This window comes from Dipodomys merriami, unplaced genomic scaffold (genome assembly GCF_024711535.1).
Source record: "Dipodomys merriami isolate MVZ:Mamm:240054 unplaced genomic scaffold, mDipMer1.0.p SCAF_527, whole genome shotgun sequence".
NCBI classification, from domain to species: domain Eukaryota; kingdom Metazoa; phylum Chordata; class Mammalia; order Rodentia; family Heteromyidae; genus Dipodomys; species Dipodomys merriami.
The window spans coordinates 352,124-424,212 of record NW_027206099.1 but is presented as its reverse complement, the minus strand read 5'-3'; the positions used below and the strand labels follow the sequence as shown (position 1 = coordinate 424,212).

Here is a 72,089-nt window from a genome sequence, read left to right as displayed (position 1 = left end):
TGAGGTGGTATCTCAATGCTGTTTTGATTTGCATTTCTTTTATGGCAAGGGAATTTGAGCATTTCGTCATGTGTCTATTGGCCATCCTTCTTTCCTCTTCAGAGAAGTTTCTCTTTAAGTCTTTAGCCCACTTATTCATTGGGCAGTTATTCTTTTGAAGATTTGTTTTTGGGGGATTTAATTTTTTGTGTTCCATGTATATTTTAGATATGAGACCCTTGTCTGTTGTAAGGCTAGTGAAGATCTTCCCCCAATCCGTGGGCTTTCTATTAGTCTTGTTAGCTATGTCCTTTGCCATGAAGAAGCTCTGCACTACATGCAATCCCATTTGTCCAATCTTTCTTTGATTTGTTGTGTTTCTGGCTCTCTATTAAGAAAATTTCTGCCTGTACCAAGGAATCCCAGGGTTTCTCCTATTCCATCCTGTATGGTTTTCAGGGTGTCTGCTTTGACTCCAATGTCCTTGATCCATTTGGAGTTGATTCTAGCGAAGGGTGTTATGGAAGGATCTAGTTTTAGTTTGCTGCAAGTAGTTAAACAATTTTGCCAGCACAACTTACTGAAAAGGCAGTCTTTCTTACATTCTATTTTTCTTAGCTCCCTTATTGAAAATTAGTTGGCGATAGGTCTGTAGGTTCATTTCTGGGTTTCCAATCCTATTCCATTGGTCCTGAAGTCTGTTCTTGTTCCAGTACCAAGCTGTTTTGATTACTATGGCTTTGTAGTAGAGTTTGAAATTTTTACTGATTTTCCTCCAGCACTCTTCTTTCTCTTAAGGATCATTTTAGCTATTCGGGGTCTTTTATTGTTCCATATGATTTTTTGGATTGCCTCTTCTATTTCCTTAAAGAATGAGGATGGAATATTGATAGGTATCCCATTGAATTTGTAGATAGCCTTGGAAAGTGTTGCCATTTTCACGATATTGATCTTTCCAATCCAGGATCATGGGAGTTTTTGCACTTTCTAAGTTCTGTTTTGATTTCCATCATCAAGTTTTTAAAGTTTTCATCATAGAGTTCCTTCACTTCTTTGGTTAAGTTAATTCCTAGGTATTTTATTTTTTATTTTATTTTTATTTTATTTTATTTTTATGGGCTTATTTCCTAATCTCAGCCACACTTTTCTCATTGTTGGCATACAGAAAAGCGATTGATTTTTGAGGGTTAATTTTATACCTTGCTACTTTGCCAAAGTTTTGAATCAGTTTGAGTAATTTGGGAGTGGAGTCTGTGGGATTCCTTAAATATAAGATTATGTCAACTGCAAAGACGGAGAGTTTTATTTCTTCTTTCCCTATTTAGATCTCCTTTATGTTTGCATCTTGTCTTTTTGTTGTAGGTAGTTATTCTAATACTAGATTGAAGTGCAGTGGAGAGAGTGGACATCCTTGTCTCATTTCTGAGTTAAGAGGAAATGGCTTTAATTTTTCACCATTAAGTACAATGCTGGCTGTAGGTTTGTTATATACAGCCTTTATTTTATCGAGGAATGTTCCATGGAGTCCTAAATTTTCCAGAACCTTCATCATAAAGGGGTGTTGGATCTTGTCAAATGCTTTTTCTGCATCTACTGAGATAATCATGTGGTTCTTACCCTTGCTCCTGTTGATGTGTATATTGAACCAGCTTTGCATCCCTGAAATGAATCCTGTTTGATCGTGGTGTAGGATTTTTTGGAGGAATTGTTGAAGTTGTTTGGTAAAAATTTTGTTGAGAAGATTTGCATTAATGTTCATCAAAGAAATGGGTCTATAGTTCTCTTTCTTTGATGAGTCCCTGCCTGGTTTTGGGATGAGTGTTGTGATGGCTTCACAGAATGAGTTCGGTTGTGATCTTTCTCTTTCAATTTCATTGAAGAGTTGACGGAGCATTGGTGTGAGCTCTGCTTTTAATGACTTGTAGAATTCCGCTGTATATCCATCTGGTCTTGGGATTTCCTTAGATAGGAGGTGTCTAATTGCTGTTTCTATTTCAATACTTAATATGGGCCTGTTAAGATGGTTTAACTCATCTTGGTTTAGTTTTGGAATGTCGATATTTGCTAAGAAATGGTCCATTTCTGCCATGTTCTCAAACTTATTAGCATAAAGTTTTGAGAAATATTCCCTTATAATGTTCTGAATCTTGGTTGTTTCTGTGGTGATGTTTCCATTCTCATCTCTGATTTTATTTACTTGGGAGTGTTCTCTTCTTTTTCTGATAAGATTTGTTACGGTCTGTCAATTCTGTTGATGTTTTCGAAGAACTAACCCTTTGTTTTATTGATTATTTCTCGTTTTTTTTTAAATTCTAATTCATTTAATTCTGAATAAGTTTTAATTATGTCTTTCTGTCTACTTGATTGGGTTTTATTTTGCTGCTCTTTCTCAATGAGGCTCAGATGCCTGATTAAATTGTTGGTTTCAGATCTCTCCAATTTGTTGATCTAGGAACTTAGATATATAATCTTCCTCCTGAGTGCTGCCTTTGCTGTGTCCCAGAGGAGCTGGTAGTTTGTGTGTTCTTTTTTGTTGACTATAATGAAGATTTGAATTTCCTTTCTAATCTCTTCCATGACCCACTCGTGATTCAACTTTGTGTTGTTCATCCTCCATGTGTTACAGGACCTTGGTGGCTTTTGGTGTTGAGTTCTATTTTTATTCCCTTGTGGTCTGAGAGTTTATAAGGGAAAAGTTCAATGATTTTGAATTTGGGGAAGTTTCCTTTTTGGTCTAAAATGTGGTCTATTTTTAAAAATGTTCAATGTGCTGCTGAGAAAAACGTGTATTCTGATAATGTTGTGTGAAATCATCGGTAGATGTCTGTTAAATCTTGTTGATCTATGCAGTTGTTTAGATCTGTGGTTTCTCTGTTGAGGTTTTGCCGAGTTGAACTATCTAGTGGGGAAAGTGGTGTGTTAACATCCCCAAAAATTAATGTCTTTGGATCGTGTGGGATTTGAGGGAAAGTAGTGTATCTTGGATTAATTTAGGTGCTCCGTTGTTTGGCGAATAGATATTTAGAATTGTAATATCCTCCTGAAGAAGAGATCCCTTATTTATTATATAGCGACCTTCTTTATCTCTTCTTACTAATTTTAATTTGAAGTGTATTTTACCTGACATTAGGACTGCAACATCCGCCTGTTTATGGGGGCCATTTGCTTGGTAGATTTTGTTCCAGCCTTTCACATTGAAAATGTGTGTGTTTTTATGGGCAAGTTGTGACTCCTGAAAGCAGCAGATAGAAGGATGTTGCTTTTTAAACCAAGTACACAGTTTATGTCCCGTAATTGCATAGGTAAGGCCGTTAATGGTAAGAGATAGGACTGAGAGGTATTTGGGAGTTCCAGCCATTTTATTCACCTTCTTGGGGGCTGCGGTAACTAGGTTCTGGGTGCATTTGCTTGGCCTTAATTGTGGTCTTGTTGGTTTTTTATGTGTAGGACATCTTTAAGAATCTTTGGAGAATTGGTTTGGTGGAAATACATTGTTTCAATTTTTCTTTGCTATGTAAGGTTTTTATTTGAGCTTCGGTTATGAAGGAGAGTTTAGCTGTGTACAGTATTCTTGGTTGATAAATGTTTGTCTTTAGGGCATGGCATACATCATTCCAGGTTCTTCTGGCATTAATTGTCTCGGCTGAGAAATCTGAGGAGATTCTAATTGGTTTCCTTTTATAAGTGATTGATCTTTTCTCCTTGACAGCTTTAAGGATCTTTTCCTTGGTCTGAATTGATCCTGTACGGATTATAATGTGATGGAGGGATGTCCTGTTCCGGTCTGGATTATTTGGAGTTCTAAAAGCTTCTTGTATCTGAATAGGCCTATATTTTCATGTTTGGGAATTTCTTTGCTAGGATCCTCTTAAACAATTTCCTAGACCATTAACTTCTTTTTCTAGGTGCTCCTCTCCACGCATTATCCTCAGATTAGGCCTTCTGATGGTGTCTTCCAAGTGTTGAATATGTCTATCATATTTCTTGGATTTGTCTTGGATGGTTGTATGTTTTTTTCTCTATAATATGTAGGCTGTCTTCAATTCCTGAGATTTGATCTTCTGCATGGTGTAACCTACTATCAAGACTTCCTACTTTTTTTTATATTCGTTTTTCTTCTAATTGGTTGTCTTTGATGACTTCAGATTCTTTGTTGGAGCTTTGTTTTAGATCTCATATGAGCTTCTTTACTTCCTTAATTTGGAGTTCAGTCTTTATTCTCAAATCACTTAATTAATGGTTATGGTTTCCTTGGACTCCCAGTCCTACTTTTGGGTTCCATTCAGCATTCCCATTCTGATCTCCCTGATTACTTTCAGCTCCCTGTTTATGGATTCCATGAATGTCTTTAGTTATTTTTCTGTATTCTCATCCCACTCTGTCAATTCCTGTATTACTCTTTGTTTAGCTTCCTCACGTTCACCTGATTCCTGTAGCTCTATTTGAGTGTCCTCAACATGCTCACGCAATTCCTTTTTTTCTCTTTGAGTATTCTCGAGCTGCTCACACAATTCTTGTATCAATCTTCGAATAGTTTCCTCACACTCATGATATTCCTCTATTGATCTATGGTGTGCCTCCTCTCTCTCCCTATAAAGTTCATAGAGAGTCTTTTGCAGGTTTTCATACTTTTCATTTACCCTGTTTACCAGTAGTGTTTGTAGAGCTTTTGGGTCTTCTCCCATGGGTTATTCATTATCTGTTCTATCCCCTAATTATCATGAGTGGGAGTTGAGATACCTGGACTTGCCATTTTTCTTGTGTTTTTCTGGCTTGCTCTGCCCATTTGGGATGAAAGTAACACCAGTTATGTGCTAGAACACAATCTTTTTTTTTTTTTTTTTTTTGTCGGTCGTGGGGCTTGAACTCTGGGCCTGGGCGCTGTCCTTCAGCTCTTCAGCTCAAGGCGAGCGCTCTACCACTTGAGCTACAGCGCCACTTCCGGTTTTCTGGTGGTTTATTGGAGATAGGAGTCTCACAGTCTCTCCTGCCCGGGCTGGCTTTGAACCGCGATCCTCAGATCTCAGCCTCCTGAGTAGCTAGGATTACAGGCGTGAGCCACCGGCGCCCGGCTTAGAACACAATCTTAAGGTAAGCATCAACCAAAGTCTGGAGTTGTACAGTCAAAAGTCTGCTGATAAACTCTAGTTGAACAGATATATTTATTCAGCATCAAATAACTATATGTTAATGGGATACGAACTGCAAAGGAGAATTTAGCAAACCAGAAATTATTAGGTTTAGGGAGAGATGTGTATAAAAATAGGAAGAGAGGGATGTAGAAAGGCAGAGGGTGAGTTAACTTAACTAAGTCATAATCTCAAAGCTGGAAAAAGGTTCGATAGAATGATAGCAGAGGGAGAGAAAAAAAGAGAAAGAGAAAAAAAGAGACGAAAAAATAGAAAAACAAATATTAAAAATTAAAAAGTTAAACATTTAAAAATTATGCAAAATTAACAATGTAATATTCATAGAAGAATGTGGATAGGGTAAGATAAGGGTAGGAATAGAAAAGAGACATGAAACACTTAAAAAGAAAAATGCTTAAAATATATAGATATAAAGAAGTAGTACTGCTATTAAAGCATTTAAGTCTAAAAGGTTTTGAATTGAGTAATAAATTCTGGATAATAAATTCTGATAATAAATTCTGTACAAAATGGGGGACAAGCTGTAATAATCGAATACGGGTATATCTGAAGATTAGCAGAATAGCAATTAAGTTATGCAAAGAAGAACAAACGAGAAGAAAAGGTGAAAAGAATGAGAAGGAGAGAAAAAAAGTGGATCAAAAGCTAACTAGAGCTAAACAAAAAAGTTTTAAAAAAAGAAAAAGAACAAAAATGAAAAAAAAGAAAAAAGAGCACACACTTATACCCCTAAAATAAAAATTATAATAGGAAGAAAAAAATTAATAGAAAACAATTTTTTAAAGATAAAAATTAAAAATTAAAGAAAAGTTTTAGAAAAAACATTTTTATAAAAGGTTCAAAAAATTCTTTGATTTTTTTTGGTGGGGGGAGATCCTGTATATGCCTTGTGTCCGTAACCAGTCTCTAGTAGGAGTATCTGGTATGCTTGTGGTGTTTGATTTTCCTGTGGCTTAATTGGTTTCTTAAGTCAGTTAGTTTGAGCAGGCAGAAAAATACTCTGCTTTACCCAGGATTTTGTGATCCTCCTCCCACGCTACTTCAATGGGAAGAAGATCTGTTTTGAGTTTCACAAAAGAGGGAGGTGGCTGTTTCCTCTAGTGTGAGGATGCTGTGATGAAGCTAGGTTCTGGGTAGAGTTGAGATCTTTCAGCAAAAAGTAGCTTTTCTCTGAGGGGCTAGCTTCTGACACACTCACAGAGACACGCCTGGAGCCATTCTCAGGGTTTATGGTTTCTGAATTTCAATTCATTGTCAAGGCTGCTGTAGGCGGGGGGAAGTCTCTGGCTCTGTTTACCCAGTGAAGAAACCCACTCCTGGGGCTGTCGGCCTGAGCTGGGTGACTTTTCCCTGGGTTGAGCTGAGCCTGGCAGGTCAGGTTAGGGCTCTGTGTCCTGCTAAATGACTCTTGTTTTCTTCCAAGGCCTGAGTTGGAGCTAGCTGCTCAGCCAGGCCTTTGTCAGTCTCAAAGATGGAGATCTCTGGTAGTGTGTGCTCCCTGAGAAGGATTGAGGATGTCAGGCTTCTACTCACGCTGAGTCTTGGTTCCTGGGTCCTCTCTGGTCTGCGAACTGCAAGATGAAGGTTTCTGCTCCTTGTCAGTCCTTGCTTGTGTTGAATAGAATCTGCTCACCAGCCAAGTCTGGGGCCTAAGTCCCGGACTCTCTGTGTTGCAGGTATGGTAGCTATGGCAGCTGCAGCAGCCGATTCCACTGCCACCATAGTGGTGGCAGCTAGCAAGTGCTCAGATCTTTCTCCTTGCCTGGATTTTCCCTCTCTGGCCTAACTCTCTGTCCTGTGATGGCACACTTGGTGTGATTCTCTGGCCTAGGACTGTTCACTGGAACGCTAAAATTGCTTTCTATGCGAAAGCTTGTTTAGCCTACAACTTCTCCTCTGCCACCTTCCCAGAACTCTCCAACTACGATATTCTTTAAAAAATAGCGGAGGTATTTCTGATGCAATCAAGAGAGAAGTTTGTTATCAATGATGGAATTTGACAAAACAGTTGATATTTTTAACTGAAAAGAAAGAAGAAGAAGAAGAAGAAGAAGAAGAAGAAGAAGAAGAAGAAGAAGAAGAAGAAGAAGAAGAAGAAGAAGAAGAAGAAGAAGAAGAAGAAGAAGAAGAAGAAGAAGAAGGAGAAGAAGAAGGAGAAGAAGAAGGAGAAGAAGAAGAAGAAGGAGGAGGAGGAGGAGGAGGAAGAGGAGGAGGAAGAGGAGGAGGAGGAGGAGGAGGAGGAGGAGGAGGAGGAGGAGGAGGAGGAGGAGGAGGAGGAGGAGGAAAGGCAAACACTGTAGTTTGTGAGGAAGGTGCATGGTAGTCTACATAAATATACAAACATGTTTACAGGTATACATATTTACATGTTTTCAGTATGTTAGTTTAACATGAAGTCAACCAATAAAGAAATAAAAAATCTTGTACATCTCAAACAAGTTTTATCATTTAGGTGGTGGGGGGAGTGTAGTTGTGGAGATGTAAGGGAAGGGATGGTAGGGAAAAAACAGGAGGAGGCAACAATGCTTGATAAGAAATGTCTTCATTACCTTGCTCATGACACTGTAACCCCTCTGTACAGTATTTTACCAATAGAAAAAACATTTAAAACTAAAAAAAATCTATGCAGGGAATTTGTAACTAAGTGGTAGAGTATTTGCCTATTATATGTGAAGGATCCTTGTTAAGGCAGGTGGAAAATGCATAACAGACCAAAAATTTAAAAAAAAATTATACACGAAGAACAATAAAGCATATGGTTTGGGCCAAGTAAGTGGTTTACTCCCAAAAGAGAAGTAAGAACATATGATTTTGGTGGTATATACTTGGAATACAAACATTCAGTCTTTGGGGGTTCAAGTGTTCAAGGCCAGTCCTCTAAAAAACAAGAGGAGGAGGGACATGACAGAAGAAATAATAGAGATCTGAAACAAATTAAACTTCATCTGGATGGTGGGAAGAAGTCTGTCAGCTGTATTTTTTTCTTTTAAATAAGTTTCTTGCCTGTCCACCATGTGAGTATGCAACAACAAGGGAGCACATTAAAGCCTTGGTGAAGTTGAACTCTCAGTAAATTGAATTTTCTGGGTTCTAGATCTGGTCCTTCAGAATTTCCGTTGAGTACAAATAACTTGCTCTAAGCTATTGGGAGCTGGTCTAAAGGAATTTTGTTATAGAATCACAATGGAATTGAAATGCACAGCTATACCTCTTTCTCTAAAGGAAGACTCATGGTTTTGGCAGTAGGAGAGTTTAAGCTGAGGACTTCCAATTTTCTGAGCAGGGATTCTACCACAAATTCCCTACTGCATTCCTTGTTCTTCATTTTGAACATATCAACACACAATCTTATGGATTTCAAGGATTCTGATGTCAACTCTTTGATAAGAAACTAACATGAAAAATGATGATGCTCTCTTTTTTCTCACTCCTGTAGATGTTAATAACCTGCTTCATGGAGGTGTATGGAATAGGGCATTTTGCTACAGTATCAGATGATTCTGAAGTGATACCACTATTCTTTTGACATCAGTCATCCTAGATTCAAAGAAAAGGACATTGAATATCTTGAGTAAATTGATGAGGTCTTTAAGAGCCAAAAGTTAGAGCAGCTTTTTCGATTATGGATGCCATGAAGTATCCTACTGGATTTAAATTCCAAGTGAGAAAACAGACACTTCCATGACCCACCTAAGTATAAAACTTTCTTGGTCTTAGATTCTTCGCATTTTAATGGAAATGACAAAAGTGCCAACCTATTGACTTTATAAGTGGACTGCATTACATAATTAAATAGTTGTCAAAATTCACTGAGTTGAATAGAGAACATGCCTAATTTGTATTAAAGTAGTAATGCATTGCCATTAATACACGGGTGTGTTTTATCAGTAAATTTTGAAAAGAAAAAAGAGTTTCTACAGAGGATTAATCCTGGCAATAGTCACTTTACAGTAGGCTGATACTACCTGCCTTCTTGCAACCACATGCTATTGTTGAATGTGATATGGTTTTACTTCTACTCTAAAGCTATGGGACTCGTCTTGGATTCCATTTAGAAGACACCAAAGTGCATACGGATAATACAACCTTTTAAAGACCAGAAATGATTTATTTTATGGTGCCAACAATAAATAAACTCCATAACAAATAAAGATTTTAAGCTTATTTTAAGCAGTTGTGCAAAGAGGGTTATAATTCAACAAATAGGGACACCTGCTGTGCCTTAACTAGTTTGAATATTCCCTTTATTGTCAAAGTAAAAAAAAATCTGTATCCACTTTAGTGAAAGTTTCCAATTGGATACTTTGTCATGTGCCCCATGACCTAGAAATACATGGGAATCAATTTTGTTTTTAGATTGTTGGAGCAAGTTCCAAGACCTGCACAAATAGTGAATGTAAGCCACTGATTGGTGTATGTTTGACTCCTGCACATGGCCAGAGTTCTAGCAGGAGCAGACATGAGGACATGGATACTACTCAAGGACAAAATCTTTGGGAGCAAACACTAGGACCTGGAAGCCACCAAGAAAAGAATACACTTTCTGATGCACTTGAAATTCCTGCAACACTGTCATGGCAGCAGCAGTGGCATCACTCACGTCCCTGTGGGAATCGTGGCAACAGTCCTCCAGGCTCAAGACCAAAAGATCCAGTGGGTTCATGCCAAGCTGTGATTGGTCCATTGCAGCCATTGTGAGTAGTCTCTGCATTCCATGACAGTGCTGGGAGTTCCTGGTGACCTACTAGATTCAGTGCTACATTGACGATTTTGAGTGTTTTTTTTTTTTTTTTTGGAGGGGGGCTATGTTTTCTTTGAGTTTGGGTATTTTCTTTTGTTTATTGCTCTGGGTTTTTTATTTTCTTAGCTAAGTTTAGGTAGATTTACTCCTTGCCATCTTAGCAGAAAGATGGAAGAACAGAGTGAATTATCCTCAAGCTCCTCAGAGAAGGAGATTTTCACTGAACAAGACAGTATGGAGAAGATAATTGGCTATGGCAGGAGAAGATTTTCCCTGAACAATACAGTGTGAAGGAGGAGATCACTGACTATGGTAGCTATGGATATGTAAAGTTGCCCTAGCACCACCTCATAGACACTGGGGTGATAGTAAAAGTAATCCTGAAGGGAGAGTTCAACAATTTTCAGTTTAAAAATGAGATGGAGAGGCTGGGAAGGTGGCTCAGTGTTAGATGTTTGCCTTACATGCATGAGGCCTGAGTTCATTTCCTCAGCACCACATAAACAGAAAAAGCCAGAAGTGACGCTGTAGCTCAAGTGGTAGAGTGCCAGCCTTAAGCTGAAGAGCTCAGCGACAGTGCCCAGGCCCAGATTTCAAGCCCCAGGACCCACAAAATTTTTTTAAATGAGATGGACATTATTAAGATTTTCTATCACCCACACATGATCAGGTCATACCAGGTGAGGGAGAAGGATGAGCACCTATACCTTGCAGTGGAACTGGAAATCCAGAGACCTTCTAAGATAAATGTGAAAATCTTACCACTTATTCAAGAATGAAGTCAGATGATTGTTCAGACAGATTTTGAGGACTGTGCATTACTTTAACGAATATAGAAATGAACACTGAGACATTAAACCCAACAACATCGTGTTGGATGACAAAGGCAATGTGAAGGTCAATGACTTTGGTATGAGCATAAGGATGTCCCCAGAATAGTTGCTGAAGGACATATTCCATACATTAATTTTTTCCCTATAAAATATTTCTGCATGAAAATTACAGTGGCTACAAAGTAGACATCTGGTGCTTGAGAGTCTCATTTGTATTCTATGAGGATGGCAAATTTTCCATTTGAATATATGAATTTTAGCCAGATACAGGTAATTGTCTTGGAGGTCACATACATTTCTCCATTCACCTGTACCCAAAAAAACAAAATATCATCTTGAAACTGTAAACTGCAGACCCAAAGCAGAGGCACAGTATAGAAAAAAAAAGAGATTGGCTCAACCAAGTTGAGGAATGTTTCTTATGTCCTGATGAGTCAATATGTAATGCACTAATCCCTATTATTTTTGCACTCATGTGTGATATGAGGTACAGCCTGCCTGGTATAAACAAAATGATATTGGACAGGACATTAAATGAAATCATGGTCATCTATTTTTTATTTAAAAAAAATGCCAAAGCAGAATGACAGCACTGAAATTAAATCATAGCCTTCTATTTTTATAGTGTGCCCATCTCCTGCAGATATATAGTATGTATTTATGTATATATCTCACAAATATATTACATATTAAATATATTACATGTAATTATATGTGAATAAATATATATAATTTTGGAGATGCAGTTTCATGGAATTCTCTGCTTTTGCTTCAAGCCAACGTTCTCCTCATCTGAGCCTCCTTAGGAGCTGGGATTATAGACCAGAACCAGGTAAAAGATTTCCTAATAAATGCAGCAGAGAGCCTGTCTTTAACTTCCAAGAAATACTAGAAACTTGAAGACAATAGAATGATGAATGTAACAAAAATCAATTAACAGTGTAAAATTTCCAAAATTTATTTTATACAATAATTAGGGGACACTGTTATTTGATTTTTCCTTGAAAAAAGATTAATAAAAAATTAAAGACAAATATAGATATCAGTTGGAAGCGTGAAAGTAAGTGGAAGGCCCATAAGTTCAAGTCCTAATACTAACCCATAACCATACACTAAATTAATTTTTGTAAGTCTTTTATTGTAAAAATACTCTATAGAGGGGTTACAGTTAAATGAGCAAGGTAACGAGTACATTTCCTACCAAGCATTATTGCCTCCTCCTTTGTTTTTCTCCACGATCCCTTCCCTCCCACCTCCACAACTACTCCACCTACCTCTGAAGTTGAAAAGTTCGTTTTTAACGTACTGTCTTGTACATCGCATTTTTACAATGGGTCAACCTGTATATCTATTTAAGCATATTCTGTTTTCCTTTAACCTCCCAAATTAGAGAAGTGTATATACAAGATGCAAGGCACCAGAATCAAATACAGTGAATACAGGGGTTTTACTGTGGGGGGAGGAACGTACAACACAACCAAAAATCACATGGTACCTTATAAATACATTAGAAACAATAGCAAGAAAGGAAAAACCACTTGTGTCCCTATCTTGGGGTTCATTTCACTTAACTTCATCGTATCTGATCACATGTACATAGATTTGGAACATTTCTGCTTGTCCTAGTCATATACTAGTTATTGTAAATAAGATAAACCATGGGACCTGTTTCTTTGGGCATGCCTTACTTGACTTAACATACTTTTTTCCAAGTTTTTCCATTTCCTAACAAATTGGAAGATATCATTCTTTCTGATGAAGACATAGAATTCATATACGTATATATATGCATGTATATATATATATATCATATTTTCTTGATCCATTCATCTACTGAGGGGCATCTGGATTGGTTCCATATCTTAGCTATGTTAAATTATGCTGCAATAAACATACTTGTGCTGGTAACTTTAGTATGACCTTGTTTGTGATCATTTGTGTAAATGCCCGAAAGTGGGATTGCTGGATCATAGGGGAACTCTATGTGGAGACTTTTGAGGAACCTCCATACTGCTTTCAAATGTGGCTGAACAAGTTTTACACTCCCACCAACAATGCAGTAGGGTTTCCTTTCGGCCATATCCCCTCCAGCATCTGTTGTTATACCCATTCTAACAGGTGTAAGTTTGAATCTCAATGTTGTTTTGATTTGCATTTCTTTTAGGGCTGGAGAAGTTGAACATTCCTTCATGTGTCTATTGGCCATTGTTATTTCCTCTTCAGAGAAGTTTCACTTCAAGTCTTTAGCCCACTTATTTTTATCAGGTAGTTGTGTCTTTGATGATTTGTTGTTGGGGAATTTCATTTTTTGAGTTCCAAGCATATTTTAGATATGAAACCCATGTCTATTGTATGGCTAGTGAAGACCTTCTCCTAATCCATAGGATTTCTATTGATTTTGCTAGCTATGTCTTATGCCATGCAGAAGCTCTGAACTTTCATGCAATCCCATTTGTGCAACTGTTCTTTGAAGTTGTGTTTCTGGGTCTCTATTAAGAACATTTCGGCCTGTGCCAAGGAGACCTAGGGTTTCTCTTATTTCTTCCAGTACTGTTTTCAAGGTATCCGCTTTGACTCTGAGGTTGACAATTAATTTTTTAGGCCAGTGCTTATTTTCTTTTCCATCTTTTGTGTTCATAGGACTGTGTGTATTTTGTGTAAACAGGCTGCTCTACAAAGTATCATTCCAGGTCATATAGTAGTTATTAAATGCCTCTATGTAAGTATTTTGTAATGACATAGAGCTTTCTAATGACTTACTTACATAAATCTATTAATGGTAATTATCATGAAAAATGTGAAACCTCTATTCTTTTGCCCATCTCCATCCTTGTTCTCTGTGTTGTGTAGCAGTTTATATCACAGTCAGCATAACTGAAGCTGGCGCATCGAACAGACATGTACTCGTTGGATCCTGGCTGTGAGATGGCTCCAAACACAGCAAATATCAGCATCAATGAGACCGAAGTAATTGTCCCAGGTGCCTAGTTGTATGAATGTCCTCAGCTTCCAATGGTCTCACTTGCTTCTGTCAGAAGCGTGGTGACGGTCTGTCACCATCAAAATTCACACTGAAGCTTAACTTCTCAATGTAGCAATATAAGGAGGTGGAACTTTTAAGAGAAGTTTCAGTCATAAATGGATTAATGCGATCTCATCAATTTTCAAGGGACTAACAGTGTCACTGTTAAGTTTTTGAAATCAACCTATGCCCCTTACTCCTTGTCATTCTAGCACATGTCATGATGCGGAGAAGCTCTGTGATATGATGCACCTAGGGGAACTTGTCCCATGTGCTACCATGTGATTTAGACTTTCCAGCCACTGCTATTGTGATTGAAATAGACCTTTTATTCCTTATGACATATAGAGCTTCAAGGATTTTGTTAAATGACCAAATGAACTTAGATGCTATTCTTTCTATGTTTTCATGGAACTGAGGATTAAACTGAGGGCCTTACACTTACTAGGCAGATATGGTACCAGTTGAGCCTGCATGCTCCCAACCCTTTTTATTTTTTAGTTTGCTTTTTATATAGGGTCTTGTGCTAACTTCAATCAAGCCACCCTCAGTACCCAATCCTCCTATACCTCTACATCCCAATATCTGGATTTACAGGCCTGTGACACCACAGTTTGCCCCTTAGAATATGCTATTCTTTTGGGGAAAGAGAAACAGACCCCTGAGATGCTTATGTGGTTTTGTGTATGTGCTTGTGTGTGTGTGTGTGTGTGTGTGTGTGTGTGTGTGTGTGTGTGTGTGTGTGTGTGTGTGTGTGTGTGTGTGTGTATTCATGGGAACTGTTCTTGGTGATTTACTTATTACTGAGGGTGAGTATTCCTAAAGAATCTGTATTCTTAATTCCTTTCACAGAAAAAGAAATGCTTCTCTTCGTGCAAATGGTTCTCAACTGTATTCTTAGCTCTTCAGAATGCTGAGATTTGGGGATAACATTGTTAAGCCAGGTGAGCCAGGAAAAGTCCATGACACTCTTTTCTCCAATTAATCACCAAAAAAAGTCAAAAATGGAGCTGTGGCTTAAGTAATATAGTAGTATTCTTGAGAGAAAATATAGGAATAGCAACTAGAGCCTTATTAAGGCTCAGGACCAGTACCCGTACAAAATCTTAGCTAGCACTCGTGCTATTACAACGAGCTCTTGTGCTGTTACAAGTCACCATTATATCTAATGGATAATCTCTACAGGACAGTTGCAGTAAAAAAAATCTTGTATTTCTTCATAAGATATGTTCTTTCTGGACCAGTTTTATGCCCCATTTTTCTTTCTGGAATGATGTCTTCATTTTGAAATAGAGGAAAAATTCAGCGCGGAATTTGCTTCCGGATCCCTCCCAAATGCATTATTAACATGTTTTTTTTTTTTATTTTTTGGCAATCTTGGGGCATGAACTCAGGTCCTGGGCACTGTCACTGAGCTGCTTCTTTGCACAAGGCTAGCACCCTACGCACAGTGCCACTTCTGGCTTTTTCTGTTTATGTGGTACTGATTAATTGAACCCAGGGCTTCATTCATGCTAAGCAAGCACTCTAACACTAAACCACATTCACAGCCACATGTTCTGTCTAAAATATGTCTAACGTGTTTACCTCTGTCCCATCTCTGAACCCACTGCCACTGCTCTTCAATATATCCTGTTTAACTCCTATTTTTCATTCCCTATAACTGCCAAATTATTTTCCACTCGACGAAAGGAACTATCTTAAATTTCACACTTCATTGGCTAAAGTCAATCAATAACTTAACATTACCAGTATCTGAAATTGAGGACAGAATAATAAAATCCCTTTTCCACATTTTTTTCGGCAGTGGGCTTGAACTCTGGACCTTGGGCACTGTATTTCAGCTCTGCAGCACAAGGCGAGTCCTCTAACACTTGAGCCCCACAGTGCTACTTCCAGTTTTCTGAGTTTATTGGATAGAATAGTCTCTTGGCCTTTCCTGCCCTGGATGGCTTTCAACCGACAGCCTCAGATCTCATACTCCACATAGCCCCAGTGCCCAGCTAATAAATAGCTTTTCATATGTATCAGGTGATACACAACAACTCAGACCCTTGGGAAGTCTTGTATCTTCCAGTCTGGCCAGGATCTCACCCCACAATATGCTCTGGTAGAAAACAAAATTAAGGACATTCTACAAATGTAATTGGGTCCCACAAGAGTTGGGTATAAGTTATTTCCAAGGAGTGAGTGCAAATTAAGGCCTTTCTAGAAGTCAATGACGCCAACAGAATGAATCAAGCAGTAAGGAGAATATGTTTGTCAAGAAAGTATGGGGGTGTCTAGGAGCTGACAACAGTGAGTGTATGATAGGTGACCAGAAAGCAGAAACCACAGTCTCACAACCACAGGACCTACATCCAACCAGGCATCCCTTAAGCTTGTAAGAGATCCCCAAATTCCACGAGACTCTAGCCTGGTGGCCCTCTGCTATAGACAAACAACACCCAAACTACCAGCCCAAACTTCTAACCTACAATATTTGGTATTCAATGGATGAACAAATAAATTTGTGGTAATTTGCCACATAACATGAATAAATAAATGCATCTCTCAGAATGCTGTTGCCTCACACCTGTAATCCCAGCTACATAGTTGACTGACATCTGAGGATCCAGATTTAAAGGGATATCAAGCAGCAACGTCTGTGATATTCATATTGCCAATAACTAACAAAAACCTGGAAATGGTGGTATGGCTTATGTAGTAGGGCAGCAACCTTAAGGAAAAAGATAAGTAAAAGCAGAAGACCCTAAGTTGAAACTCCAATACCAGCACACACACACACACACACACACACACACAAACACACACACGCACACACAACCACAAAAAAGAATAGGAAAATGAAAACATTTGTTGAAGACGACTTGGTATTTTCTCTTCTCTGTGTAAAGCTCCAACATCTCTCAAAGTTTTTCCTTGTGCTTGAAGTAATTTATTAAAATTCTATAACACCACCATAAAAATATCTGACTACACAACTACACAAATATGTTGGCCACACACATTTCTATATATCATATTGTAATTGTTACTGCAAACAACGTAACTTTCCTACTAATTTAGTCTAATTACAGAAATTGGATTTGTATCTTAGTTTAAATTAAACTTCTTAACTAATCAAAGGGAAAACTTATGCTATATCATCAGCTACATTCCTTTCTGTCACTTTTCCTACAAATGAAATTAGTTGATTACAGCATTTAAAATTCCTATATCCCAAATCAATACGAGACTGATTAAAACTAAAAAATTTAAAGTGTTTTCAATTCCTGTCTCATTTGGACAAAGAACTTAAAGATATCTTTGGACTTCCATAGAGATATCATATCCAAAAGAACTATAAATTCTGACCTATGTCTATAAACATCCCATGGAAATTTCTAGAACATTCCATTTTTCTTAGAACAATTCAGGCTACCAACAAACTCACTAATGGTGAGAAGAGAAGAATCAAGTTTGCAAGGACATTTTACAAAAGCCTTATTCACATGTGGATACATACATAAAGCTGTGAAATGTTCAGGTATACCTGGAAAGAAAAGCAACTCACCCTTCAAAGAGCAAAACCCTTGGCAGGAACTACACATAATGGCACTTTAGCTCTTTGCTCAAGCCTGGTGCTCTACCACTTGAGCCATACTCCACTTTTGGCTTTTTAGTCATGAATTGAGGACAAAGGCATCATGTTCTTTCCTGACCAGGCTGGCTTTGAACCTTGATCCACAGATCTCAGTCTCCTGAGTAGCCATCATTACAGGAATGAGCCATCAATGCTGGCATTAGTGACAGGCCAACCCAATGATTTCAAGCCCCAATACCAGTACAAAAACCAAAATCACAATCAAATTTAATAACCAATAAATATACTAATAGCCTATTAAACCAATATAATTAAATGTGGAGGAATGTGAAAGACATCAGAAAATTATTATCATTATTAGATTCTCTGATTTTTTAAAAATTAAAATTACTTTCCTAAAATGTAAAATAACTACAGAAGACCCCTGGTACCAAGGTGTATTTTCAAATGAGATAGCTGTTTAGGACAAACTGAAAATGCTGAAGAAAACAAAGAATTTTAGAATTCAAAGATTACTACACAGAAAATATACCTGAGAATCTGTGCTTTGAAACTCTTTCAAGTAGCTACAATAATTACACAAAAAACGACTGTTCTTATCATTAATACTCCACAAAAACAGGTCTACTTTATTCCCTTTATCTAAGAATGCTCTGAATATTTTCTTCACTTTTCAAAAATGACACTAAAAAGACTCTGTCTTTCAACAACCCCAAATTTTTTATCTTAGCATTTATAATAAATATATCAACTATCTTCTTTGGAGTTGTAATATCATAACAACTTTTAAATTGTTCTTTTATCTTTGATGCTGAGGAGGGGTGTATTTTCACAAAAGAGGACAGGGAAACACTCAGTAGATCACTTGATTTAAATGTAAGTGGATTACTTTGGAGGCTGAGATATGAAAATCATGGTTGAAAACCAGCACAGGCAGGAAAAAAGAGACTCTTATCTCCATCTGAAAAACAAAAAGCTGGAAGATGTGGCTCAAGTGGGAGGGCGCTAACCTTGAGCAAGCAAAATAAAAAGGGTGGTTGGGATAGAGGACAGCACCCAGGGCCAAACTTCAAACTCAAACATCATCACACATATACACAAATAAATCTGACAACAATTCAGATTAATATCATCTGAACTGCCTAATGGGAAAAGTGCATGAGAATTTAAATATATTTATTTTTTTCTAAATATATTTATTTTTAAGAAATACATTTTTGCAAAAAATACATTAGCATTTTCAATTATGGTTAAAACTTTTACATGATTGCCAAGCGTCGGTGGCTCACACTTGTAATCCAAGCTACTCATGAGGCTGAGATATGAGATTGTGGTACAAAGACAGCCCATGCTGAAAAGTCCGTCAGACTCTTATCACCTGAAAGTTGGAAGTGGAGCTGTCGCTCAAGTGAGCACCAGTCTTGGGCTGAATCACTGAGGGACAGTGCCTAGGCCCAAATTTCAATCCTCATGACCAAAATTAAATTTTTTACATGGTCAAAACACAAGAAAAATTCTGGGAATATATTGGCTGGCATACTTCATTCTGCCTTAAGCAAAGGAACTTCGTGTTTGGATTTGGAAACATTATTATAAGATCATTTTTGCCATAGCATAATTTTGGTTCAAGTTAAAGTGTTTGGCCTACAAAAGGAGGCTTATGGTCAAGATATGAAAATTTATCTTAAATCATCAATGCAACTGAATTGATCTCTTTTGTGGTGAAGTTCCTCACGTCACTCAATGTTAAGATGTCTAGGATGACACATACATTAACTCACAACCTTTCAACAAATCTAAACAGTCAGACTGAGCATGGTGGATATTGTTAGTATGGAATGTAGCATGCAAGATAGAAAAGGAGGAACCTGAGGGGAGCTTCAGACCACAGCAAACTCACTTGAGATGAACTTATGTTCCTGATGAGTAGATGTTGAAGGCATCATCACTAAGTTTCCAAGGATATGTTGTATCCCTCAACAGCTATATAGTGAGGAAAAGCCTGTCATAATAAGTTTCTAACAATATTTCTGTTTCTATATCAGTTTCTACCAACATTTCTGTTTCTAGACTATGATTGTGTCTAACTAGATTACTCAAAACCTAAAAATTTGAAACATTCCAATACAGTGGAATATACCATTTTCTTTCCATCTTACACTCAGATGTAAGGAGAATTTTAAAAAGATGTTCTGGTGCTGGTTTATAGTTCATTGAGAGTTCTTGACTAGCTAATGAAATGTCCTGGGTTCAATCCTCATAAATACAAAAGAAGATACAAAATCAGGAGGCCAAGTCCAGAAAGTGGAAAGTAATTCAACTAAATCTCCTGAAACACAGACAACTCTCCTGGGATGTGTTAGGAAAAGAATAAGAAAGGCCTCCCCTGGCACCTGCCATAGCTAACAAGTGTGTTATATCTGGACCAATCAAACCTCAGGCAATCAAAACTGAAGAACCCAAACCATAAAGACTGTGATTGACTACAGTGTATTGAGAGATGAGGGAGGGAAAATGGGGAGAAGGAAGGCTGGTAATGACATCTGACCATGGTACCCGCACCTGGGCTGACAGTGACCAGGAAGATGGAGGTCTAGGAGGTGAAGAATAATAGACCCTTGGGCAGTGAATTTTTGTATGCCCTAGAAGCTGTGTTCAAGCCCCAGTTGTGGAACAACATAGAGGTAAAGAAAAGGAAGAAAAAAAAACAGAAAGGAAAAGGAAAAAAAAAGAAAGAAGGACTTATCACTTGAATACATTTTATACATTAACTATGTCTCATGGGTATAGGTAATATTAATCTGTTACCCCAGATATGTGCTATTCTATGAATTGGTCTTTACTACAAACCTTTTCCCAGGATGCCAGAGAGTTTTGCCCTGCCAGGTGAATAGTTAGATGGAGTTTCATTCCTTTAGTCTATATTTTCGGGCATGGGGACTCTAGTAGGCTGGGCTTACCTCCGACAGATCACAGATGAGCACAGCACACAGCACATGGAGAGAACTCTACTGGACAGCACTGTTTCTGTTAAGTGGACCCAACCCCTTTTCTTCCTCCCCTACTAACACCTCCACTCTGATACGTACCTTGCCCATTACCTCCCCATGTTTTCCCAGCCTTCCACCCTGCTATGTGCTCTACCCCCCATTTTGGATCAATCCCCTTCTTGATGTCAGACACCCCTCAGTGCTCCATTCATTCTCCTGACCCACCCATCTCACAGCCCTCACTGCCTGGCCCTCCACTTCCGTGTGAACACAGGCATGGGAAAGGGGATGTGCCTATGTCCAGCACTTACTACATAATGCCAGGTGCCAGAATGTTCCAAACATGAGCTATGGCTGCCACAGAGAAGGAAAGCCCAGGTCAGACTCTGATCCTCCTCCATGCCTGGCTAAGCCTGGCTAAGCCTGGACAGCCCCAGGGCTCTCTGGTTTACCTGAGTTCACTGGTGGTTGTGGGGCTGGAGATGCAGACCTCACAGCCATCTCCTCAACCAGTTCTGTGCCTTCCTGAGGGATATTTGCCTTCACTGTGTGGACCTCCATCTTCCTATTCAGTGTGGGCCTAGCTGTGGGCACCATCCCATGATGACCCTGATTTGAGGTGAGAGAGCTCCCCTCCCTAAACCCCTCTCTATTGCATTTTCTTCTCTGCTCCTCTATGGGAGCCTCCCATCTCAGACCAGTTTCAACTGAAGTGGCCCATCCCTTCTTCCTGGGCCCCAATATCCCCTGCCAGAATCCCACTTCGACCACCACTCAGCACACCCACCCCTGTCCACTCAACACATGGGCCACCCCTGCCCAGTTCTCTGGCCCTCCAGTGCCCCAAAAACCTTAGTTGGGTTAAGGGTGTTGGGACCCATCTGCCAAAGGCAACCCTACAAGACCCAGTTTCAAGGTAAAGGGGCACAACTCCCTCTAATCTTCTCCTCTCCACCACTGATGGTGTGAACCTCACCCTCAACCCGCCCCCACTCTTCTCAGTGTAGGAAGATTTGTGGGTGAGGGAATGAAACTCCTCCATAGAAGGAAGTTAGGGACTTAGAAGTCACCCCCCATCCCCTCTTGGTCATGCCCTCAGTATTCACCTGTTGTTATGAAGCAACTTCTTGAGGCATTGGAGCTGAGAAAGATGTTGCCTCTCCTAACTGGTGCTGCAGAGACATGGTCCCCCCAGTGCCTCTTAGGCATCACCAGCCAGCAAACCTCCACTTTCAAGGACACTGTGCAGTTAACTGCTGGAGCCATCACCAAAGACCAAGATTCAATGTAGTGTCCCCCTCCTCTCGCCCCCTTACATTGCCCTCTTCTCCATTCTCTCCTCTGCCCCCCAGCAGGAGCCATCCCTAGGACAGGGCTCTTAAGTGTTAAGTGAGCTGAATCTCTCTTCTTCTCCCCTTTTTATTGCTAGGTTCTCCACTGGGGTCCCCTTCCTCATTATCCCCCTGCCTATCAGCAACCCTACACCGTCCTTCACCTTCCCAAAACCAATTGTTTCCCCTGTCCACCCCAAATCATGCTTCCTCACCCAAGTGCCTGCCTTACCCTTTGCTTTCCCCACTCCATCCCCCATCCCTTACATCCCCTGCCACCCATTCCCACCATTCCGCATCCCAACCCTTCCTGTGTGAAAGGATGTGTGTGGCATGCACGTAAGTAGACGATGCAATTGGACTGAACCAAGGCAACACAGTCGTTGGAGAAGGAAAGCAGGGAATCAGAGTCTTCCCTATCCACCATTACACCTTTGACCTTGTAGCACATTTGGTTGCTCAGTTCCCATACATCTGCTGGTACTGGAGCTAATGTTGGTTCGTCTTTATCCTGACCATGTGGGACCTCTACTTTCCTGGTCAGTTTTGGGGCCATGGGCAGGAGCCATACCTGAACAGTCCTGAATCAATGAAAGTGGGGCCTAACTCCTCCCAGCTGGTACCCCTCTCCCTGCCCACCCTTATCCCCACTCACCTCTTGACCCTAGTGCCCCACCCCCCCTCCCTGTCCACCTCCTGGCTCAGCCCCTCCTGTGGGAAAATATGTTCAGGTGAAGGAACATGCATGTGTTCACATACAACACACAGAAGTGGTGCCAGACTGGTCTGAATCCAGTTGTGGTGGCTGCAGAGAAGGAAGGCCCTGGCTCAGAGTTTTCTCAGCATCCCTTCCCAGCTATGACTTGTAGAGTTTCGGGTTCCTTGTTTTCCCCATGTCCACTGGCATTTATGGGGTTGGAGGTGCAGCCCTTGCCTCCCTCTCTCAACTGGTGTTATGCTTGGCACAGCCACTAGGGGAGCCTGAGGGATCTTCAGCTTCACCATATGACCTTCCTGCTCAATGTGGGCCCAGCTGTGGGAGCTATCTTCAGAGGACCACATAAGGAACATGAGCCCCTCTCCTTCATTCCTTGTTTTGTAATTTCTCCCCTGACCCCTGTGGGAGAAATTTCAGAACAGCCCCAGCCCTGTTTTGAGAAAATTTGGTTCCAACCCCTCTTCTGAGGCTTCTATAACATCTGTTCCACCTCCTCTCTTGGCTGTGGCCTGTTTTCCTGGGGATTATGGGACAAGAGCTGGGGATGCTGCCACAATCAACAACCCACTATAGCTTCAACTGCAACAAGGAGGTTCTGCATATGGACCTCTTCATCCTCACCTGGTACGCTTCCATCTTTCTGGTCTGTTTCTTTCCAAGTGATGGTGCCATCCCACATGCCCTGGTTTCGAGGTAAGTGGACCACATCACCCCTACTTAGAAACTGATCTTGGGAGAAGGGTTGTGCCCCTGTGTATACATTCATACGAACACACAGACATGATGCCAGATTGAACTGGAGATGCTCAACAGGACCAAGAGAAGGGAGGCCAGATCTTGTAGTTTCTCCCCTCCCCAACTTGCTTTCTCCACCATGGTCTGTGTATCCCAAGGTTATAGTACTGGAACTGTGGATGCTACTGTCCTCCTCAACCAACATTCCTTCTGTCCCTGTCTGACATAAGTGGGTGCCCTTCCACTCTACAATTGAGGGAACAAATTGCTGGTAACGGATTTTGTGCATTAATGCATGTGTTTACTGGAATGTATGCAGGTTGTGCCAAAGTCGCGAGGCAGGTGCTACATTAGACCTAGGAGAAGCAAGGCCAGGTCTTGCAGACTGCCCTGAGGTGGAGCCCAGTTAACTGTTCTTCACTTTGTGGACTGCATCTTGCTGGTTCCTCCCAGTAGTCCCAGTTACTCTCATCCCAGATACACCAATTTTGTGGCCCTTCTTCCTCGTTTCTGGGAAATAATCCCCGGGTGGGGTTTTTTGTGTATGTGATTGTAACTGTGCATACCAAAGCTTGAGGTACACACATTTGCCTCTTCGTATTAAATTGTGGTTTCAAAGGAAGGAAGGCCATACGCAGAGTATTTCAGGCTTCGTTTCCAGGCTATAGACTGCATTGCCCTGGGTTATGTGCTTAGAGCCTGCAAAGATTCTGTCCTTCCAAACCAGTGATCCACCTGCTACAGAACATGATGAACTCTTTTTCTTTACTTTTTTTTAATACTGTAGAGATTGTTTACAATTACATGAGAAAGTGTTTACAATTACATGAGGGCACATCCCTTCCAGCATCTGTTATTAGAGTTATTTTTTATATTAATAAGTTTTTTATATTATGAAAAAACCATACAGAAGAGTAACAATGACATTAACAAGGTAATGAGTACATTTCTTATCAAGAAAGAAATGTACATGAGTACATTTCTCATCAAGCATTGTTGCCTCCTCCTTTGTTTTTCTACTACCATCCCTTCCCTCCCATTTCCACAACTATACATCCCTAACCCCTGCCTAAATTGTAAAGTTTATTTTTTAACAGTGTTTTGTACATCTCATTATTACAATGGGTCAAGTTGTATCCCTTATTAAACATTTTGATTTTTTCCCTTCCCCTCCCCAAATTATACCAACATCGAATACAGTGAAATGGGATAGACCGTGGGGGAGGAACATACAAAGCAACAAAAAAACATCACATGGTACCTTATAGGTACGATAGAAAAAATAACATTAAGGGCAAAAAAAAACATCTGTCCCAATCTTGGGGTGCATTTCACTTACTTTCATCTTATCAGATCATAAGAACATAGCTTCTGACATTTTCTACTTGTCCTAGACATATACTAATTATTGCAAATAAGGGAAACCATGGGAACTATGTTTCTGTGGGCCTCGCTTACTTCACTTAACATAATTTTTTTCCAAATCTTGCCCTTTCCTAACAAATTGGGCTATGTCATTCTTCCTGATGGAGGCATACAATTCCATTGTATGTATATACAACATTTTCATGATCCATTCTTCTACTGAGGAGCACCTGGGCTGCTTCTATATCTTGCGTATGTTAAAAATGGTGTGATAAATATCGTTGTGCTGGTAACCTTAGTATGGCTTTGTATGTGATCGTTTGGGTAAATGCCCAAAAGTGGGATTGCTGGGTTATAGGGGAGCTCTACGTGGAGTCTTTTGAGAAGCCTCTATGTTACTTTCCAAAGTGGTTGAACAAGTTTACACTCCCACCAAAAATGCAGTAGGGCTCCCTTCTGGGCACATCCCCTGCAGCATATGTTGTTAGAGTTCTTTTTTGTATTAATAAGTTTTTTATATTGTGAAAATACCGTACAGAGTGGTAACAATGACAAGAGCAAGGTAATGAGTACATTTCATATCAAGCATTGTTGCCTCCTCCTTTGTTTCCCCTCACTATCCCTTTCCTCCATCTCCCTCCCTGGCCCCCCAAAGTTGTAAAGTTCGTTTTTCAACATAACATATTGTACATCTCATTGTTGCAATGGACCCACCTGTATCCCTATTTAAACAATTTTTTTACCCTTCCCCTCCACAAATTATACCAACATCAACTACAGGGAAAACATGGGTTATACCATGGGGGAGGGAAATACAAAGCAAAAAAGAAATCATCTTTTAAATATGTTAGAAATAATAGAAAAAAAAACATTTGAGTCCTTATCTTGGGACTCATTTAGACTAACTTCAACTTGTCAGACTGCTTCTGCTTGTCTCAGACATATTCTACTTATTGTAAGTAAGGGAATCCATGAGACCTATGTTTCTTTGGGTCTGGCTTACTTCACTTAACATAATTTTTTCCAAGTCTTTCCATTTCCTAAAAAATGAGGCAGTATTTTTCTTAATAGGAGAACTGTCTTCAACAACCTTTCCCCCTTCGACCCCAATTTGATTCCAGTTCAGCTGCATTAAAATCTTGAATTCAGAGCAAATCTGGGAAACCCTGGTCACCATGCGGCTCAGCAGGACCACACATTTAGGGCAGTAGGTGAAGTCAGCTACTGTGTGGGAAGCAGGGCTTTTTGGTTTAGTGGATGGTCGCACATCCACTCTCACATAGAACTTGGCGGAGCACAAAGCACTTCCATACTTGCTCAGTCGGGTCCATCCACCCTTTTGTTTGGGGGGGGGTCCGGTCATGGGGCCTGAACTCTGGGCCTGGGCATTGTCCCTCAGTTCTTCAGCTCAAGACTAGCACTCTACCACTTGAGCCACAGTGCCACTTCCGGTTTTTTCTTTTTGCTTATGTGGTGCTGAGGAATCGAACCCAGGGCCTCATGCATGCAAGGCAAGCGCTCTACCACTAAGTCACCTCTACCACTGTGGCACCTTCCCAGCCTCAAAATACTGATGAAATTGATTTTTTTTTCAGTCATGGGGCCTGAACTCTGGGCCTGGGCACTGTCCCTGAGCTCTTCAGCTCAAGGCTAGCACTCTACCACTTGAGCCACAGCACTACTCTACTCCAGTACCCTTGGTTTCTGATTTTTTTCTTCAGTATTGAGTATGGATTCAAATGAAGAATTCAGATGACACCTGACTGCAAAAATGTTTATAAACAAATAAGCCTAGTCTTCTTACATTTTGGCATAAAGCTGTGAACTTCATAACTTTGTAAAACAAGGTATAGAGCAAATACAGAGGAGAATAAAGTATATTTACTAAAAAAAATGGGGCAATTGTTGGTGGGAGTTTAAACTTATTCAATCAGTTTGGAAAATAGTATGGAAGTTCCTCAAAAAACTGCACCTAGAGCTCCCCGGCGACCCAGCAATCCTACTTTTGGGCATTTACCTGAATGATCACAAATAAGACCATACTAAACCTACCAGCACAAGTATGTTTATTGCAACATTATTTACCATAGCTAAGATATGCAACCAACCCAGATGCCCCTCTGTAGATGAATGGATCAAGAAAATGTGGTATATATAAACAATGCAATTCTATGCCTCCGTCAGAGTTTTTCATTATAGCCATTCAAACTGGGGTGAGGTGGAATCTCAATGTTGTTTTCATTTCTTTTATGTCTAGAAAGGTTGAGTATTTCTTCATGTTTCTTTTGGCCATTGTTACTTCCTCTTTAGACAAGTTTCTCTATAAGGCTTTAGCCCACTTATTTATTGGGCAGTTGTTTCTTTGACTATTTTTTGTGGCGCAATTTAATTTTTTGAGCTCCAAGTATATTTTAGATATGAGACCCTTCTCGGTTTTATGGCTAGTGAAGATCTCCCAATACGTGGGCTTCCTATTGATCTTGTTAGCTATGTGCTTTGCCATTTAGAGTCTCTACAGCTGCATGCAATCCCATTTGTGCGACCTTTATTTGATTTGTTGTGTTTCAGGGTCTCTTTAAGAAAATTTTGACCTGTGTCAAGAAGAACTAGGGTTTCTCTTATTCCCTACTTTAATGTTTTTAGTTTGTCTGTTCGGACTCCGAGGCCTTTGATTCATTTGGAGGTGATTCTGTTGCAGGGTGATATATCCAGATATAGCTTTAGTTTTCTACAGGTGATTAACCAATTTTGCCATTTAGTGAAGATGCAGTCTTTCTTCCATTCTATTTTTTTATCTCCCTTATCGAAGATTAGGTGGCTATAGATCTGTGTTTTCATTTCTGAGGTTTAATTCTATTCCATTGATCCACGTAAGTGGTTCTTCTTCCTGCCTGACCTGTAGAAACCCAATTTTAGTGCAGGGGTTGTGAGGTGTGTCTTCGATCTTAATAGAACTTGGCTTTTTATCTCTTGCTGTCACTTACTGAATAATGGATATTAAGTTGTAATATACACAAATTTGTTGTTATTTTCCTATTTCTATTTCCTTTGGGAAATAATTTTCCATTCTTAAAACACTCACTTGTTATTCGTTAAAATTCCATGAGTTGTTTTCTACCTTTGCGTCCCTATTTGTTTTAGGAATTGTTTGCAAAGGATTTAAGTAATGGTGTACTTTGTATTTATTCATATAGATAGCTAGCTATCCTAGTGGCTGTTTATTGCATAATCTAGTATCTGATCTCAAGTTCCCAGGTAGGTTTGGTTCTTTTTTCTCTACTATTAACTTACTGTGTTTCTTCAGCTTTAATATCAGACTGTCTTGATTACTGTGTTTCAGTGTGACAAATTTTCATTTCAGGTGTGATGTGTCCACACTTGTTCTTCCTCATTCTTTGGGTCTTTGATCTTTCAGAATCCCTCCCTTCCTCTATTGTTGGAGACCAAACCCAGGTCTTCTGCGTGGATGGCAAGTGCTCTAGCACTGAGCTACACTCCCACCCAGTTCTTAAGTATTTGAAGCAACAGTCACTGGGTCTAGGTGAGGGTTTTTAAAGTTTCCCTCCAGAACTAGGTTCTCTTTACTTAAGGTCCTTGACTTTGGTCATGGAATAAGAATTTCCACAGAAGTCACCATGGCAAGAAAAGTTGGCATAGCTTTATTGAGTAAGCTAGCAAACAAACAGCAACAGACAGATAGAAGCACACTCAGTATGTGGGTGCTGTCACAGAGAGAAGCATAGAGCTGCTTGACATCAGGGGAGTTTCTTTAATAAAGCAAAGTCTGTCATAAAGTCATGCAGGTAATTGTTTATTTTGCCTTTTTCACTCTTGGTGTTAAACCTTTTGAATTCTTGATTATTTATTTGGTGACTCACTCTTTAGTATATTTCTTCCAGGAGAAAATACATTTTGCCATACAACTGCTGTTTATCCTTAAAATGAGGAATGCAGCCTGTTGTTTCTCAGGGTGTATTTAGAAGCAAAGAAGATGTGCTTGCATGTCTCTAAATGTCTTGTTTCTTTTTGAGTTCCTGTCTGCCATTCCTCAAGGCTTATTTTTCCTAATTGATGGTGCCTCCAATCTATACAAATTGCTGTGTAGACTTATCATAGTATTGGATTCAATGTCTAGATTGTTTTGATGGAAATTAATACCTACTTGATGCTGTGTATTGCTGCTAACAATTGAGCCATGGTTCTCCTTTTAGCTCTACTCAATTATATTTCTAAGTTTTAATTTTATTTACAATGTAAGCTGTATTTTTTGTTACATAGTTCTTAGTGTGCTTTTCTTGGGTTGTTTTGGTATGAACAACACTGGGGATTGAACTCATACCTCTATATGGGAAGAAAGCACTCTACCACCTAAGTCACAATCAGCTATGGCAGATTTTTTGTTTGTTTTTCTTGGTCAGGAGGCTTGAACTCTGGGCCTGGGTGCTATCCCTCAACTCTTCATGTCAAGGCTAGTGCTCTACCACTTTAGCTACTGTGCCACTACTGTTTTCTGCATGGTTGCTTGGAGATAAGACTCTCATGGGCTTTTCCTTCCCAGTCTGGAGTTGAACTGAAATCCTCAGATCTCAGCCTCCTGAGTAGCTAGGATTACATGTATGAGCCACTGCCACCCGGCTGTGGTAGTATTTTTTTTAACAATTGAAATTATTTATTTTTTTCCTAATTTAAATTAATATTTTGAGCCATCTTCCCAGCATTTTTTACCTCTTTTTTCATCCCATGGAATTGTGTATAGGACCTTTATATGTATGTATGTATGTTCATGCTTCTGTGTACATATGTGCCAACACTGAGGCTTGAATTTCTGTAACTTTTTCCAAGCAGGGTGGACACTACACCACTGAAGAAATGAGCCATATCTTCAGGGTTTTTTTGCTGCTTAATTGATGGTAAGCATCACTATTTTGCTATTTTCAAGGATTAGGTTTTGGAGGGCAGTTCAAAGCCAAACTGTGCAGTCTCCTTACCTCTTCCCTCTAATAGACTACTCAGGAAAAGCTGCAAGTGTCACTGTGGCTCTAGGGGTAGAGCACTAGCCTTAATGAAAAGCAACTGATGTACAGTGCCTAGGCCTGAATTTAAACCCTGGGGCCAACGGGTTAAAAAAATAACAAACTCTGAATTGTCTGACCAGTCAAGCTTTAAACCATGATCCTATCTATCTTAGGTCTGAAATAGCTGGGATTACAGGTTTGAGCCTTTAGTAATAGTAATAGTTTTCTATTATTATTATTGACAGATTCTTTAAAAAACACATAATATGACTAACAGTGGCTCGTGTTTATAATCCTTGATATTTTGGAGGGTGAGACAAAAGAACCTCAGTTTGATGTTGGGCCCAATGACAGAATGTCTGAGTCTTATTTCCAACTAACAACCAAAAGTTTGGATGTAGAACTGTGGCCCAGGTTTTAAAGTCATAGCCTTGATCAGATAAAGCTTACGGACAGTGCTCACGCAATGAGTGCAAGTCCCAGGATCAGCACAACAAATTAAAATAAATAGAGCAAAAAATAATGCCAGGTATCACTATGGATAGTTTCCTACTTTTCCTAATAGCCACCACAAAGAAAAATAGACAAACCAACAAATTGTGTATCCACAGGCCGATGAAACTTTGGCTGATATATCTGCACTAATTATATTTTTAAAAAGTCTTATACTCTTTCATTTAGAAAGTTAGCCTAAAAATAATGACTGTTGAAGAGAAATTGTATGTGATTACTACTTCAATACATTTTTTAGTTTTATTAAAAGGAGATGTCACCTATTTATCAACTTTTAAATATATATATATATATATATATATATATATAGCATTATTAAATAAATTTCAACTAAATATTAACTTCACTGTCCTCTAAATTGAAGTGGTGACCTATATTTTATACCAGAGTGAGTTATTTAAACATTAGGGAGATAATTGAGGCAATGAAAAGGGAAGCAGGAATAAATATTCCTTTCAGAGCAACTTGGTTTGAGGCTGACCACCAAGGTAGGTCTTTAAGAGGCCAGGGTTGTTTCTCATTCCTAAGGTGCCTTTCCTTGACCGGTCCTCCTCCCCTTGAGTCTAAACAAAGGAATTGCTTATATGTGTGAGAACAGCAGCAGCTTGATTTAAGGTTTCCTTTAAATCATCTTTCTTATGTTTAAATGCAGGAACTAGAGAAGTCACTGGCTGCCTGAACTCTAACTTTGAAAGAAATTCCAAGTATGAAGTCCAATCTGAGCTGCCACATTGTGGAGGAGGACATGGTGGTGGCAAAGAACAGATAGAACTCTTGCACAGAACATGCACATTCGTCCTCCTGTGTGTAAGTCAATAAGTCTGCCGATAGGAAACTGCAATGTCCAACATTTCAATGTTAGAAAGAAGCTTTAATTTTGTTACAGTTCTTTTTCAGTGGGATCCCTGCTTCTCCACTGTTCCTTTAGATTCTGTAATTTTAGAAGGCAGCAGCATGCTTAACAGAAACAACCCTTCCTTCCACAGCACTGGATGCTGCAAGTCTGTACACATTTATGGAAAGTTTTGAAAATATCAGGGAGGAGAACAATAAGAGGGATGACATTATAATGGGGTTCAGCTATTATTGCTTAGATGGTGACAAGTGTTGTCTGTATGTTGACAAGCCTCTGGCCTTGCTTGAGCAACACTTCATCTGAGCGTAACAGCAGGGGTCATACTGGGCTCCTCTAAATACACATATAATCAATTTCTTTTTAGAAATGGTGGGTTTTGTAATCTATTAGAAGCTATCAGATTAACTGCTTGAACTCAAGAGTGTAGAGGTACTTAGCTGTTCACTGCTACTCAGGATAGTCCAGGTTAGAATGTCCCACAAGATCTTAGTTTTAGCAGCTTTCAACCGTGATGCAGTATCAGGTGATGAAATCAGACAGGAGTTCGGTCTACTTCTTCCACAGTGGAGGTGGTCAGGGTAACTATGTAGATTTTCTCCAGGTGACTGTCAGGCTGTAGCAGCAGCAGTGGCTCCAAAGGACTGTCACACTCGTGTTGGGTTGCAAATTCCTACACAGACTGGTTAAGGATACATTATATAGGCTTGGCAGGCTGTGGCCCCGTTGGTTTTTAATACTGTTTAGATAATAGCCTAGAATAATTTACCAAAGTGACAAACGTTTTACTAATCAGATATTTTGGTAAACAGACACAGAAGACTTAGATGTAATCATCTCTGACAGATGCAGTCTCCACCTTTGCACACCTGTTAACACTATTCTTTATACCTTTTTCTAAAAAGTAATAATAATTATTATTTTATATATTTTGCCTCATTTTTCCAAAATGGACTCTGGACTCTTGTTCTTAAAAGGGGGTTTATGGGCGAAGGTCCATCTTCTGTAAGTTCTTCAAGCTGACATGAGGGGCGTTGATCCTACCTTTCCAGGAACTTATAAGCTTAGCTTATTTTACAAAGAGGCTACTAGGGTAAGATTTCATTAAGAACAATATTTTAACTTTTGACAACTCTACAGACCATTTCTCCAGCTACAGCAGTGTAGCTTGTTTAGCACTCTGGTTTGCAAAAGCATCTTTCTGGATGACTTACGAATGTGATCTCTCATGACCTTACAATGCCTAAGTTATCTGTGCAGGCCTTTAGAAAGATGTCAATAGAAACACACTCAGTTTTATAATCCCCCCATTTTTTTGGGACAGATGAATTTCATGAGGCTGGTGTCAGCTCAGTTAATGCCAATTAGGGCTTTTAGCACATACAGGACTTGGGAATTAAACTATCCCTCACAATTTATAACTTTAGCTCTTTACTACTATCACAGAGGATTGGCAAGTTAATGTCCCTTACAAGGTAGTTAGTCATGGACATTAGGAATGCTTACAAACTATCTTCTCATAACCTCCTGGCTCTGACCAATTTGTGAAGGGCCATGCACAAATGACTCTAGGATATGACATTATTTCTGCCACCCAAGCAGTGGCTTACTGCCTCTCGATGCCCTTCCATTGATTTTGTCCCAGGAGTGTCTTCTCCACACTGAGATAAATCCCACATTGGCATTTCCCTTAGCTGGTTGCTGGACTTGAACGTGGGTCCAGATTGCTGTCCTTCAGCTCTCCAGCTCAAGGCTAGCAGTCTGCCACTTTGAGTCCCAAAGCCACTCTGCTTGCAATTTCAGCACTCTGATGGCTGATTAGAGGTGACAGTCTCGCAGGGATTTTTTTTTGCCTGGGATGGCTTTGAACCTGTGTGCAGATCAATGAATCATATATATATATATATATATATATATATATATAATTGTGAAAATACCGTACAGATCAGTTACAATTACACGAGCAAGAAAATGAGTACATTTCTTATCAAGCATTGTTGCCTCCTTTGTTTCCCCTTCCCATCTCCTCTCCATCCCCCCCACCCCCCACACCAAAGTAGTAAAGTTCATTTGTCGACATAACGATTTGTACATCTCATTGTTGCAATGGGTCCACCTGTATCCCTATTTAAACTAAAAGACCACTTTACTCCAATTAAAAGCAACATGGTTTTCAACATAGAAGTACTTTTAAGCATGCTCTTACCTGGAACTTATTAAGAGCCAGAGTTACAACTGACAAACTTGTAAAATCCTCTGTGCTTTTCTCTGGGCTTGCTGGAAACTGTTAAAAAAACAAACAAACATAAGAGCAAACTGGAATAGCAAAATTATTTTGGTAATCCTAATTTTTCCTTTGTGCACTTTGGGGCAAATGTTCAGAACGATTTTACTTTTAAACTTTATATCCAAAAATCAATTCCTACTTTTTTAAGCCTCTTCTCAATCCCTTTTAATACTTTATACTTTAGTTTTCATTTGCATTTCACAAAGATCCCTTGAAATCTTGAGGCCAAGTGTCATTCATTGTCTCTTGGCTGCTTGATTTAAAACAGATATACAATAAAACTTTTAAACACCAATGATAAATTTTCCCTAATGCAAGAATTACAATCACCATCACTGTACCAAGAAGCTAGACTTAACACCTTTATGACTTGTAAAAACATATCCTAATTGTAGAAGATTATTGAAAGCAATTCACATTATACAAATAAAATTTTAATCCTCTTTATATCACCTCTTTAATTTAATTTTAATACATCCAAGGAGCAGTTTTAGGAATACTAATCAGATCATCACAACACTAATTTTTACCATCATGTTTCCAGTGTCTAGCTACAGGAAAAGGGATAGAACAAAGATGGGCCACTTGGCTCCTCCTATGGAATGAGTACACACCCAATCTGAATCTTTAGGGTTAGATGAACTGTTTGTGCCAGCTTGCCCTCTTTCACCATGCGTGGACTCCTCCCAGGGCCCATCTCACCATTTGTGGACTCCCCCCAAACCTGTCCCACCATGTATGACCAGCTGAACTGCATTTCTGCCTCACCCCTAAAGATAGGTCTTTTGTTGGCTTCTAAGTTTTTCCCCTTTCTTTTCTCTTGGTTCTTGAATGAAATACACAGTTTTAAACAGACAGTACAGGTAACGTCTTTGACAGTGTTAAACTAACTTTATAATTGTATTTCCAATATTTATCCCCAAATTTTAACCAAGGGAACTAAATCTCAACCAGCTAATACATTTTTGTTAAGGCAGATAACTTGATTACAGTGTAAACAGCTTTGTGCATTTTAAAATATTAGATTTCAAAATACTAGATTTTTAATTTTCAAGTTAAATAATCCTTAAAAAGCATTTTATGCTTTTTTTTAAAGATTCTTCAAAATATTTGGTAATATCCAAACCTCAGAACCTTTTGAATTTTAAACTTAAACGTACCCAATTGTTATGATATGCTGACAATTCTTATCTTGAACATGTTCACACACATAAAAAACACACTCACACTGATCTTAAAGTGCGCAAAAATTAACATCATGTACGTACAATTTCTAAAATCTTCAGATAACAAGAATTTAAGACAAGATTTTCCTTTTTTTAAACACCTTTGTTGAGCTTCATTTTCCCAGGGCTTGAATGTTTCCTAAGGCATTTCACCAAATAATCTTTTGAATACCTTTAGTTGGAGGAAGGCTGGGAGGGGGGGTCACCTGAAACTAAACAGGACCAGCTGAATGTCTCTCAACCAGGCTCACAGCAGTTTACACCCTCCCCTCAGGCAACCTCCATAGGGAGAAAATTCAGTCTGAGGCTTGAAGGAGACCAAGCTAGTCCATCAAACTTCCATGCCTCACAGAGGGGGATAAAGCAGGTCTTATTAAGCCTAGCTGGAGGCTGGAACTTTTATTCTCCCAGAGATGTTCAAATAAACAACAAAAACACAAACACAAAAACTAAGAATCCTCATTTAAAACTAGAACCAATTTTAAAACAGGACAAGAGAAGAACCAAAGTCTGAGTTGGGGACTAATTGGCCCCATCTCATCCTTACCAGAACTCTGTGCTGCTCCCACTTAGGAAGCTGAATCCAGAGTCTGCTGAGTGAGCCTGCAACTCGCACCCAGAACTTCCCTACCTCAGAAAACATAGAACAGAAAACACACCAAAGTAAACAAGACAGATAAGTGGCCACAAAGACAAAATCAGATCTCAGTGAATGAGGCAATATCTCACCACCATTCACTCACCAAAGTACTCGAACCCCATTTGCTCACCTCCGGAGGATTTTTCTTTTAGATTCCTGCAAACATTGACCCAGGGGCCTTCTAAGACAGAGGAGAATTCCCTGTCATCTTGGGTCAAGAGAAAGAAGTCCCCTCAGACTGGCAGGTTGTCCCCATGCTCATACCCTCAGCCGAGGCCTGAGGCTGAGATCTAACTGGGGCCACTTGCAGGTGGTCAGAGTCAGTTTCATAATTGACAAAGAAGCAAGTTACAAAAGTAGAACTAGCAGGAATTTTTGTTTGTTTGTTTGTTTTTTGAAATATTTAAAATGAAGTAGGACAAGGTCTAGGGATGTCCCAGGAGTGGACTTACTTTGTCCCATATTTTTCCCATAAAGTAAATCCAATTACAAACATGGCAAGCAAAAGCAAAAGCACAATGAGACACAGACAGAAACGATTATACACAGAATGAGGAGGGATCCCAAAACCAAAAGTTACTTTTTCTCTCAACCTATTTTCTACACAAGCAAGCCCCCATCCAATTAGGACTGCTAAGACTGGTGGAATTGAGGGGTCCAGGAGTCCCTGGACCTCCTTGGCTGGAGGGGACTCTCTTGCTTTCAGACTCATTCAACTTTTGACCTCATTCTGGCGACTTCGTTATCTAGGTCAACTGCGCTTACGTTGAGGATTTTCTCAGAACTTCTCTCCAACAGCTGAGTGCCCACACACTGTCTTCCATGCCTGGGACTTCAATCCCCCTCAGTTTGGAGCAGCTAAGAACTCTATCCTGGATGATCCCCCATTAAATGTAGTAGGAAGACCCCTACTCAGGCAGGCAAACCCACCTAGTCATCCACAGTGACAGAGCCCACCACAACAAACTTGTTAACAAAGATGCAACTCGATTGAGGAAGTTCCTACTGTGACCAGTAAGAGCCACAGCACAGGATCAGGAGCTGATACTGGGACCCCTAGTGACCCCATTCTTTGGTTTTTAAAGGCAAAAACCTATGAGGTTAAGCCTGGTCACCCTCAGTTGACCATTGGGATCATAACACAAACAAAGGATTGTACAGTCATACCAGACCACACACAGGTGGCCAATAGGCAGAGTTTAACATAAGCATGTGCAAAAGGCAGGGTTTATGGTAAGCAAGTGATGTCACCAGTTGGAGCCAGATTACAACCTGTTTTATGGGTTAGTCTTTAACTGGTCAAGGGTGGGTTAGTTTGTTAAGGGGAGGGGGACCAGATGGATTTTCTTCATTCCAGGAAGTAGGCCAACCAAGTCTAAAATCCCTAAAACAAAGGCCTAGATCAAAATGAAATCATACCAGCTTCGGCCTCATCTCAGGGTCCACTTCAATTACTATTTATATAAATGGGGTTTTTAAACAATCCTATTTAAAGGAAATCCACACATTGGGCTGGGAAGGTGGCTCAGTGGTAGAGCACATGCCTTGCATGCATGAGGCCCTGGGTTTGATCCTCAGCACTACATAAGCAGAAAAAAAAAGCTGGAAGTGGTGCTGTGGCTCAAGTGATAGAGTGCTAGCCTTGAGCTGAAGAGCTGAGGGACAGCGCCCAGGCCCAGAGTTCAGGCCCCACGACTGGAACCTCCAAAAAAATAAAGCCACTTGTTGACATTCACTGTAAGTGAGTTCATGACAGACAAGGCTAGGCATTATGATATACAGCAAGGACCGCACTGCAGGATATAAAGTGCTCAGGATAGTACCATTCAATTGAGAAGTAGTAGACAAGCTCTGGCACTCCCGTTGCACTGCTAGCAATGGGAAGGCTTAAACCTCTTCCTCCACCAAGTCTTCTTCAAATTCCCCTTCTTCACCAGTAGTGGAATCTTGTCACTGCTGGTACTCAGACACTAGGTCATTTATATTTCTCTCATCCTCAGTGAACTCCATCCCATCCAGGACTCTTCTGAGCAAATACTGCTATTCTTTTAGATACAATTTGGTGAAATAAAGGGAATATTTTCAATGTTTCTGGGACCCTAAAAATCACACAGGTTGTAAAGTAAGGAGGAAGATACATTTTAACCCAACTAAGTACTTCTAGAAATGAAAAACAAACCCTGCCTCAATACTGGAAATGTAGTTACTTTCACAGGAGGGACAGGATCACAATGACGTCAGAGGGAAGCTAAGCTGCAAGCACTTGTCTGAACCTTGCTCACACGTTGTTGTGTTTTCATTTCTGGTGTCCTGAAGTGGTTCCCTGTTATTGCCAGGCCTTTGAAATGATCAGAAGCCCTGAAACCTTGCTGGAGGTTATCTCTGCTGGCTGTTCTTTCCCTTCAGAGGCTGCTCTGTCATGGAGGGCTTGCAGAGTGGCACTGATCTGAGTTGTTTGAGTGGCCAGGTGCATGACTCCCATGGACTGGAATAGGTGGGTTATGTGTGGATGATATCTAGATGGATAAATGCTCTGTCTAGCAAAGGGAACTGGGGTGCCTTGATGTTAGGACCCATGGACCATTATGACATGCCAAATATGAAGTTGTATGCCCTAAAGCTCTGGGCAGAGTCTAAGGTTCCAGGCTCTAGGTCCACCATGATGTCCCTAGGAACTTATTTGTTGCCTGTGGGAACAAGAGTTGACTTATACCTATATTTGACAAGGAACTTAGGGGAAGAGCTTATGATTCTAAGTGGCTCTCAGCATTTATTACAGAAATTACAGCATTTGGGACATGGAAAAACAAAAGAAATCTTGAGCATGAATCAACATGCAAAAGGTTTCAGCAACTTTAACATTTGTAGTTGTCTATTTCCATGAATATTCATTCCTTTGTTTGGGCATGGTGGCCAAATTCTCAGCTACTCAGGAGGCAAAGATGAGCATCAGGGTTTGAGCCTTACAGGGCAAAAGAAATATGAGAACCACTTTTTTTTGGTTGGTCATTTGGCTGAACTCTGGGCCTGGGCATTGTCCCTTAGATCTTCAGCTCAAAACTAGCACTCTATCGCTTGAGCCACAGCCCCACTTACAAGTTTTTTTCAGTGATTTATTGGAGATAAGAGTCTCAGGGACTTTCCTGTCCAGGCTGGCTTTGAACCCTGATCCTCAGTTCTCAGCCTCCTGAGTAGCTAGCATTATAGGCATGAGTCACCAGCGCCTATAAGCAAGAAACTTTTTTTTTTGTTGTTGTTGTTGTTAATTTTATTTTATTGTAAATGTGCTGCATTTAGGAGTTACAGTTACATGAGTAAGGAAATTACATTTCTTCTCAAAAATTGTTACCCCTCCCTTTGTTGTTATCCCACTATCCTTTCCCTTCCCCAATTAGCTTTCTCAAGAAAATGAGACAGGTGCCAGGCAACAGTGTCTCATGACTGTAATCCTAGCTACTCTGGAGGCTGAGATCAGAGGATCGCTGTTCTAAGCCAGCCCGGGCAGAAAAAACCATGAGACTCTTATCTCCAATAAACTAACAGAAAACCAGAAATGGCACTGTGGCTCAAGTGGTAGAGCTGCTTGCCTTGAGCTGAAGAGTTGAGGGACAATGCCTAGGCCCAGAGTTCAAGCCCCATGTCCGACAAAAATAAAAGAGCCAAGTGTGGCTATTCAGCAAGTAGATATAGGGGGAATTCAAGTATAAGTCTTTCCTGGGGAAAAATATACACAATATATATTTTTTGTCTTATAATGTTACAATAATGGTTATCAAATAGCACATATCCCTGTATTCAAATACTCAGAAAAAACTTGGGCAATTACTTGCAATTAGCCATTTAACCTGAGTTGGCCAAAGGAACATCAGTTAAAATGATAAAATACCAGTTTGAAAATGCCCCCTTTTCTAAACATTCACATAAAGAAAACTGGCCATCTTGCTGGATATACAGGATCTAATAAAGACACAATCTAAAATATTGTTCATAGGAGTGACACAATCCCACACAACCATTTTCAACCAAGGAACTAGAAGATTGAATCTTAGACATTACTTAAACAATATTTACACAAAATATCAAGGTGAGAACATCCCAAAATGTAGATCCACAAATCAAATAAATTAAATAGCTTTATCCTTTTGTTTGAACTTGTTTATTGGTTTATTACACACGAAAGCCAAGTTTCCATGATTCTGTTTTTATACCCTAATGTAGAATGGAAACTCTTAATATAAAATTAAATGAACTTTACATTGACTGTTACAAAAATTCAAAATCTAATCTGTAGACTTCAGTTAGGCTGTCTGTATTAGGAAATACAATATTAATCATTTAAAACAATGTTTACACATTAGTTTTTCTACATCAGAAGAATGCTTTCTTACTTTAAAACCTTAAAAAAAATTATTGTTGGCTAAGTATTCATAGTCAAAATGCTCAAGACCAGAAGTGTTATAGATTTCAGGGTGAGACAATTAGTTTATACTTTGTAATTTGGACTATTCTCATGCATATTAGTGACTGAACATCCCTCTTTAAAATTTTAAAATTGGGGGTGGGAAGGTGGCTGAGTGTGGCTGGTGGCCTTGCATGCATGAGGCCTTGCGTTCGATTCCTCACCACCACATAAGCAAAAAGTAAAAAACCACAAGTGGTGCTGTGGTCCAAGTGGTAAAGCAATAGCCTTGAGCTGGAGAGCTCAGGGACAGCATCCAGGCCCAGAGTTCAGGCCCCACATCCGGACCCCCCAAAAATTTTAAATTTTGAATTAAAATATTTTTTTAGAAATGCAATCTGTGTTTTAAAGAGGGCAATGTAACTGGACTCTGGTTGCTGAAGCATGTAATTCTAGCTACTCAAAGGTCTGAGAATTTAGGATCACAAATTGAAGTCAGCTGGGGCAGGAAAGTCTGGGAGACTCTCATCTCCAAGAAATTAGCCAAAATAGTTGGTAGTGGAGATGTGACTTAAATGGTAGAACATTAGCCTTTAGCAAAAGAAGCTCATGGTCAGTGCCAAGATCTTCAGCTTAGAAGGATGACTTGCACACAATAAAATGGCATTGGGTTGTATTTGTTTTTTTTACAATTTTTTTATTTTGAAAATACCATACAGAGGGGTTAAAACTACATGAACAAGGTAATGAATACATTTCTTATTGAGCATTGTTGCCTTCTACTTTGTTCCCCTTCTACCCCTTCATATTCCTTCCCCCCAAACGCCAAAGCTGTAAAGTTCGTTTTCTACATAACGTCTTGAACATCTCATTGTTGGAATGGTTCCACCTGCATACCTTTTTGAACAGTTTGATTTTTCCCTTCCCGTCCAAAAATTATACCAACATCACATCCAATGAAAACAGGGTTATACCATGGGGGAGATACATACAAAGCAACAGAGAAATCTTCTTATAAATATGTTAGAAACAATACCAAGAAATAAAAACATTTGAGTCCTTATCGTGGATTGTATTTAAATTCCCAAGAGTATACTCAAAAATTAAGATATCTGGTTGAGTGGCTCAGGAGGGTACAGCACTTGACTTACAAGATGAAGGTCCCAAATTCAAATTACAATACTACCCTTAGAAAGGCACCAACTCCTTCCTTGTCATTAGTTTCCTTAGGGAATTATTGTGCCATGGTATGGGAAGCCAGATGGGAGACAATCACCAGCTGCCTCATTGTAATATACCTTGATTCTCTGCAGCTGTAAGCTGCTGTCTCCATAGTAGTTTCCAGTGCAGTCAATGCTGTGCTCATCATTTAGTATTTCCTAAAACTGAGATGGAAAGAGAAGTGTATTATGGCCTAGGACGTTAACTGCCCGGACAATGCATTTTAATGTAACTATAAGAAACGCATGTCCTGTTGACACCAATATATTTGTAAAAAATGATTACATTTTCTAAATTAAAAAAGCACAGAAATTGGTGGTATTTTAGTTTTGTTAATCTCTGTGATCTGGCTGAATAAAAGACCTCTAGATTCTTCTATGAGTATTCCATCTTATATGACACCATATTCTGTTTAGATTCTATGATGAGAACGTGGACTTATATGGAGATGATATTGCCGAAGCTGTATCTTTTTTTTTAAATTTATTTTATTTTATTTTTTTTTGTGAACATACTGTACAGAGGGGTTACAATTACATGGGCAGGATAATGAGTACATTTCTTATGAAGCATTGCAGCCTCCTCCTTTGTTTACCCTTCACGTCCCTTCCCAGCCCACCCCCAAGCATCTCCCCCCCCCCCGCACCAACGTTGTAAAGCTCGTTTTCGACATTACAACTTGTACTTCTCATTGTTGTAACAGGTCCACCTGTATCCTTAAACGACATATTTTTCCCCATCTCCTACGCAAATTATATTGACATCAAATATTGTGTAAGCAGGGGTTATACTGTGGGGGAGGGACATACAAAGAAACAAAGAGATAATCTTATAAATGCATTAGAAACAAATGAATGAAAGAAAAAAGCATTAAAATACATATCTAAGGGTTCATTTTCCTCACATCACTTTATCTGACCTTTTCAGCTTGACTCATACATATACTAGATATTGCAAGTAAGGGAAACCATGGGACCTATGTTTCTTTGGGCCTGGGTTACTTCACTTAATATAATTTTTTCCAAGTTTTTCCATTTCCTAACAAATGGGGCAATGTCATTCTTTCCGATGGAGGCATAGAATTATATTGTGTACATATACCACATTTTCTTGATCCATTCATCTACTGAGGGTCATCTGGGCTGGTTCCATATCTTAGCTATGGTAAATAATGCTGCAGTAAACATAGTTGTGCTGGTAGCTTTAGTGTGGTCTTGTTTGTAAACATTTGGGTAAATGCCCAAAAGTGGGATTGCTGGGTCATAGGGCAGCTCTATGTGAAGTCTTTTGAGGAACCTCCATACTGCTTTCCAAAGTGGTTGAAAATGTTTACACTCCCACCAACAATGCAGTAAGGTTCCCTTCTGTCCACATCCCTTCCAGCATCTGTTGTTGTTAGAGTTCTTGATTTTTGCCATTCTAACTGGAGTGAGGTGGTATCTCAATGTTTTTCATTTGCATTTCTTTTATGGCTAGGGATGTTGAGCATTTCTTCATGTGTCTATTGGCCATCCGCCAAAGCAGTATCTTGAAGACTCAGCTAGAGGGGTCTCCAGAACTCCAAGGGCCCTCAGAGCATACACCAACAACCACTGATTTAGAGATCACCCAACTTAACGGAGCTGAAATGAGGCATGAGAACTCAGAGAAATTTCCATTAAGATGGAAGAACTGTTCTCAATTATTTGACACTCATCAGTTGGCAGAAAGGGAATCCTCCGTATCTGTCAGCTCAAAGACACTGAATTCCTTTCATTCAAACCAGACCCAAAATGCATTATTCTCTTCCCAGGTTACTAAGTACAATGACTTGAATCTCAGGTAAGACTAAGTCATGCAAAGGATTTGAAACTACCCCAGCCTTATTTAAAAACCACACCCACCCGGGCCACACAAATTAGGGAAATTGGGGAAGCTATCTGGGGGACTTTATTTGCAGAAGGTTAGGGACCACTATGGAGCCCCACCTACCTCAGCCTAGCCAAGACCACCACTTTTTCCACCCTCCAACCCTGTCCTCTTCCTCCTCCTCCCCCTATATTTGAGACTAGGATCCTAGGCCAATGCCATGCTCATCTTTGCGCCAATCTGGTTGCCACTCTGGCCTGCCTATATGTACACAATCTTCCTCATTGTGCAAGGCTATAGAAAAGTTGGATGTGTGTCCTCAGCAGTGTTACGCACAGAGGAAAACAGGTAGCATTGGGGAGCAGGAATCTGACACAGCCAACTCAGATCCCCATTTATACCTCTGGTGGTGGGGTGGACTTGATAGGCAGAGCCAGCAGGTGCTCCAACTCAGTCTCCCTACTGCTGAGTAATCAGAGGGCACTACAAGTTGCCACCTAGCCCTGGCATCCAGCTGCCAGCTGCAAGTTCATTATCATTGCTGTCACTCTATTTGGAACCTCTTGTCACACTGCCATCCACCTCCCACCGTGATTCACAAGAGAGGCTGAACCCTGGAATCTAGGAAGCAAGAGGATAGGTTTCTTCTACACAAATTATTTGTGTGCCAGAAGCAAAGAACAAGCCTAACTTCCATTTCCTATTGGAGGGCCTAGAACTGAAGGGGCATTATTCAGCTGTGATAAAAAAGAATAAGCACAAACTGTTGGATTCCGTGACTGATCCACTTTCCATTCTGGGAAGTCAGGGGCTTAGGGCCCTGCCTTCATACTCAGGTTTTCTTTTTCTTTTCTCTTAAAAGTAGCTTGCTTTAGCTGATTCAAAACTTTGGCAAAGTAGCAGGGTATAAAATTAACTCCCCAAAATCAATGGCTTGTCTTTATGCCAACAATGAGAAAAGTGTGGCTGAAATTAGGAAATCAACTCCATTTGTAATAACCCCCTCAAAAATAAAATACCTATGAATTAACTTAACAAAAGTAGTGAAGGACATCTATGATGAAAACTTAAAAATCTTGAAAAAGGAAATCAAAACAGAACTTAGAAAATGGCAAAACCTCCCATGCTTCTGGATTGGAAAGATTAACATCGTGAAAATGGCAATATTTTCCAAGGCTATCTAAAAATTCAACGGAATACCTATCAAAATTTCAACCACATTCTTCACGGAAATAGAAGAGGCAATCCAAAAATTCATATGGAAAATTAAAAGACCCTGAATAGCAAAAACGCTCCTCAACGGAAAGAGCACTGCTGGAGGAATATCAATACCAAATTTGAAACTCTACTCTAAAGCCATAGCAATCAAAATAGCTTGGTACTGGCATAAGAACAGACCTCAGGACCAATGGAATAGAATTGAAAACCCAGAAATGAACCTACAGACCTATAGCCATCTAATCTTCGATAAGGGAGCTAAAAAATAGAATGGAAGAAAGTCAGCCTCTTCAGTAAATGGTGCTGGCAAAATTGGATAACTACTTGTAGAAAATTAAAACTAGATCCTTATATATCACCCTGCACCAGAATCAACTCCAAATGGATCAAAGTCCTCAGTGTCAAAGCAGACACTCTGGAAACATTACAGGATGGAATAAGAGAAACCCTAGGTCTCCTTGACACAGGCCGAAATTTTCTTAATAGAGACCCAGAAACACAACAAATCAAAGAAAGGTGGGACAAATGGGATTACATGAAGTTGCAGAGCTTCTGCATGGCAAAGGACTTACCTAGCAAGATCAATAGAAAGCCCACGGATTGGGAGAAGATCTTCACTAGCCATACAACAGACAAGGGTCTCATATCTAAAATATGCTTGCAACTCAAAAAATTAAATCCCCCAACAACAAATCCTCAAAGAAACAACTGCCCAATAAATAAGTGGGCTAATGACTTAAAGAGAAACTTCTCTGAAGAAGAAAGAAGGATGGCCAATAGACACATGAAGAAATGTTCAACCTCCCTAGCCATAAAATAAATGCAAATCAAAACAACACTGAAATACCTCCTGACTCCAATTAGAATGGCAAAATTCAAGAACTCTAACAACAACAGATTCTGGAAGGGATGTGGACAGAAGGGAACCTTACTGCATTGTTGGTGGGTGTGTAAACATTTTCAACCACTTTGGAAAGCAGTATGGAGGTTCCTCAAAAGACTTCACATAGAGCTGCCCTATGACCCAGCAATCCCACTTTTGGGCATTTACCCAAATGTTTACAAACAAGACCACACTAAAGCTACCAGCACAACTATGTTTACTGCAGCATTATTTACCATAGCTAAGATATGGAACCAACCCAGATGACCCTCAATAGATGAATGGATCAAGAAAATGTGCTCTATATACACACTGAAATTCTATGCCTCGATCAGAAAGAATGACATTGCACCATTTATTAGGAAATGGAAAGACTTGGAAAAAATTATATTAAGTGAAGTAGCCAAGCACAAAGAAACATAGGTCCCATGGTTTCCCTTATTTGCAATATGTAGTATATTTATGAGTCAAGCCGAAAAGTTCAGATAATGTAATGTGAGGAAAATGAACCCTTATATATGTATTTTAATGTTTTTTATTTCATTCATTTGTTTCTAATGCATTTAAAAGATTATCTCTTTCTTTCTTTGTATGTCCCTCCCCCACAGTATAACCCCTGCTTTCACTGTATTTGATGTCGGTATAATTTGTGGAGGAGATGGTGAAAAACAAGTTGTTTAAGGATACAGGTGGACCTGTTTCAACAATGAAAAGTACAAGTTGTCATGTCGAAAACGAAATTTACAACTTTGGTGCAGGGGGTGGGGGGAGGATTCGGTGGGATGGCAGGGAGGAGGCTGGAAAGGGATGTGAAGGGTAAACAAAGGAGGAGGCTGCAATGCCTGGTAAAAAATGTACTCATTATCTTGCCCATGTAATTGTAACCCCTCTGTACAGTATGTTCACAAAAAATTTAAATTAAAATTAAGAAAAGTACCTTGCTTCATTACTTGGGCCATAGGTCTACCACTGTCTAATTTTTGTTTCATTTGGCTTTTGCTCAGAGTGTGAAAACTCAGCTCCTGCTCATAGTATATTTTTGTTTAAGGCCCTCGTTGGGAAATTTTGTTGAGTTGGGGGTTGAAATTAATTCCTAGTGACTCTTTCTGAGGTTTATATTATTATTGTGACTAGGTGATTACATAAATTTCTCTTATCGCAGAGAATTGTGGAAAAGTAATATTTAGTTGAAGTCACAAATATATTTTAACCTTCACAAGGTAAATTGTCATTATCATGGTCTAAATTTTGTGAATTCTGTAAGCTTTGACAATACAATTCTATAAGCTTTGACAATACAATTATTTCTTCCAGGTGATATTTACATTTCTTTCCTTTTGCTTATTGTAAGATGCTCTGACTTTCGCTCTCATCCCTCCCATCTCTTTCTGAGGTTTTATTGATTTACTTATTTAATTGAAGGGTAAAAGGCTATACTACTTGAGCCACAGCTCAACTTTTGCCTTTTTTAAGTGGTTAAAATGAGGCAAGAGTCCCATGGGTAGTCAAGGACAGTAAAGAGAGGCTAGAAATTGGAGGATTATATTTCAAAGTCAGCCTTGTAAAGAAATTCCATGAGACTCTTATCTCCAGTCAAACACTAATAGGCAGAAGATAGTAGACCTGTAGTCATGAGCAAAACACTTCAACTTTAAGTCCCTCAACTGAACACAGTAAAGCAAATTTCATGTACTTTCCTGCCCAACATGGCTTTCAACCATGATCTACAGATTTCAGCGGCCTTAGCCTTCAGGATTATAACTGTGAGTCAACATTTAGAAATCTTTAATTACCTCTTCTTTCACCTTTTCAGTTATTTATTATTTCTTTTTTTTTGTCATTTGTTCTTAGGCACTAGCTCTCATGCTCAGTTTTTCCTTTCCTCTTGAAAGTACCATGCTCTACAACTTTGACCACAGGTAAACTACAGGCTGTTTCTCTTTTTTGTAGCTCTTCTTCTAGGGCTCAAACTCAGGTAAATGTGACTGAGGTTCTTTTTGTTTGTTTGTTTGATTAATTGAGTGGTGGTTGTTAAGTCTTGAAATTAAGTCATGATGAGTCTCCTTGAGGTTTTATTTACCTTTACCTTAATGGTAGTTGGTTTCACTACTTGAACCATAGCTCAACTTCTGCATCTTTTGTGGTTAATAGGAGATTAGAATATCAATAGCAAGCCAAGAGCATTACAGAGAGGACTGAAATTTGAGAATCATGGTTCAAAGCCAGTCTTGCGCAACAAAGTCAATGAGACAATTATATCTAATAAGCACCAACACGTAGGAAGAAGTAGACCTCCAGCAATGAGCAAAGCATAGCAAGTTCAAGCCTCAGTATTGAACACAGTAAAATGTCTCCTGCCCAGGCTGGTTTTGAACCACTGTCCTCAGAACAGGTAGGATTACAATTTTTATTTAGAAAGCTTCAATATCCTCCTTTTTGCACCTTTTCATTTATTTGATTGTCTCTTCCCCCTTTTTGAAAGTTCATGTCTTTTATTATTAGGGCATACCCATTTACGCTCAGTAATTAATTAATTAATTAATTAATTGATTTTGTCAATTGTAGGGCTTGAACTCAGTGCCTACGCACCGGCCTTCAGGGACAAAGCAGGCACACTACCACTTTCAGCCACAGTGCCACTTCTACTTAGTTGGACAAAACAGTCACCAGGGGACTTTTCAGCCTAGGCTGGCTTCCAATTGTCATCTTCAGATCTAAGCTTCCTGAGTAGCAAGGATTACAGACATGAGCCAGAGGCACCTGGCTTGTTTTTTAGATCAAAACTAACAAGCTCTACATTTAGGCCACACTAGTTCACTGACTTCACTGTCCATGAGAGTTTTGGCTTTTTTTTTAATTGTGAAAATTCTGTACAGAGGGGTTACAATTACTTGAGCAAGGTAATGAGTACATTTTTTTATCAAGCATTGTTGCCTCCTCTGTTTCCCCTTCCCATTTTTTCCCATCCCCCCCACACCCCCCGCCCCACGCGAAAGTTGTAAAGTTCGTTTTTTGACATAACATCTTGTACATCTCATTGTTGCAATGGGTCCACCTGTATCCCTATTTAAACAATTTTCTCCCTTCCCCTCAACAAATTATAACAACATCGCATACAGTGAAACAGGGTTATACCATGGGGAAGGGACATGCAAAGCAACAAAGAAATCATCTTATAAATATGTTAAGAAAAATAGCAAGAAAGAAAAACCATTTGAATCATTTTTTTTTTTTGCTCAAAGCTAGCACGAACAAAAACTCTACTCTTGAGGGTTTTTTTTTGAGGGGGAGCGGGCAGAGGCTTGAATTCAAGGCCTACTTACTCTCGCTGAGGATTGTTTTGTTTTTGGTATTTTGTTTTTCATTTCAAAGCTAGCAGGCTCTATTATTTGAGTCGTAGCTTAACTTCAATCTTTTATTTTTTGGTGGTTAATAGGAAATAAGAGTCCCATGGAAACCAATAGCACTACACAGTATCCTAAAATCTAAGGATTACAGTTTAAAGCCAGTCTGGGCTTTGAAAGCCCATCAGTCTAATCTCCAATTAACCACATGAGACGGTAAGTAGTAGTTTTAAACTTGAGCAAAAAAACTCAAGTTCTAGCCCATGCCTAGCACACTCAAGTTAGTTGGGCTTTCCTGCCCAGGCAGGCTTCAAACTGTGATCCCTAGATTTCAGATTGGATTAAAGGTATGCGTCTATATTTTAAAAACTCATTGACTCTTTTCTTCTTCACATACATTCACTTGTTTATTTGTTGGTTCTCTGGCTTGTTTTGAGGGCCTCACCAGTCTTGCTGAAGGATAGCATGCTCTAACACAGTTGCACTTTGGTTCAGTTTTTGGTTTTGGTGGTTAGCTGGAAGTAAGTATAGAGATTAACATAGGGTCCTGAATTGTGCTGATTGTGATTCAACGTCAGGAGCAAGGAAAGTTCATGAGACTGTTATCTCAAATTAACCTCCAAAAGATCAGAAATGGTCAAAAAATAATTGTAGTTCATATCCCAGAAAGGCACATACACACTCATGCACACACACACACACATACACACACACACACAATGGTCTTTCCTGTCCTGGCTGGCTTGGAATGGTGATCCTCAATTTCAGTGTTTTGAGTAGGTAGAATTACAAGTGTGATCCACCAGTTTCTTGGTCATTTTATCATTTTTAGTAGACTCTTTGTGCTCTCTTCCACTTTTAAAAAAATTATTTTGTGGTTTTCTTAGTGCTACATCTGTTTTTCACTTAGCTTTTTTTATGCTCAAGGTTGCTGCTGTACCACTTCAGCCACAGCTCAACTTCTGACTTTTTGCTGATTAGTTGGAGATAAGACGTTCATAGATTTTCCTGTCCAGGCTGACTGTGAACTGCAGTCCTCAGATTTAAGGATATTGTGTAGTTCCCTTGGCTTCCTGTGGGACACCGTCCTATTTACCACCAAAAGAAAAGTATGTGGGGCAGAAGTTGATCTGTGGTTCAAATAAGAGAGCCTGCTATCCCTGAATTTAAAAAAAAAATACTTGTAAGTCTAATTCGGCTACTAATTGTACACACTGCTTGTTCTATTCAAATAAAAATGAAACAGAAACAACTTATGCACAGTGACCAGGTAATAAGGATTCCTGACTGATAACCAGAAACGAATTCCTAAACTCATCTCCTATAGCCTTTTTTAGATAAAATTGGTCATTTGTGTAAGCTGAGGAGAGATTAAAGAACAAGACTTTACAGGCCAGTTACACAGGACTTGGGAATCAGGATCCATTGGTAAAGCTTTTCAGAGAATGACTAAAAACACACTCTTCACCATTCCAAATGGTTCTTCCTTCTGTGCAAGGGAAAGAGAGGTGAGAAGGAATAAATATGGAAAAAGTAAGAAGCATCAAACAAGGTAAATAATGTTAACTTTATTAGATAAAGTAAAACATAGGTGTACAGGGTGCAATCCAGAAAAGGACATGTCACCTCTGTGTGGATCCCAGTTAATTTAGTTAATAAAATTAATCGATGGTAAGGAGTAAAACCTTCTATTGATTTACGGAAAGGAGGTATATGGTGAGCAAGTCAATTTAATAACCTCAAGGATTTTGAACACAAAGGAGTGAAAGTTTTGCACTCTGCTTGAGCAACAGGAAGGAACAGAGCTGAGGAGGACTGAGATGTGCAGACATTGCCCAAGAAAGATCTCACTGACATCAAGTGTTCTTATGAATGCTGGTTTCCAGGGGCCCATGCCTGTAATCCTAGCTACTCAGAAGGCTTAGATCTGAGGATTGTGGTTTGAAGTCATTTGGGATAAGAAAGTTGGTAAGCTTTTTATCTTTTACAGTTCAAGAATATTCTTATTTGATGCTAATTGTAACCCAAGGCAGTGCAATTGGATACCAAGCTGAAGAATATTAGAAAATACACAGACAAGTATAGACAAAACGAACAAAATCAATGAGGACCCAGGGTACCAAGGCTCAATGGCACCTGGGCTCCAGGTCACACAAGCAATCATATTTATTTGAATTCACACTGGGAAGGTTACCATGGATACATGCAAAAATGAAGCATCAATATTACAATCAGAGCCACCACAGTGAGTAACACTGGTTCCCTTATTGTTTTGAGAAAGGAGACTTCTCTTTTATCTCCCAGGTTTCAAGGCCTTTAAAGCACTATGGAAAGGGCAATAGTTTAACCCTCTCCGGAGCTCTGTTTTAACCCTTCCATGGCCAGATATCATCTTTCAGAGTACTATTGAGGTGATGTTCAACCTCTCAAAACTTTTCTAGATTCAACAAATCAGCTTGAGTCCAATACACATATTAATATTAGTAGCATGTATTACAAACACAGTAAAAAGAGAAAAAATAATATTAGACATTTAAACAGAAATAACTGACTGCATTCTTTTATCCGGTACAAGAAATTGAACACTGTTGTCTAAGTCTCTAATAACACTTTTTTTAGATATAACTTCACGGCTTTCATAAAACCTCCTACATAGTCCTTAGAGTGTCTTTTTGACTCCCATTTTTATTTGTTACATTTGCATAGTAGTATAGTATGTCATCTTTAAAATCATATCACCTCATAATTAAAGTTTATCGTGTAAGTAAGTACTTGTGATACTCCAATAAAATATCACAAAAGTTGGAAATGGAGCTATGGCTTAAGAGCTATAGTGCAAGTCTTGAGCCAAAGAAGCTCAGGGGCAGTGTCCAGGCCCAAAGTTTAAGCCCTAGTTTCCACACATACACATCCCCCCATCCATCACCCAGACACACAATCAGATGATAATGTCTATCAAGTTCTTCCTTAGGATGATCTTGATGATGTCAGCAACTGTATCAAGTTTCTATCTCTCTTCCATGCATTTGTGGTAGTAGACAGCAGAGTCACTCTAATATAACATGTGCCTAAGACTTGTCCATGAGCAAAAGCAGTTATGTAACATATCCATCACAATGTCCAGCTCTCTTGATAGTAGATCTGCCCATCTTGGGACTTGATGGGATCCATGTACTCTTCAACTGGCTTTCCCATCCTCGGTGCCAACTGCTTCAATGTTTCACCATCCACACCAAAGAGGCTTTCAAAACCCCTCCCAAATTATCTGAATCCTGGATGCCTGCGATATCATGAAGACACTCTGTGGGTATTCCCCTCTCTGACAGGCCATTTTAACTCCTATGCTCTCCTCACAGATGTAGGCAATGGTCTCTGAGGGACTTCAGTGCCAAATCTTCGAGAGATTTAGTTTCATTGTTTCCATAAGCTCTGGGAAATCATGCAGTAAAGGGTCCAGGTTAGAAACATAGGGGTATACATACCTCCTCATTCTGGAGGTTTTCATGTATGTTCTCTTGGCCATTGAACAGAAGTGGGGTCTCTAAAAGGAAACTTGTATGGTGATCTTTCTGCTTTGGTCCATACAACAAAGAACCACTTTCCCATCCCTTCAATGATTTTGACAAGCTCCATGTGATTCATGCTGAACTGCTTTCAATGCTGTATCAATGTAGAGGTCACAACTGGATGTTGTGTGGATAGCTGTCCATGCTTGATCCTGAGTTCCCTTGACATGCAGGGACCAAAACTCCATGTTGGGAAAGTGAGAGCATGATTAGCTGGCTTATATCTGTGTAGTCTGAATGACACCAGTAGGCATTGAGGCCTCCTCTTTATGTCCAAGTACCCTCAGCATATTGATAAAGATTGACACACCATGGCAAGTCTTCACAAAAAAATTCTGACCTGGTCCTGGGCATTATCTCAAGCATCTCACCCACTTCTAGCAACTTTCCTTCTTTCAAGGTCTTGCCAATTCTCCTTGTGTTCTCAGGTAAAATACTGCTGTCAGTGAGTAAAGAGCAGAGGACAAGGAAGCAGGTACTCTAGAGAAAGTAAATACTGAAACCTCTTCCATGGTGAGAAGATAATTAAACCTGCAACTATAGAATAGCAAAGGAGTTAAGATGGTTATGCACACAGTTTGTGCACAAAAATGCCAGACCTAGAATGCCGTGTTCAGAGTTTCAGTCCATAATCGTCTGTAACAAAGGCATCACAGTTACAGATAAACCAAGTTCATAATGTCTTTTCTTGCACTCAGGAAATGGACACTATCCCTGAAGTTTATTTTTTCCCCTCAAGGCTACTACTTCACCACTGGAACCACAATTCTACTTCTAGTTTTTTGGACATAATTGGAAATAGAATTCGTACAGGCTTTCCTGCCCAAGTTGGCTTCAATCACTGATCCTCAACCTCATGAATAGCTAGGATTAGAGGATTGGCCACTGAGCCTGGCAACAACTCTCTTCCTTTTTATTTCTTTTGCTTTGTTCCTTTTTTCCAGTTATGGGCCTGAATTCTAGGCTTGGGCACTGTCCCTCATCTCTTCAGCTGAAGGCTAGTCTCAACCACTTGAGCCACAGCGTGATTTCCAGCATAGTTTCTGCTTAAGTGGTAATGAGCAATTGAATCCAGGGCCTTATGCATGCAAGGCAAGCACTCTACCACTGAGCCACCTTCCCAGCCTCATCTTTCCTTTTCTTAAAAAAATATTATTAGGAAGATGATGTTCAGAGGAATAACAGTTAAGTCAGTTAAACAGTTGTCAGGTAAAGAATCCATTTTGGGGGGACAATTACACCCCTTTACTGTTTCTCAGTTTATACCTTTCACTGTGGCTTTTTTCTGGTTAACTGGAGATAAGAATCTTGCAGACTTTGCTTCCCAGGGTGATTTTGAACCGTGATCCTCAGATATCAGTCTGCTAATGAGTTAGGATTACAGGCTTGAATCTGAAAGACAAGAAGACTGTTCTGAATGTTGTCCTATATTGGTTATAGGGCTGTGGGCCTGAATGGACTTATGCAGTGAATGCCAGGCATATCAGTCATCTGGAAGCATGTGTCCCTACTTAACCCTGACTGACTCTCAGAACAGATAGGTGATGCTTTCAGGGCAAGAACCAGTTTGTACCAGCTCAACAAAAGTCCTCACTATATAGGTCTTATTCAACAACTATTGGGTTGCTTATATTATCAAGACATTTTCTTTCTTAAGAAATTTTTCATTGTAAGATTGCAATAACTACAGATTCATAATGGTCTAGGAATACATGTCTGCTATCAGCTTTAATACCAAAGCCACATAGCTGCTACAAATCATGTTTTATTGATCTTATAATAGTTCTTGAATATTAGTCTTTATTAGTAATTATATTAGTAATATAAGTATTAAAGTTCTGCAAACATATTTCTCTTATTAAATGAATCCTTACAGTGACATTGAAAGCATCTTCTGGAGCAGCATTGGAAAAGATACTTGGATAATACTAAGAATGAAGGATGAGAAGTGTGAAAAACAGAACTAAGAGAATTACCAGTGTGACTGGGAAACATCTTCTACAGAGCAGAATCCCAGATTTCTGGAAACATATCATGTGAGAACAGGGCTTCAAACAGTACATGTGACCACATGGGTGAGCCTCAATGTTGCCACATAGATGTTATTCTTATTCCTATATGAAAGTCTCATGTTCGATGGGCTTTCATAACCCCAGATTTATGAAATTTTGCTGCCTTCTTTCCTTCAATATTACTTCATACTTTGCTATTGAGTGTAATTATTCTTTCAAAACATGAAAACTCAACACCATCTCTTGGACTGAGGCAATTCTTGTCTCCCTATGAATAGATCTGTTATTTAAGAGGCTTCCTTGGGCTGGGTAGGTGGCTCAGTGGTAGAGCACATGCCTTGCATGCTTGAGGCCATGGGTTCGATTCCTCAGCACCACATAAGCAGAAAAATGCCAGAAGTGGCGCTGTGGTTCAAGTGGTATAGTGCTAGCCTTGAGCTGAAGAGCTGAGGAACAGCACCCATGCCCAGAGTTCAGGCCCCACAACCGGACAACCCCCCCCCCAAAAGAGGCTTCTTGACAGGTGCCAGTGCATCCCTTCTTTAATACTAGCTTCTCAGGAGGCTGGGATCTGAAGGTCACAGTTGAAGCCTGCCTGGGTAGGAAAGTCCATCAGATTCTCATCTCCAATCAATTACCAAAAAAGTCAAAAGTGGAGCTGTGGCTGAGGTGGTAGAACACTAGGCTGGAGCAAAAAAATGCATACGGACAGGCAGCACCCAGCTTGAGCCTGAGCCCCAGACCAGCCTTCAGGCACACACACACACACACACACACACACACACACACACACACACACACACACAAGTGGCTTTCTGCCAGACATGTCATGTGGGCCCATGAAATGTTTGGAGACGCCTCTTCAAATGGACTTGCCCTTGTATTTACTCCAGTAATGTGGAAATTGACTCTCAGTCACCTATAGGTCCATTGGTTCAGGATTTTTACTTTGCATCCCACTTCCTTTGCTTGTTTTTGAGGTGAGTCTTGTAGCTCACACAGATGTCAATACACTTCAAGATGCTGCTTACTGTCTCAGGGTCTGCATTGACACTACACATGGAAAAAGAAAACATGACCTGAGAGCCTCTGCTTACTCTGAGGACCAGCTATCCAAGCAACGGCAGCTTCCTATGAATGCAAACTGGAATCCAGGCTCAGGTTGTTCATAACAGACAGATGTGAGTTGTGTAAGGCTTGAATTGTTCTAAGGAATAGCAGAGAATTGAGGAAGGCAGAGGAACTGGGAAAAGACAATCGACCTTCCCATGTTTCCTTGCAGTTCCTGGTCCACATTATATCCTTTGCTAATTGTTCTGCTGTGTGTGTGTGTGTGTGTGTGTGTGTGTGTGTGTGTGTGTGTGTGTTTGAGAGTGTCAGTGAATGTTTGCACGTGTACAGTGGTTCTGGGCCTTGAATTAAGGGGCTGGACACTGGGAAGGCAGGGTGAATATGAGCAAGTACATCATATGTGTGTGTGGAAGTAACTCCATCAAACCTCTGAGTGTGCAACTAGTAATGAAAGTGAAAAAATGATTAAGCAATGCTCAAAATCCTCCATAAGCTATTTAGAAATAACTTTAAAAAAGGGTCAGGAAGCATAGTTGGTAGGGGATATGAAAACATCTGTAGTTAAAACTGTGGGATTATTCAAGCAAAGTGCTGGTGGCTCATGCTTGTACTCCTAGATATTCAAGAGGCTGAGATCTAAGGATCATTATTTGAAACCTGCCCAGGCTGAAAAGTTATCACATTCTATATAAGATATACTACTCAGAATAAGCTCAAATGAGGCTTAAGCAGTAGAGTGCCCAAATTCAAACCACAAGAATGGCAGAAAAAAAAGAAATAGTCCAAACTTAAGATGTCTAAGGAGTTTTAGACTAAATGTCGTATATACAAGGTACTATATTTTGGGGCTCATTTGTTGTTGTTGTTTTAAATATATCATGTATATTCTTCCTCCTACAATATATCCCCTTTTGACTTTGACTTGACTTTGTTACCGTGCACCTTGTATATACATTTTTCTAATTTAGGGAGGGGAACCAAAATAACAAAAATGCTGAAACAAGGACACAGGATGACCCATTGCAACAATGATATCCATAGGACAGTATGTTAGAAATGAATTTTACAACTTTGGGTGGGGAAGGGTGGAGGAGAAGGTAAGGGATAGTAGAAAAAAAACAAGGGAAGGGGTAACAATGCTTGACCAGAAATGTACTCATTGCCTTATTCATGTAACTGTAGCCTCTCTATAGAATCTTCACAATAAAATAAGATTTAGAAAATGAAAAATATCTAGTTACAGCTAAAGTACGAAAGGAAAAATCCTTTCATTCATTTGCCTATGGCAACAGAAATTAGAAATACACAGTCAATAGATATTTATTGCAAACCCCACACAGATTCATGCTCATGGCTACTTCACCCTCCTTGTCTTCAGGGGAAAATCAGGAGGAATCAGTACAAGCTTCCTATCTAATAGCAGTCTACTCAATTCCTGTACCAAGACTGCCATCTGTAGTGCATCAGATGGAAAAAGTTAACATTCCTTCCAAAAGCGTCTCAAATGAGCCCTATAAACCATAGCCTCCAACTGTCCTGATTTAACTCTTATTTCCTTTCCCAAGCTACAAATACATATAAACTTGTGGAGGGCTCTACAGAGATGGACAGTGACTTATAAAACATATACTGTTTCACACCTGTAGAAAATTAAAACTAGACCCTTATAAAGCACACTGCACAAGAATCAACTCCAAAGGGATCAAAGACCTCAGAGCCCAAGCAGATACCCTGAAAACATTACAGGAAGGAAAAGGAGAAACTCCAGGGCTCATGGCACTTGCCAAAAGTTTCTTAATAAAGACCCAGAAACACATAAAATCAAAGAAACGTTGGACAAATGAGATTGCATGAAACTGCAGACCTTCTGCACGACCAAGGACATAGCTATCAAGATCAAGAGAAAGCCCAACGATTTGGAGAAGATCTTCACTAGGCTTACAATGGACAAGGATCTCATATCTAACATATAATTAGACCTCAAAAATTAAATCCTCCAAAAACAAATCCTCAAAGAAACAACTGCCTGATAAATAAGTGGGCTAAAGACTTAAAGAGAAAGGTCTGAAGAGGAAATAGGAATGGCCAATAGACACATGAAAAAATGCTCAAATTCTTTAGCCATAAAAGAAATGAAAATCAAGACAATGTTGAGATTCCACCTCACCCCAGTTTGAATGGCTATAAGCAACAAATTTAATAATAACTTATGCTGGAGGGGATGTGGTCAAAGGGAACGTCCTGCATTGTTGGGGGGAGTGTAAACTTGTTCAACCACTTTGGAAAGGAGTATATTAAAACTACCAGCACAACCATGTTTATTGCAGCATTATTTACCAAAGCTAAGATATGGAACCAACCAGATGCCGCTCAGTATATGAATGGATCAAGAAAATATACACAATGGAATTCCATGCCTCCATCAGAAAGAATTAGGCAGATACCTGAGGAGCAGGCGGGATGCCGCTGATCAGAGCCGCTTGAGGCTAGGGCTGCACCTTCTCTGCCCTGATAGGCATCCTACTCTTGCAGGATTAGTGCAGCTTTTGACATACGAGGTTATGTTGGAGAAAATGTCGAGTTGAGATGTACCTTCAAGTCATCTTCATATGTCACTGACAAACTGACCATAGACTGTAAGTACCGTCCTCCCAGCAGCAGTCTCACAAAATCTGTATTTCACTATCAGTCTTTCCAGTACCCAACCACAGCAGGCCCTTTTCAGGATCAGATCTCCTGGGCTGGAAATGTATACAAAGGGGATGCATCCATAAGCATAAGCAACCCTAACCTGATAGACAATAGTGTTGCGACCACCTCGACCAGCAAGGAAGACATGACCCGGGATTCTTCTCAAAGCAGTTTATTCGGGAACCTCATCTGCAAGCTTCTCCTTCCCCGCACCCGCACTCCGGTTATAAGCCTCCTGGATGGCCAATCCTGAGGTGCCATGCGGCATATACAAATAGGGTCACAAATACAGAAGCAAGCCAGTAGCCAAGCCATAGCCATATAAGGAGTTGTTATTCACAGAGAGCACTCGCCATCGGGAAGGCAGAAGGCGGAAGCCAGTGCCATCTTTGGTCGTGGCCCCTGCAGCTCTCCACACAATAGGACATTCAGTTGTGCTGTGAAGAATCTCCCAGATGTGCACCATGACATCCCCCTGATGGAACTAACAATCACAGAAAGGGGTTTTGGTACCATGCTGTCTTCTGTGGCCCTTCTTTCTATTCTTGTTTTCATTCCCTCAGCAGTAGTTATTGTTCTGATGCTTGTGAGAATATCAAGGAAGGCTGCAGAGATGAAAAAGCAGAGAAAGTCTGGCTATAAGAAGAAGTCTTGGAGTTCCAGGAAGATGGCAGAGGAGAAACTAGAGGTTAAACAAGCTCTCCCATAGAAAGCAGTTTTAGTGTTCCAGTGAACAGACCTAAGTCAGAGAATCACAAGTGTGCCATCACAGTACAGAGAGTTAGGCCAGAGAGGGAAAATCCTGGCAAGGAGACAGATCTGAGCACTTGCCAGCATTTGCAGCTATGGCTGTGGCTGCAGCAGCTGCAGCCATAGCCGCCATACCTGCAACACAGAGAATCCGGGATGAAAGAGCCAGATGCGGCAAGTGAGCAGATTCTATTCAACACCAGCAAGAACCGACAAGGAGAAGACATCTTCATCCGGCAGTTAGCAGACCAGAGACAGCCCAGGAACCAAGACTCGGCGTGAGTAGAAGCCTGACGTCCTCACTCCTTCTCAGAGAGCAGAGGAGGGAAGCCACCTCTCATCCCCCACTACCGGAGATCTCCATCTTTGATACTGACAAGGGCCTGGCTGAGCTGCTAGCTCCAAATCAGGCCTTGGAAGAAAACTGGAGTCATTTAGGAGCTCACAAGAACCTAACCTGACGTGCCAGACTCAGCTCAACCCAGGGAAAAGTCACCCGGCTCAGGCTGCCAGGCCCAGGAGTGGCTTTCTTCACTAGGAAACAGAGCAACAGTCTGTCCATCCCTTTAGCAGCCTCTACAATCAATTGAAAGTCAGTAAACATAAATCCTGAGAATGGCTCCAGGCTGGGCTCTGTGAGTGTCTCAGGAGCTAACCCCTCAGGGAAAATCTACTTTTTGCTGAAAGGCCTCCACTCTACCCAGAACCAAGCCTCATCACAGCATCTCCAAAGTAGAGGAACAAGCCATCTCCCTCTTGTGATACTCAAAACAGATTTCCTTCCCATTGAACAAGACTGGGAGAAGGATCACAAAATCCTGGGTAAAGCAGAGCATTTTTGTGCCTTCTCAAACAAACTGACTTAAGAAACCAACCAAGCCACAGGAAAATAAAACACCACAAGAAGACCAGAGACTACAACAAGAGGCTGGTTATGGACACAAGGGAAATACAGGACTTTCCTAACCCTACCCAAAAAAATCAAAAAAATTTTTTTTAACTTTCATAAGTTTTTTTCTAAAACTTCTTTTAATTGTTACCTTTAAAAAATTGTTTTCTAGTAACTTTTTTTCTCCCTCTTATAATTTTTATTTTAGGGGTATATGTGTGTGTGCATGTTTTCTTTCTTTTTAAAAAAAAAAAAACATTTATTTTTTTGTTTTTTGTTTAGCTCTATTTAATTTTTAATCTTTTTTTCTTCCTCATTCTTTTCACCTTTTTGTCTCTTTCATTCTTCTTTGTATGACTTAATTGCTGTTCTGCACATCCTCAGATTACTTGTAGTTGATTATTAGATCTTATCCCCCACAGAGTACACAATTAATCAAGAAATATATTCATCAATTCAAAACCTCTTAGACTTACATTCTTTAATAGCAGTACTATTTATACCTATATAATATTTTAATTTTTTATTTTTAAGTTTTTCACGTCTCCTTTATATCCCTCCACTTCTCTAATTATATCCTCACTCTTCTCTGAATATTTCGTTTTTATATTTGCATAATTTTTAAGCATTGCACTTTTTAATTTTTAAATTTTGCTTTTCTATTTTTTCGTGTCTCTTTTTTTCTCTTTCTCTTTCTTCTTTTTTTTATCTCTCTCTATTTTCATACTATCCAATCTATTTCCTGCTTTGAGATTTTGATTTAGTTAAGTTAATTCTCCCTGTGCCTTCCCACATCCCTCGATTCCTATTTTTACCCACATATCTCCCTAAACCTAATAATTTCTGGTTTGCCAAATTCTTCTTTGCTGTTCATAGCCCATTAATATATAGTTGTTTGATGTTGAAGAGATATATCTGTTGAATTAGATTGTATCTGCACAATTTGGACAGTGCAACTACAAATTTTGGGTGATACTTGTCTTAAGATAGTGTTCTAGCACCAAACTGGTATTACTTTCATCCAAAATGGGCAGAGTAAGCCAGAAAAACACAAGAAAAACGACAACTGTGGGTATCTTAACTCCCACTCATAATAATCAGGGGACAGAACAGATAATGCAATCCAGAGGAGAGTTCCCAAATAGCTCTACAAACACTGCTGGTAAACATGGTAAATGAACAAAGGACTCTATATGGCCATGAAAAGGAGAGAGAGGAGGCAAACCAAAGGTTAATACAGGAAAAGATTGAAAACTTGCAAAGACTTTCTATGAATGTGATAGGGAGAGAGAAGGGGCAAACCAAAGGTTAATACAGGAATATCATGAGCGTGAGGAAGCTACTCAAAAACTGATACAGGAATTGCTTGATCAGGTTGAGATCACTCAAAGAGAAAGGCAGGAATGGCGTGAGCAGGCTGAGAACACTCAAAGAGAACTACAGGAATGGCGTGAACGTGAGAAGCTAAGCAAAGAGTAATACAGGAATTGAGAGAGCAAAATGAGAATGCACAAAGATCACTAAAGGCATTGTTGGAATCCATTAACAAAGAGCTGAATGAGATCGGGGAGACCACAAAGGGAATACTGAACGGAACCCAACAGAAGGAATGGGAGTCCAAGTAAACCATAACCAATCAACTAAGTGATTTGAGAATAAACACTGAACACCAAATTAAGGAAGTAAAGAAGTACATTCAAGATGTAAAACAAAGCTGCAACAAAGAATTTGAAGCCATGAAAGCTGACCAATTACAAGGAAAATAAATAAAAAAGAAAGTCGAAACTCTTGACAGCAGGTTAGACCATGCAGAAGATCAAATCTCGGGGATTGAAGACAGCCTAGATATTACAGAGAAAGAACATACAACCATCCAAGATAAGTGTAAGAAATATGATAGATCTATTCAAAACTTGGAAGACACCATCAGAAGGCCTAATCTGAGGATAATGTGTGTAGAGGAGCACCTAGAAACAGAAGTTAATGGTTAGGAAATTTATTTAACAAGATCCTAGCAGAGAACTTCCCAATCATGCAAAAAGATAGGCCTATTCAGATACAAGAGACTTTGAGAACTCCAAATAGAACAGACCAGAATAGGACATCACACCGTCACATTATAATCCACACAGGATCAATTCAGACCAAAGAAAAGATCGTTAAAGTTGTCACCGAGTAAAGATCAATCACCTATAAAGAAAAACCAATGAGAATCACCTCAGATTTCTCAGCACAGACAATCAAAGCAAGAAGAGCCTGGAATGATGTATGCCATGCCCTAAAGACAAACAACTATCAACCAAGAATACTGTACCCAGCTAAACTATCCTTCCTAACTGAAAATAAAATACAAACCTTCCATAACAAAGAAAAATTTAAACAATATATTTGCACCAAACCAGCCCGGCAAAAATTCTTGAAGATGTGCTGCACTTAGAAAACAAACAAGACCACAGCAAAGGCCAAGAATCCTCACCCAAACTGAGAATGCAAGGAACATAGGAAGAACGCAGTGGATCAGCCCCAAAGAAGGTGGATTAAATAGCAGGAACTCCCAAATACCTCTCATTCCTATCTTTCAACATTAATGGACTTAACTCTCCAATTAAGTGACATAGACTGTCTAGTTGAATTAAAAAGCAACATGCTACTATCTGCTGCCTTCAGGAGTCACATTTTGCCCATAAAAACACACACATTTTCAATGTGAAAGGGTGGAACAAAATCTACCAAGCAAACGGCCCCCATAAACAGGCGGGAGTTGCAATTCTAATAGATAAAATAGACTTCAAATTCAAATTCGTGAGAAGAGAAAAAGAAGGTCGCTACATACTAATAAAGGGATCTCTCCTTCAGGAGGATATTACAATTCTAAATATCTATTCGCCAAACAACAGAGAACGCAAATTTATTCAAGAAACACTACTTTCTCTAAAATCACACATAGATCCAAAGACTAATTGTTGGGGATTTTAACACACCATTTTCCCCACTAGATAGATAAACTTGGCAAAAAAACTCAACAGAGAAACCGCAGATCTAAACAACTACATACTTCAACTAGATTTAAGAGACATCTATCGAATATTTCACACAGCAGCATCAGAATACATGTGTTTCTCAGCAGCACATGGAAATTTTTCTAAAGTAGACCACATTTTAGGCCACAAAGCAAACTTGCCCAAATTCAGAAACATTGAAGTTATACCTTACATTCTCTCAGACAACACCTGAATAAAATCAGAACTCAACAAAAAAAGCCACAAAAGAAAGTGGTATAACACATGGAGACTGAACAACACCCTGCTGAGTCACGAGTGGGTCATGGAAGGGATTAGAAAGGAAATTAAACTGTTCATGATATTCAACAAAAATGAGCACACAAATTACTAGCTCCTCTGGGACACAGCAAAGGCAGTACTCAGGGGCAAGTTTATAGCTCTGAGTTCCTACATCAACAAATTGGAGAGAACTGAAACCAACAATATAATGAGGCATCTGAACCTCCTTGAAGAAGAACAGCAACATAAACCTCAATGCAATAGACGGAAAGAAATAATTAAAATTAAATCAGAATTAAATGAATTAGAATCCAAAAAACTATAGAAAGAATCAACAAAGAGTAGGTTCTTTGAGAAAATTAACAAAATTGACAGACCGTTAGCAAATCTTACCAGAAAAAGAAGAGAACACACCAAAATAAATAAACTCAGAGAGTAGAATGGAAACATCACCACAGAAACAACCAAGATTCAGAACATTATAAGGGAATACTTCTCAAAACTTTATGCTAATAAGTTTGAGAACTTGGCAGAAATGGACCATTTCCAAGCAAATATTGACATGCCAAAACTAAACCAAGATGAGTTAAACCATCTTAACAGGCCCATATCAAGCTGAAAATAGAAACAGCAATAAAAGACCTCCCATCTAAGAAAAGTTGAAGACCAGATGGCTTTATAGCGGAATTCTACAAGGCCTTCAAAGCACCAACACACCAATACTCCTCCAAATCTTCAATAAAATTGAAAAAGAAAGTTCACTACAGAACACATTCAATGAAGCCATCATAACCCTCATCCCAAAACCAGGAAAGGACTCATCAAAGAAAGAGAAGGATAGACACATTTCTTTGATGAATATTGATGCAAAACTTCTTAACAAAATTTTGGCCAGTCTACTTCAACAATTCATCCAAAAAATCATACACCACGATCAAACAGGTTTCATTTCAGGGATGCAAATCTGGTTCAATATATGCAAATCAATTAATATAATTCATCACATCAATAGGAGCAATGATAAGGAACACATGATTATCTCAATAGATACAGAAAAAGCATTTGACAAGATCCAAAACCCCTTTATGATGAAGGTTCTGGAAAAATTAGGAATCCTTGGAATATTCCTCAATACAATAAAGTCTGTATATGACAAACCTACAGCCAGCAATATAATAATGGTGAAAAACTAAAGCCATTTCCTCTTAACTCAGGAACAAGACAAGGATGTCCACTCTCTCCACTTCAATGTAGTATTAGAATGCCTACCTACAGCAATAAGACAAGATGCAATCATAAAGTGGATCCAAATAAGGAAAGAAGAAGTAAAACTCTGCCTCTTAGCAGATGACATGATCTTGTATTTAAAGAATCACATGGACTCCACTCCCAAATTTCTTCAGCTGATTCAAAGGTTTGGCAAAGTAGCAGGGTAGAAAATGAACCCCCAGAAATCAATGGTTATTCTGTATGTCAACAATGAGAAAAGTATGGCTGAATTTAGGAAAGCAACTCCATTGGTGATAGCCCCACAAAAAATAAAATAACTAGGAATTAACCTAACCAAAGGAGTGAAGGACTTCTATGATGATAACTTTAAAAACTTGATGAAGGAAATCAAAACAGAACTTAAGAAGTGGCAAAATCTCCCATGCTCCTGGATTGGAAAGATCAACACCGTGAAAATGGTAATATTTCCCAAGGCTATCTACAAATTAATGTGATACCTATCAAAATTCCAACCTCATTCATCAAGGAAATAGAAGAGGCAATCCAAATATTCATATGGAACAATAAAAGACCCCGAATAGCAAAAACGACCCTCAACAGAAGGAACACTGCTGGAGTAATATCAATACCAATTTTCACACAAGAACAGACCTCAGGACCAATGGAATAGAATTGAAAACAGAGAAATGAACCTACAGACCTATCACCAACTAATTTTCGATATGGTAGCTAAGAAAAATAGAACGGAAAAAAGACAGCCTTTTCAATAAGTTGTGCTGCCAAAATGGTCAACTACTTGTAGAAAACGAAAGCTAGATCCATATAGTTCATGCTGCACCAGCATCAATTCCAAATGGACCAAAGACCTCGGTGTCAAAGCAGACACTCTGAAATCATTACAGGATGGAATAGGACAAACTCTAGGTCTTCTTGGCCCAGGCCAAAATTTTCTTAATAGAGACCCAGAAACATAAAAAAATCAAAGAAAGGTTAGACAAATGGGATTGCATGAAGTTGCAGAGCTTCTGCATGGCAAAGGACATAGCTAGCAAGATCAATAGAAAGCCCACGGATTGGGAGAATATCTTCCCTAGCCATGCAACGGACAAGGGTCTCATATCTAAAATATACTTGGAACTCAAAAAATTAAATCCCCCAACAACAAATCCTCAAAGAAACAACTGCCCAATAAATAAGTGGGCTAAAGACTTAAAGAGAAACTTCTATGAAGAAGAAAGAAGGATGGCCAGTAGACACATTAAGAAATGCTCAACCTCCCAGCCGTAACAGAAATGCAAATCAAAACAACATTAAGATACCACCTCACCCCAGTTAGAATGAGAAAAATCAAGAACTCTAATAACAGATACTGGAGGGGATGTGGACAGAAGGAAACCTTACTCCATTGTTTGTGGGAGTATAAACTTGTACAACCACTTTGGAAACTAGTATGGAGGTTCTCAAATGACTCCAGCTAGAGTTCCCCTATGACCCAGCAATCCCACTTTTGGGTATTTACCCAAATGTTTCAAACAAGACAACACTAAAGCTACCAGCACAACTATGTTTATTGCAGCATTATTTCCTATAGCTAAGATATTGAACCAACCCAGATGCCCCTCAGTAGATGAATGGATCAAGAAAATGTGGCATTTATATATACAATGGAATTCTATGCCTCCAACAGAAAGAATGACATTTTCCCATTTGTTAGGAAATGGAAGGACATGGAAAAAATTATATTAAGTGAAGTAAGCCAAGCCCAAAGAAACATTGGTCCCATGATTTCCCTTAATTGCAATATCTAGTATATGTCTGCGTCAAGCAGGAATGGTCAGATAAGGTGATGTTAGGAAAAATCAAGCCTAATATATGTATTTAAATGTTTTTTTCTTAAATGCATTTGTTTCTAATGCATTTATAAGATTATTTCTTTGTTGCTTTGTATGTCCCTCTTCCACAGTATAACCCCTGCTTTCACTGTATTTGATGTCGGTATAATTTGTGGAGGGGAAGGAGAAAAACAAGTCGTTTAAATAAGGAGACTGGTGTACCCGTTGCAACAATGAGAAGTACACGTTGTCATGTCGAAAATGAACTTTACAACTTTGGTGTTGGGGGGAGGATTGTGGGGGGTGATGGGGGGAGGCTGGGAAGGGATGGGAAGGGGAAACAAAGGGGGAGGCTACAATGGTTGATAAGATATGGACTCATTATCTTGCCCACGTAATTGTAACCCCTCTGTACAGTATTTTCACAATAAAACTAAATTAAAAAATAAAAAATATATTAAGTGAAGTATACCAGGCCTCCCTTTTTAGCAATAAATAATATATGTTTAAGGCAAGCAGAAAAGCTCAAAAGCTAAGTACATATGACCTTATAAGATGACGTTAAGCGAAATGAACTCCAAGACAGGAACTCTAATGTTTTTCTTTCTTGCTATTGTTTTTAATGTATTTATAATATACTATTCATTTTTTTTGTTTCTTTGGTATGTTCTTCCAACACAGTATTACACCTGTTTTCACTGTATTTGTTTCTAGTGACCTGCATCTTGTATGTATATTTTTTATGTGAGGAGGAGAAAGGAAATAACTTAATGCTTAAATAAGGATAGTGTTTATCTCTTTGTAACAATGGGATGTACAAGACAGTATGTTGAAATTGTACTTTACAACATTGGTAGAGGGTGGGTGGGAGAATTTGGTGAGGTGGGGAGGGAAGGGATGGTAGGGGAAAAAAGAAAGGAGGAGGTGACAATGCTCGTTAGGAATCCTTACTCATGTAACTGTAACCCTTCTGTACAGTATTTTTACAAGAAAAACATTTTTAAAACAGCTTAAATAACATATAGTATATTTCAATAATTTGAATGAGAAATCAATGAATGCATGTTTTTAATTTTCTTAATTTATAAAATAAAATGAGGGGTGGGAAGGTGGCTTAGGGGTAGAGTGATTGTGGTACATGCATGAGGGCCTGAGTTTGATTTCTCAGCACCACATAGGCAGAAAAAAGCCAGAAGTGCTGTTGTGACTCAAATGGTAGAGTACTATCCTTCAGCTGAAGAGCAGAGAGAAAGTGCCCAAACCCAGTGTTCAGAAGTCAGGCCTCATGACTGACAAAATGAAAGAAAGAAAGCAAGAAAGCAAGAAAGAAAGAAAGAAAGAAAGAAAGAAAGAAAGAAAGAAAGAAAGAAAGAAAGAAAGAAAGAAAGAAAGAAAGAAAGAAAGAAAGAAAGAAAGAAAGAAAGAGAGAGAGAGAGAAAGAGAAAGAAAAGAAAGAAAGAAAGAAAGAAAGAAAGAAAGAAAGAAAGAAAGAAAGAAAGAAAGAAAGAAAGAAAGAAAGAAGGAAGGAAGGAAGGAAGGAAGGAAGGAAGGAAGGAAAGAAAGAAAGAAAGGAAGGAAGGAAGGAAGGAAGGAAGGAAGGAAGGAAGGAAGGAAGGAAGGAAGGAAGGAAGGAAGGAAGGAAGGAAGAGAGAGAGAAAGAAAGGAGGGAGGGAGGGAAATAGGCAGAGAGGGAGGGAGGGAAGGGAGAGAGGGAGGGAGGGAAGGGAGGGAGTAAGGAAGGAAAGAAAGAAAGAAAGAAAGAAAGAAAGAAAGAAAGAAAGAAAGAAAGAAAGAAAGAAAGAAAGAAAGAAAGAAAGAAAGGAAGGAAGGAAGGAAGGAAGGAAGGAAGGAAGAAAAGATATAGAGAAAGAATGAAAGCACCTACACTGAGTCTGAACATATCAGGGAGTGAGTGATTGGTTGCTGAGCTATTGTACTGGCTTCAAATTGATCCTCACACTTCAGCATCCTGAGTAAGTAGGATTCCTGGGTGTGGAAACCCACTGCCTTGGGTGCCTCAGGTGGGGGTATAGGTGTGGTGTGGCTGTGGGTCCCCCCCACAGCTTCAAAAAAATGGTCATATATTACTTCTTATATTTTGCCAGACTTGGGACTTGAAATCAGTGTGTGTGCACTGTCCTTATGCTTTCTTTTCTCAAGGCTAGCTCTCTACCACTTGAGCCACAGTGACACTTGTGGATTTTTCTGTTTGTGTGCTACTGAAGAACTGAACCTCAGGTTTTATGCATGGTAGGCAAGCAGTCTGCCACTAATCCAAACTCCCAGCTCAGGCCATAAACTTCTATGATGTCACAGCCACCTTTGCCATGAGAGTAAATAGGGGTCAGGCACTAATCTTGCCATATAGTGGACTCAGCTACCCAGAGAGGCAGAAAGAATGAGAGGAAATGACATCTGGCTACCAGACTACAGCTTGATTAGCTGTCCTGACTGGATTCTAAGATTACCAGAACTGAAGCAGGCTCAACTCCACACAAGGCTCCTGTGATCTAAAGACCAGGGATACTGTTGTCTTTAGAGAGACGGAAGTGAGTGCAGTTGCCTTCATGCAGCTTTCACACTGGAGAAGAAAAAACAGAAATCACTACGATAATTTGTATAAATCAGAGGCATAAGGTTGGTGATGTGGTGGGAACAACTTCACAGTGGGGATGAGGAGACATCCCTGAGAAGGAGACATTTTATCTGAGAGCAGGGCCACCATCATTCCAATTATTGAGGAGCAGGTTCTCCAGGCAGTGAGAACAGCAAGTAAAACCCCAATGAAGGCAAAGGACCTGACTTGCTTCAAAAAAGGTAAATAGCACTGACATGCTGAAGCTCACGAAGCAAGAAAGAAATGGTACAATATGGAAGAAACAGAATAGAGAGGAAGACAGGAATAAATTAGATAGATATTGTATTCTGCAGCTTACAATGAGAAACAATTGATTTTATTCTAATTGTGATGTGACCCACTGCAGCCAAATTGTTCAAATGGTAGCCACACATATCAGAAAAACCTAGAGAACACTTAAAAATGTGATGCTAGCCAAGTTATGGTGGCTCACACCTGGAATCCCACCTACTCAGGAGGTTGATTGTCACGACCGCCTCGACCAGCAAGGAAGACGCGACACCGAGCTCTTCTCTCTGCAGTTTATTCAGGACTTTGAGCAATCTTCTGACCCAACCCCGGGGAGAATTCCCCACAGCCTTAAGTACCCGCTGGGTAGCCAACCCTGATACACCACCTGGGAACCACCAATAAGTTCAGGTACACGGAAGCAAGCCAGATTCTTTGCCATAGCCATATAAGGAGTTGTTTACCACAGAGAGCACTCGCCATCGGGAAGGCGGAGGGCAGAAGCCGGTGCCATCTTCCAGGTGCGGCCGCACGCAGCTCTCTACAGTTCCCCATTTTTTATTTTGCAACAGGCAAGAGTAGAGGTCTGATCTCTGTAGAAGAAATTTGGGACATTGTACTGATCTTCACTCAGGTGTTATCCACTCGAATGATTACCAGACTCGTCCGATAACTTTTTACAGAGGTAGGACTTAGGGTATCAACCCACATGCAATCAGACATGCTCTTCTTGGGGCTCATGACCTCGGTGGACCCCAAGTGCAGTGCTCAAGCCTCGCATCCTGTGCTCAAAAAAGGCCAGTCTTAGCAAGCCATACATGGGGGGACTGTCCTGCTCCAATGTCTGTAAAGGCTTGGATAATCATGGCTGCATTGCGATGCTGAGAACCTCAAATTTGGCAAATGCATCACAGACATACCAAGGAGGCTAATACCAGGAGGCCTGTCAGGGCTCCCAAACCCGCCCACTCCTTAACTTGATTCATAGCAGTGGAGATCCATGAAGATAACCCCTCTGCCAATCCGGCATCCACTCAGGTCGAGTTCACCATGACGATGGCAACCCTGAGCTCTTCCATCAGGCTGTCGAACTCCCCAGTTCAATTACCTAAAAGATAACTAGACAACTGTTTAGACAAATTTGCAGCGTTTTTTGAATAGGTTTTTTCCTGGGCCTGCATTAAGGGTTGACCATTGATGTCTTTCACAGATCGGCATTCATTTGCCCAATGCTTCCCCTTTTTACATCTAGGACATAGCCCAGGCTGCTTAGGCTGTTGTCCCTTTTCCTGTTTCTATCACTTTTCCCTTTTCAGGGCAATTACGCTTTATGTGTCCCATCTTGCCGCATCAAACCATGCACCTGAGCCTCCCCCTTTCTTCTGGGTTAATTGCACCACAGCAGCAGCTAATCCAGCATTAGTTAGTGGTCCGCCCTTCTTTTGTTTTGTTTTGTTTTGTTTTGTTTCCTGTCAGTTGTGGGGCCCGATTCTGGCCCTGGGCACTATCCCTCAGCTCTTCAGCTCAAGGCTAGTGCTCTACCACTTGAGCCACAGAGCCACTTCCAGCTTTATTCTTTTTGTTTATGTGGTGCTGAGGAATCGAACCCAGGGCCTCATGCATGCAAGTCAAGCACTCTACCACTGAGCCACCTTCCCAGCCCCTTACTTTCCCAGCCCCCTACTTTCCCAGCCCCTTCCGATCTTTCGTCCTGCAGCATTTCTAGGGCGGCCTGACCATTCTCCACTGCCCCACCACAGCGCTGGTCCTCAAGACAGCCTCTTATCAGTTTCCATATTGGTCTCACTCCGCTCTTAAACGTTCCTTGTTCAGAGGCAAAATCTAGGTCCCTCCCTAGTTTCTCCCAAGAGGCCACCGTGAGGCTTCCGGAAACAGCGAACCACGGGCAATGATGTCACATTCATCCAAAAATCTCTCTAAAGTACTCTTTTTTATTTTTAACTTTTTTGAATGCAGTAGCTCATTAAGAGCCAAAAAATTGGGTGTGAAGAAGAAGAGCCCATGTTTTAAAAATCTTAACCTGGTAAACCATCTTTTACTTTCACTTTTGGCTACTCTATTGACTAGCCCCGGGTTCTCGCTCTCTCTTTATCTACTGAGAAGAGCAAAAATCCCCCCCCCCGCTCTTGTCACGGATTCCCCTTTTACCTGGGAACTTACCGGTGCACCACCCTGACCGCAGAGAGTTCTGAGTCCTCGTTGGGGTTATGGCTGAGTCCCCTTACGGGCTACCACCTGTCACGACCTCCTCGACCAGCAAGGAAGAGGTGACACCGAGCTCTTCTCTCTGCAGTTTATTCAGGACCTTTGAGCAATCTTCTGACCTCAACCCCGGGGAGAATTCCCCACAGCCTTAAGTACCTGCTGGGTAGCCAACCCTGATACGTCACGTGGGAACCACCAATAGGTTCAGGTGCACAGAAGCAAGCCAGATTCTTTGCCTTAGCCATATAAGGAGTTGTTTACCACAGAAAGCACTCGCCATCGGGAAGGCGGAGGGCAGAAGCCGGTGCCATCTTCCAGGTGCGGCTGCACGCAGCTCTCTACAGTTGATATCTGAGGATCAGATTTGAAGCCAGACCAAACAGGAAATTCCATGAGACTCGATCTATAATTCAAAACCCAAAATCTTGAAGTGGAGTTGTGGTTCAAGTAGTATAGAACTAGCCTTGAGCAAAAAAATAGTCAGGGACAGTTTCCAGGCTCTCAATTCAAGTTCCAAGATAGGGAACAAACAATATGTGACTCTGAGTCCTCATGCCTGGGGATTCTAGTTCACGAGCCCTGGAAAAGGTATCCCTACCAAATGCTCTCCTCCCAAATCCTGCTTCATAGCCACTTTTCAAAGCTCCAGCATCACTGTCTCCTCACAGATAGCATAGCAGTCTACCACCGAAAATTGGAAGAAATCTTTTTAGTAATCATGAGAATTCTGATCATCTGCCCACATACATCAAATTAGTAGTAGTCACCTTCTACTATTGTCTGAATGTATTTAATCCCCTTTTGAGTTAATGATCCTTAAGGAGTAAAACCTAGAGAATAATTATCAAACTAATCTAACAGTAATCATTCTTCCACCCAATATTGTAACCTAAATTTATAAAATAGGGACTATACTGAAGTGTGAACATACCTTCTAATCATAATGCTCTCTCATGAAGTAGGATTTAACAGAAAAATCCTGCTTGCTTTGCCAAAGTGATAAGTGATTGAAGTAAACTACCTCACATCTCAGAAGGAAAATGCTACTGGCCTCAGAACAATTTTGTTCACCAAGCACTGACAAAATGAGTTTCAGAAAAGCCAGAAGCAAAGAGGCATAATACAAAACACTTTATTATGACACACAACGAGGCCACCTATTTGACCTTAGAGGAAACAAAAAGGAAAGAATGAAAAACAAGCCTTCTAACCTGAGGTAGGCTTTGGTGGCTCTTGCTGGTAATCCTAGCTAAGCAAAAGCTGAGATCAGAGGATATGGGTTCAAACCTTCCCAGGAAGGAAACCTTCCTATCTGCAACCAGCAGACAGAAAACATAAACTCTGTGCCTGCAGCCCAGCTTAACAACCTCTTTCCTCTGAAGCTCCAGACACACAAGACCCCTGACCCAAAAATAATTTCACATATATTAACATATTATCTCGTGTTTGTGATATCTTTGAAAGATGTATCAGAAACATTTAACTGACTTCTAGAAAAAGACAGAGTGAAAGAGGAAATATGTATTCCCTCCCTGAAGGGTAAAAACCTACCAGAATGATGTTAATGGGACTAGAAGCCCATTTTCTAACTTATCTGCTTAACCATCTTTCCTCACACATTGTCAGTTAGAGTGAAAAGTGAGTGCTTTTGATGAGAGAGATGTGAATATGTATGTAGGTTGTAAAAGTAATGATGAAAAACTTGGCACTTGTGGCTCAGCTCTGTATACTTAGCTACACAGAAGACTGAGATCTGAGGATCCCAGTTCAAAGCCAGC

General features: G+C 39.9%; 1 pseudogene; it reads left to right on the top strand.

Moving 5' to 3' along the window:
* Positions 1 to 22,876: 22,876 nt before the first annotated feature.
* On the top strand, positions 22,877 to 57,946 carry LOC138811430 (myelin protein zero-like protein 3 pseudogene; annotated as a pseudogene).
* Positions 57,947 to 72,089: the final 14,143 nt, after the last annotated feature.